Genomic DNA, 60052 nt, shown 5'->3' with positions numbered 1-60052 from the left:
AACCTTTTAACGTACAAAGTTGAAATGTGATTGTTCTTGGTAATTCTACTTCAATGATGAAATCATTACTTTATTAAAAAAAGTTTGCCACAAAGTTTTACGACATTTTCAATTCATCTTTAATTTGTTCTCAACGCGGACAAGCTAAGATCTTTGACTATACAGCCTGAGTATTACGATATTTTTTGAAGATTATGGTTTTGAATGAGAGATTATGAGTTTTTTGTTCGTTTTCTTGTTTCTTAAGCTTGTTGGTAATACGGGGGTATACCTGGTTTCCCTGGGCCGACGTCGTATGGCCCGGTGAGCATTCCCCTTTGGCAGGGGGGTAGTTCGTAGGTAGTAGGCGTCCACTAAGAACAGATTTTGCGAGAGGGCCGGATTAAGGAGGTCTAAGGGTGGAAGAAGTCGCAGGCGTCCGTTACTTTAGGTATATTGTTAACAGCTATTCTACAGCTACAAGAGTCGTATCAAAATACGCAAGAGATTACCGCCATGTGAAATGCACTAAGTGTAATTCGTTGACTCTTCACATGTCTAAGGTACAAGATATCTAAATGTTTTTCGTACCATTTTCTTGTTTTTATTTTAAAAAATATGTGAGACGATTGTGTACTAGTAGTATCATGCATTGACCGATATTTGTACTCGTGATGTCGTGCGTCAATCGCTTATTATTTATCAATATCATAGTCACATTATGTAATGGAAAGCTTATCTAAGTTCATAGAAGAATGGTAATTAATTATCATCTGAAGTCTCGCGCCATTACGGCTAACTATATAATCTTTATATATCTCTATAATTGCTCCATTGATTGGCTTAACATTAAGCTAGGCATCTGAATCTACCTACATTTATTATAAAACTTATGAGATAGAAATCACCAGTGTATTGCAGAGAAAACGCCTCAACCCCACCCAAGTCTCGGTCTTAGCCCTCATTCGCACAAGAGCTTTTTTAACGGAACTTGAAAAGAGTTCAAATACAACAAATACATTCCCAAGTATATGTTCACACAACAGCGTTTTTAAAACACGACGCTTTTTTTCAAGCAGTGTTGCATTTTCAACGCCTTGAAAATAGACCTTCATACTTTTTATATTTAACTTCATACTAATATAATACGCTTTTTTTAAAATAACTTTCGTGCGAATGAGGGCTAAATCAAAAACCTGTTTAAATAATGTGACTTATTTTCAGATATCCTCGAGGATTTTTTTTGCAGCCAGGGTTGTAGGGACAGGAGAGGTATAGCACAAGTTTTCAGCTTACCTCAAAAGTCAAATAAGTACCTACCCAACGACATTCTATACTATAGACACGCAACGTGCCTACAAAACCACCGCAAAAAGTGAGCCGAATTTAACTACTCCACTGAGCGCACACAATATGCACAATATTTTGTAAGTTTAATTCTATTGTATATTTTATACAGTTTCTAAAGTTCCTAAACACACAACTCGATATTGTATAATGTATATATGTATATTTAAGTAATAATTGTTTAAAAAACTTTCGACTATGCGACTCAATAAAATGAAGTCTATTAGCCGCTTTCGCCTCAGTTTTGACGCGGCAGTGACATGTCTATATTTTATAAAATCTTTGTCAAAAAATGTCGTCCAGCTTTCGGACCTTCATTAAACCACTGGAAACTGAGTTTTTGGCGGATTAAGTCCCACCCGTGGAAGTGGGACTGATGATGGATGCTGAGGAATGTTTGTGATAGCTATTTGTGCAGGCGGGTCGACAAACAACGCGCCGCCATGTAGTCTCATTGACCCTCTTATCTAATGACATTTCAACTTGAGCGATTTACGTCAGCTTCATTATAGCAGTGAATACAACACAAAACAAATGTGTTCGAAGAAAATGCAACTAGCATCCTTGTAACATGACATTTTGGATTCTTGAGAGAGGATACAATCACTCAGAGAAACTCCAAGCATAGCTCGTTCACCCGCTGAATGTCTTTTTTATGATTGCCACAGTTAGCGACCAAGTCACCATATCATCCAATCTCAATTGCGGGACATGGATCTGTATATATAATACTGAGAAACTTTAAGAGAGGCTTTAGTAGACTTCGCGAGAGGCTTTAGTAGACTTTGAGAGAGGCTTTAGTCGACTAAGGCTTCTCTCAAGGAAGGATCTACGTTCTTTACGGATCGTTAACTTGAACCTGAAGATGGTGTCAGATTGATGTGACACCACGAGATATCTCGAGACGAGAAAAAGACAAAATTAAACCAATGGCGGCGTAACCGGAAATATCACTCTCTTTCATCGCGTTGGGAAGAAAGAGATGGAGCTATTCCCCCGTATTGGTCGACATATTTTGTCTATTTCTTTTCACGAAATATGTCTTTGACATATTATACTAGGCTTACAAGACTCAGGCTTGTTTATTTATAACAGAAAGGATCCCTTTCACATTGTCTCCCACTTTCCTAGGTAGGAATATCGTTTTTAATTAGCGTTTACATTGAGCTCTTGGTAATCATCATCATCATCATCATCATTAACAGCCGATGTACGTCCACTGGTGGACATAGGCTTTTTGCACTTACACTTCCAAACAAAACGGTCTCGAGCTGCCAGCATCCTGCAGCTCCCTGCAACCCGCTTGATATCCTCAGTCCACCTAGTGGGGGTCGACCAACACTGCGTTTTCCGGTGCGGGGTCGCCATTCCAGTACCTTGTGAACCCACCATCCATCGGCTCTTCGAACTATGAGACCTGCCCATTTCTGTATATCCGTGACTCGCTGAGCTATGTCAGTGACTTTGCTGATTTACTCATTTCTGATACGATAACTCAGAGAAACTTCACCATCCAACCTCAATTGCGGGAAATGCAACGAATCTAAAACTGAAATAGCAGCCAAAACACCGAGAAACTTTAATAGGGTTAAGCGGTTCTTCACAGTCCAACTTCTCTCCCTTTGCCAGGCTTTTGCCAGAAATTGTAAGGAGTACTGCAGTGCAGCCACCGTTGGGAGGCCTCTACAAAATATCCGCTTGATTTATTAGACTCGATAGATCGCTACACTCGAAGGATAATTTATATTAAACCGTTGGCGTAGACAAAATTGCAAACCTTTGCAGCCGTCGTAAAGTTGCTGTCGTTTTTTACCGGAAATATTGGGGGTTATAAAATTGCCGATTTGTACTGAAAATCTAAATTGTTTATTTTTTAATTTTTAACAAATTTATTTAATCAAAATAGTTGCCATTATTATCTATACATTGCTGCCATCTAATGGGAATGGAATGGGTCATTAATGCCTTTGCGATAGAACTCCGACGATCTAGACTGCTGTGTGAAAGCATTTTGTACGGCCTCCTAGGAAAAAAACACGTAGATAACTGTCCAAATCACGAAAAAAATGGTAGTCCGTTGGAGCAAGGTCTGGTGAATACGGAGGATGACGAATAATTTCTAACTGCAGTTCCTGAAAGGGTAAAATGGTTTCTCGTGCTGTGTGAGGTCTCGCGTTGTCGTGGAGCAATAATGGTGAAGATCGATTCATGAGTCAGGGCTGTTTAACTGCTAGTTTTGTCAACATGGTTCGGAGTTCGGCACAATAGACATCTGCCGTTATTGCTTGACCAGATCGGAAAAAACTATAGTGAATAATATCATGCTGAGACCACCAAACAGTTACCATTACCTTTTTATTGGTAAGTTTTGCTTTAGGACACTGTTGTGGCATTTGACCTGGGGTCAGCCATTGCATTTTTCTTTTCGGGTTATCATAAAGAATCCACTTTTCATCACATGTTACAATTCGATCCAATATTCCTTCATTTCTGTACCGGGTCAACAAGGTAACACAAGTTTCAACACGCGTTTCTTTCTGCAGATCAGTCAAATCATGAGGCACCCATTTTTCGTATTTTTTTATTTTATTGATTTGACAAGTGCCGCTAATTCCTGGGTAGTTTGACTAGGATCGGCTTCCACTATCTCTCTTAATTCATCGTTATTCACCTGTGTGGGCGGTCTTCCTCGTGGCTCATTCTTTAAGTCGAAATTTCCATCACGAAAGCGTTTAAACCAAAATCGCACGTTGCGTTCATTAGTAGGCTCCAAACGCAGCATTGATATTGCGGGCTGTTTCTGCCGCGTTAGTTCCGCGTCGGAACTCGTATTCAAAAATCACTCGAATTTTCGCAGTATCCATCTTTCTTGTCTAAATTAAATAACAAAACCAATTGAAAGCCGATATTCAAATGTTTCACATTTTTTAAAAAAAGAACACCATAGAAACCATTTGAAAAAAGTTTCATTCGAAAATCTCAAACCATGAAGATTCTATCTCAATTCAAAAAACCTATTGCAATAAAACGGCAATTTCATACTTTAACCCCTATTACTTTGGATGCAGGCGGCACAAGACCGTTGTGTTTGGAAGTTCATGCAAGTATACAATGTCGAGTTGAGTGTTTAGGAACTTTAAAAACTGTATATACATAAATATATAATGAAATTAAACACAAAAATTGTGCATGTGTGCGCTCTAGTAGCTAAAGTCGACTCATTTCTTGCGCTTTTTTTTCGGCTATTTCACGTTTTATAGCCACGTACGTGTATATATTAGAAAATGTCGTTAACTTTGGTGCATTTTTGTTTTTTGATAAAACATTGAATTGATAATAGGTATCGTAGACATAACTTCCACCTATCTATAGGTAGATAATAAGTGTCTAGCAGATTAATAGCTAACACCTATATCTACATCGTATAGGTAATTGTGTCTAGGAAATTATCAATCACCTATAACTTCATTCATGCTCTATTAGGTCATGCACGGTAAACACTAAAGTGAGTCTGAGCGAGCATGCGCCCGGCGTGTGCGTCCCATACGCACGCCACGTGCTAAACACATGCCCCCCCTCCCCCCTCCTGCCGCTCCGCGTGGAAATATAGGAAACATCTCCGGGAATTTGTTATTGTCGTAACTGCATACGTTTACGGAACGCTGCTTATACTTGCAGAACAGTGGAATATTTAGTCACGGTTACTGAAACTATAATCATTGATTGAATTAGCTAACCCAAACTGTTTGTAATACCTATTATCATATTCGTAAATTACCCATAGATCAATACTGTTAAACGGGCGATTAAAATTTAAACTGCGTGTTTGAATTTGCATAAACATCTGTTAGTCTAAAAATAACTTGTGTACCTAGATAATTATAAAATTATTGTAATGAACTTATGACCAAATCTTATCACGCATGATTTGTGACATAAACAGTAAACTGTATACAAGTTACGCTACTATACATTTATTAGTTACTACTCCTGCTCACGCTGCATCATATCTTCAGAATTTCTTTTGAATAAATCCAAATTTAGCATGCAGACGTCAAATTTAGCAGACGTTCGAGAAACAGTGTGCGTGAGTATGATGCCAATGATTACAATTTCAATGGCATACAGAATACTTTTCAATATCTATACTAATATTATAAAGCTGAAGAGTTTGTTTGTTTGTTTGATTGAACGCGCTAATCTCAGGTACTACTGGTTCGAGTTGAAAAATTCTTTCAGTGTTAGATAGCCCATTTATCGAGGAAGGCTATAGGCTATATATTATCCCGGTATTTCTACGGGAACGGGAACCACGCGGGTGAAACCGCGCCGCGTCAGCTAGTAAATTAGTAATAGAGCCGTAATAGCCCAGTGGATATGACCTCTGCCTCCGATTCCGGACGGCGTAGGCTCGAATCCGGTCCGGGACAACCAACCTATCAGCTTTTATTTTAAGAAATTAAATATCACGTGTCTCAAACGGTGAATAAAAACATCGTGAGGAAACCTGAGAATTTTATAAATTCTTTACGTGTTAGAACTTGTGAAGTGTGCCAATCCGCATTGGACTAGCGTGGTGGACTATTGGCCTAACTCCTCTCATTCTGCGAGAAGACTTATGCTCAGCAACGAGCCGAATATGGGCTAATAACCTAAATATCACGTGACTCAAACGGTGAAGGAAAAATATCGTGAGGAAACCTGCATGCCCGAGAATTGTCTTAGTATGTGAAGTCTGCCAGCCCGCATTGGGCCAGCGTGATGAACTATTGGCCTAAACCCTCTCATTCTGAGAGTGAGTGTATGGATTGATGATGATGATGATGATGATAATAAATAATTATGTTAAAGGGATTATATTGGTCCTTCAGTAGCATTTGAATTCCGTTAAGAAAATTAACTTTAACAATCATTTTATATAACTGTTGTTTTGATTATCCATTCAGAAACTGAAGTTATGACTTTGTTTACTCACCTAGACTGGGACGATTATCATCATCACTACTAACTAGATATAAAGCCAGGTTACATTTCTGTCTGTATGTCTATCAAATATATTTTCTTAATATAATTCGATTTCGATACTGTTATGTTCCTATTTTGGTCTTTATCAACCCATCAAAGAAAAAACAAATCAATTGTAAAAAGGTCATTCATGATTATACTATGATATAAATTACAAATGTCATCCGGTGCTTACGGTGGATATCACGTATGTAGATGACACTTTGTTATCCTCTTCAATAGGTTCATAATAAAGACCAAAATAGTGAATAGGCCAGCTGTAGGCTAATTCACTATCTTTGACGTATGCTAGTTGATATTGAAATTCTATGTAACAAATGTCATCCAGTGTCTACTGGTGGATATCATACAGTAGATGACATTTCTCAATTAATTTGATGTTTATTTTAATAGGCCTAATTTTAATTGGCCTTGTAATAAAGACAAATTAGTGAACAGCCCAGATGTACAGCTCGGCTATTAGCAATTTATATTTGATGAAAAAAATGATAAACACTGAACAGCTAATCAGCCTTAATCAACTTGTTTGCAATCGTCTCTCTAAGCCGAGATCCGATTCTCAGTAAACATCCAACATTGTACACCAAAAATAAAAAAATACGCACTTCTAGCCTCGTAAAACTTCTGAGTTTACCCAAACCCGTCACGGATCTGCTGCGGTCCCATTAAAGAGATATGCAAGCCTGGTTAAGATAACCGCCCGATTTACTTCCTTAACCGTCGTATGTGCTGTGGTGAACAGGAAATTTGGATTAACTTACTTAAACGGTTGATTATGTGTAAACGAATGTCGGTGACCTCGAACCTAAAAAGCCACGACACGACCAGTTATGGTTGATTCATACAGAGACGAATGTCTTCTTCTTCTTCTTTCTTAGGCCTTTAACACACTTGGCCGCTAAGGCTTAGCCGTTGTACGTCGGTCCATTTGGTGCTGGTCTACTAGAGTCACTCCAGCCAACCGAGCTTATTTCAGAAGCTTAGAATGCCGCAGAGAATGTCATTCCAAGGATTCACCATGCGGTTGCCGCGTCCATGTGACTAAAAGAAAAACTCCGAGCAAAGCCAGGTCGCAATTCAAAAATAAACAAATTTACATTTATGCGAATATTTATTCAATGACTGAGTGTATAAAGGAACTAGGATCGTAGTTATAGTGCTAACTTGCCATGGAATAATAACAAAAACATCACAGTTACGAACATCTAATCATAATATAGATTGATATAGCATTTACAGTAGATTGTTTGTAGTTAAACTAATACAATTCAAATAAAGGAAATGCTTTGTTACTGTATATTATGTATTGTTATGTGTTTGAGATCATAAATATTTAAGTGTAATTTATTTACACTGATGTTTTTTATTAATACTACTTGTTGACGGAACGAAAAGATGACTCACCTTCGGGGTTATCCGGGAAATCGGTTTTGATAGCAAGCAAACTCAGCATGATAATTTGAGTGAAATGATTGCTATCATAATGTTTTTTTTTTATTTTTTACAAGTTAGCCCTTGACTACAATCTCACTTTATGGTAAGTGATTGTGCAATCTAAGACTGAAACGGGCTAACTTGATAGGAGGAGAACGAATCCACATCCCTTTCTTTTACACGATATCAAGACCTAGACCAACTAAGAAAACCTCAATCGGCCTAGTCGGGGATCGAACCCAGGACCTCCGTCTTGTAAATCCACCGCGCTTACCATTGCGCCCCGGAGGCCGTAAGATTTAAGCTAATTTAATGACCGGGACAGTTTATTCGAAACAGCGTACACCCCTGCACGACCAATTTCCCAACTCCGATGTATACTGAGGAATGGCTCACTTTTGAGCACGAGTCTCCTATCAGAATGTTAGGGGTTTGGCTTTTAGTTCACCACGCTTTTGCACGGATTGGCAAACTTCACATAGAGAATTTAATTCTTACAGGTTTCCTTATGATGATTTTTTCCTTCACCGTTTGAGACACGTGATGAAATGCACTTATCTGAAAAGTTGGAGTGGCATGCCCCGGACCGGATTCGAATGTACGCCCCCCAAATTGAATGCATAGATCATATCTACTGGGCTATCACGGCTTAGTTTTGTAATTGAACTTGGATGTACTTATAGAAAATCTTGTATTAGAAATTAAGATGATATATGATGAAAGATGGCCTTAAATTGCAATCTCACTCTAAAAATCTAGTTCATACTAATGAATCGTTAACAATATAGTTTTGTAATAGAAAAATCTATTCGTTAACAGTTAACCACATCGATTTATAATATGAGCGCCATTTTGTATTTAATAATGTTATCTGTACGTACACGCGTCTTAATAATTAACTCAACGATTACTATAATTAGTTATTGTGTGTATTTTCATCCGATTCCAATTTAATGTGTGAACAAAGAATAACGATTTGGTTGCATCATTTAGGTAAACAATATAGGTTACATACCAAACATAGATAGAACTTCATTACTTTTGGGAATCGGTTAAAAAAATAAGTAGCTATGTAGATTAATTAAAAAATTGTAAAATTAGGTAGGATTAATAACGGATTAGACGTAGGAAAAATTCGTTATTCGAAAAGAAAGCCTTAGCTGTTGTAAACTTAGTTTTAATCACTAAAATGTAATTTTAACGAGTTAAGGCAATGATAATTTTATACTATAGATTGGTTACATACGTAAAAAAACCGCAAAAAGTGATCCGAATAATAGGCTACAACACTGAGCGCATACATGCACAATTTTGTATTTAATTCCACTATATATTTATGTATATAGTTTTTACACTTCTTGAACACATAACTCGACATTATAGACGTTAGGTGTTATTTATTTGAAGTCCTCATTTTTCATGCGCTAGTAACACATCTAACAGTATTTAATATCATTGAATTAAGGTATATTGTTGGTTACGCATTAATATATTAGTGAAAATACAGATTTAATGAATTGCTTACGATCCTAAGATGAAAAGCTAGTTAAGGAACATCTTTGTCATATTTACTGTTCCACTGTCGAGCTGTCCGATTTGAATCCGAGACATTTCTGAGATATTCTTACGGATGACTGAAGTCGGATCTAGTACGTTAGCTACTACCATACAATTACATTATGATATAAGTCCGGTAAGTTGAAAATTACAGCCGATGCGACATTGCAAGCACGAGCCGCAGGCGAGAGCTATAGTAAGGAAGCAGAGGCTGTAATTATCAAAATTAAAATTAATATTTAATATTTTTGTATTCTACAGATTGTCATTTATTGTCAAAATTACTAAAATGAAAAAATTAAATGTTTATTTATTATATTTCATCTCACAAAGTTCATTTTATTCATAAAATGTTGCATAAAGTGCACTTTACTGACATAAAAACTTTTTGCTATGATTTAAAAAGTAACATTCGTTTTTAGACGGATGATAAAGGTTTTATATTACATTACGGTACATGTGCATTTTACTTTACATTACAGCACATGTGCGTAATGAGATACACTACAATATTTATGTTGGTGAAATAAGAGATACTTTACGAGCATATAAATAAATTAACGATTCGGAACGTGTTCTCACAGATTTGGATCGAATGCAGTGCTAATTGGATTAAGTATTTGTGACTTTTATTTTTAGGGTGACCAATTACAAATGAAAAAAAAAGAATTATCGCCATTATCATCACGTGAAAAAAAAATTGGTGTGCTTAATTTTTAAAACTTATTTAATACAATAATAATTGAATACTGAAATAAAATATATTTTAAAGAAAATGAAAAATTGCTCACGTGTTGCATAATTTCCAATCATAAGAAAAATCAAAAGAAACATTCTCCAGTAAATGAACATATTGATCCGCGAAAAGTTCTCCCCCCCTTAATGTAGAATTTAAGCGATAAATCAGAATTTTTTATAAGTTTTCTTTAAAGTCACATTTACCTCTATACTGAAATTGATCGAAATCGGTTAAGTAGTAAAGCCGTGAAAGGGTAACAAACATGCCTACTTTTTCATTTTTAATATTAGCAAAGCGTGTGTAGTAAAATGTATACAAATCCAATAATAGAAACAAAAAAAACATAAACAATGCAAATAACAGATAAAAAAAAATTATCGGCTGAGCGTCCTTCAAACACACTGATAATTCATATAGACTAATATAACCGGTAAATTAAACATATTGAAAAAAAAAATCGCCAAATGAGAAACGCGAGACAACCCTCGTGGGGTCACCACTGATAACCCCTGCACGACGCCTCCGCAGACCTCCGACACTCAGATGCAAAGAGAACTTCAACCTTCTGCGTCGCACATTACTCTATAAAGGCAACTAACGGACACAAAAGAAACAGTCCATATTCGTGCTCCGCCGATGATGTTAATTATTTACGCGGAGATCACATCGCCTTACGTGTTGTAGATTACACAACGCTTGCGATGACACAAAGTGAACCCTGTAAAGTGTCCCCATTATTTTGAAAGTTCCCTCCGTTTTTTGACCGCGCACGCGCAAATACCTGTCCGTGATTGGTCGTGAAAACGAAAGCCTTCAACAATGAGTGTTATTCAAAACAGTGTGACTGTCAGTGTCAGTCGCGCGGCGTGCAATAGCAAAGGGAGCATGATTGTCGTGTCGAATAGACTGCCTTTTATTTTGAAGAGAAATGTGAAAACCGGTGAATTAGAGAGAAAGGCCAGGTGAGTGTCACCTTATTGTATCACAGTGAATGTTACTTTACTGTTTATGTGAGTTTAAATCTATTGCGTTTCAAATATCGCGGTGCCTCCTGTGACCTAATATTTATCCTGTGAAGTCCTTAAAATAGAAAACCGGTTGCTGTTTTATTATTATAAACATAAAGTTATTTTACGTGTATATTTACAATACTTCAAATAGGCATTATAAGTACAACAAAATAACAATAATTATTGCAATTAAATATAGCACAATAACACAAAGAACTTACTAGGAATTCGTATATTAATAGTCTATTCACTGATTTACTATCATAACCTATTAATTGATTTCATTAAAAATATAGTATATTGCATCTAAATTCTAAATCAGTTGAGTGTTGCACCTAGCGGCAAGCGGCTAGTCGTTTCGGGAACTTTCGCGAATTTCCAAAACCATACGCACCGTATCTACTAGATTTGACGTTCATGAAAGATCTCTACATTTTTTTATTTTAGAAATAGAAATATTTCTTTACACGTGCAATGTTGATAGTAACAAAATGTATGTGTGTGTTTTACACTGTAAACTGCGGGCTTGTTCACTATCTTTGACGTACGCTAATTGACATAATATAAGAAATTGAGCATTGAGATTCTATGTAAAAATGCCATCCGGCGCTTATATTATATTATACTGTTTTTTTCAATTGACTTCATGTTTATTTTAATAGTTTGTTAATAAATACCAAAATAGTGAATAGACCAGCAGGGATGTGATTCGCCTATAACAAGTTTTATTAGAATTTGAACTTTATTTCTATAGGATGCCAAAATTAAAATGTAACTAACAACGATGTTACATCGCTGTGACACAAGTTAACGGAATGCAGGGGCAGTATATACTTACTCGTGTATAATATATGGTTTGGTTACATGGAAACACGTTCTTTTAATAAAATAAGCAAATAATATTATAACGTTTACTTTTTAATTTAACTAAGTAACTTATTTTTGCTAGGACACAAAAATACAAAAGACAAGGTTCGCATAACTCTTTTGATTTCTTAATTATAGCTTGGCAAATTCGTTCGTAACACTCCCGATGGTACTGGATGGATACTGAGTTTTTGCTGTCCCCGGGGACAAGCAAAGATCGCTGACCATATAGCTGAGTTTTACGTCATTCTTTGAAGACTGATATGGTTTGTTTATTCGTTTTCTAAATTGCTAAGCTTGTTGGTAACAAAAAAAATAATACAGCTTCAAATGTTACTTCGCCGCTTTGGTACACCTACGTTTTATGATTTTCGAAGCATATTATGTTCGTTCCTTAGAATACAGAGTGTTTTTCTCTATTCTGAGGTTATCGATTATGTGTCAACCATAAAACTTCCATAAATAATATGTAACCTCTGATATTAAGTCCTTTGAGTAGGTATAAGGAGTAACTCCTCCCGATCGTAGCCACCTACGCATTTCTATTGTGTGGAGCGTCTGCTAATGGAGCCTTGTTTATAGCCCTTAACATTAAAGAATAAATAGTCTAACTTTTACAGATTAAAGTTAAATATAACTTTGCTATTAGCTTGTATACGGATTTTTCTGTCAGTCAAGTCTACGTACTTACCTGGCGATTTTACCTTTAAACAATATACATTTTATACACTTCATCGTTATCAACCCCTATTCGAGTCACTGCTGAGCTCGAGTCTCCTCTCTAAATGAGAGGTGTAAGGTTAAATTGTCCACTACGCTGGCCCAATGCGGATTGGCAGACTTCACACACGCAGAGAATTAAGAAAATTCTCTGTTATGCAGGTTTCCTCACGAAGTTTTTCCTTCACCGTTTGAGACAAGTGATATAAAATGCATACAATTGAAAAGTTGGAGGAGCATGCCCCGGACCGAATTCGAACCCACACCCTCCGGGATCGGAGGCAGAGGTCAAATCCACTGGGCTATCACGACTCACTATTTAAACACTTCACTCATGGGTATTTTTTGTTATTGTTTGAATAATTTGCAATGAAAATATAGTATGTACCATAAGTAGTCACTTTATAGATAAGTAGATATTGCTTAATAAACAATCCTTGATCTCGTATTGAGATGTTGCGATGTTTGTATTGTGGCGTCACCTTATTATACTGTAACTAAAATTCATGTATGCTGAGAAACTGCGCAGGCTTTACAAGTACCGAGCAGGTATGGTACTCACCAAAGATTTTATAATAGAGATATGTCACTACCGCATCAAATCATCGCACTTAGGGCGAACAAAAGCGGCTAATTGTCTTAATTTAACTGAGTCGCATAGTAAACGACGAAAGTTAATTAAAAAAAAATACCTACCTAAATATAGTACCTATACAATACCCAGTTGTGTGTTCAGGAGCTGTAAAAACTAAACATACATATTTATGTACTTACCTACATCATCATCATCAACTTATATTCGGTTCACTGCTGAGCCCCTCTCATTCTGAGAGGAGGTTAAGATAATGGTCCTCCACGCTGGCCCAATGCGGATTGGCAGACTCCAAACACGCAGAGAATTAAGAAAATCCTCAGGTATGCAGGTTTCCTCACGATGTTTTTAGTTCACCGTTTGAGACACCTGATATTTAATTTCTTAAAATCCACACAACCGAAAAGTTGGAGGTGCATGCTCCGCAAAACCCACACCCTCCGGAATCGGAGGCAGAGGTCATATCCACTGGGCTATTACGGCTCATTTGCCTACATATTACTTATTATTTGACGGCCTCCGTGGCGCAGTGGTATGCGCGGTGTATTTACAAGACGGAGGTCAAGGACGGGTTCGATCCCCAGCTGGGCAGATTGAGATTATCTTAATTTGTCCAGGTCTGGCTGGTGGGAGGCTTCGGCCGTGGCTAGTTACCACCCTACCGGTAAAGACGTACCGCCAAGCGATTTAGCGTTCCGGTACGATGCCGTGTAGAAACCGAAAGGGGTGTGGACTTTCATCCTCCTCTTAACAAGTTAGCCCGCTTCCAACTTAGACTGCATCGTCACTTACCATCAGGTGAGATTGTAGTCAAGGGCTAACTTGTACTGAATAAAAAAAAAAAAACATAATCGAATAAAAACAAAATTGTGCAAGCTAATTTCGGATCACTTTTTGCGGTGATTTTGTAAGCACGTAACATGTCTATAGGTTGTAAATTGTCATTGTCAATAGTATAAAATGTCGTTGGTACTTACATAACTCAAGACAATTACCAACAAGTTATTTCTTATAATTGATATGTATTAAATAACTATAATTAATGACCACCAATTATGCGTGTTTTCAAAGATACAGGTACATTGTTGAGATTAATATCTACTAGACGACGCCCCGCGGTTTCACCCGCGTAGTTCCCGTTCCGATGAGAATGCAGTGATACAATGTAGCTTATGATACTCACAAATAACGTGGCTTTCTAGTAGTAGAAGAATTTCTAAAATCGGTTTAGTATATCCAGAGATTACTACAATACCACACACTTATAATATTAGTGTATCATAAAAGTATATAGATTATTTTTTAACGTAAGATTGGGACCATTCGTTTTTATAATTTACCAGATTTAAGATTTTTTTGACTTATCTACCTAACTGATTAATTTCTAAAAAAATGTTTGTAAATATCTTATCATAATAAGTATGACTTAAAAAATTCCACAATGTTTAACTTCTATCTAAGTTAAACATTGTGGGAACAAACAACAACAAACAGTTAATAAGTTAGGTGAGATTTCCTTGAAAAAGAAATCTCACATGGGTAGGTTTTGTTTTATATATTGATTTTTTAATTATTATAAGTGATAGTCTCTTAATGACTATCATAAATACATTATATCGCTTACATATAAATAGATATCACTTATAATAATTTCAAAATCAAAATATAGGAACGTCGATGGAAACCTGGCATTGTAATCGATAAACGGAAAATGTTGATTTTTCTTTTTATTAATTCAGATCAATCATCCGTATTTTCGATTATGACAATAGCTCAACTGTTGTTAGTTAGTAGGTAGGATTTATCTTTCTGTTTGTTCGCAATAAACTACACTAGATAGTAGATAGGTACTACTACTTTAAACCACATACGTTATCGAACGGATTTTTATGGGATTTTTACATTTTATGCGGACGATGTAGCACTAGCAGACGTCACTTAGTATAAAAATACCTTGTCATAACGCAAACATTTTGTAAACATGTAATGAAACTATTAATTATACTCTGGATCAAGCAGTTTCCAGTGCGCTTTCATTTGAGACAACTAGAGTATATTTGCAGACATTCGGTTATTTTTCCCCACTTTCATCTCGCACTACTTTTAAACGGCTCAACCGATTTTCATCAAACATGTCTAAGAACACTTGCGCATAAATCACCTTTAATACAAAAAAACTAAATTAAAATCGCTTCATTCGTTCGGGAGTTATGGTGCCGCCGACAGACAGACAGACAGACAGACACGTCAAACTTACAACAACTTAACACCCCTCTTTTTCTGTCGGGTATTAAAAACTATTAAACAGTCGCCATATATAGCCATAAACTGTTGTATCGGTTATATATGTTGTGACTCTACGCAGAATCCTTGAAAGTATGTATACCTTATTATAGCGTAGAGATGCTACTAGATAGATATTTCGATGTACACACTTAGCAACCGGGAGGAAGGTCAGGGACAAAATCAATATTTACCTAGATACGATACAACCACCTCTACAGCAACGATAACTTTATACTCGATAGCAATCACTGCTTCCTATAGCGATACGCTTGTTTAGGTACGAGATTTTATTTGAACTTATTCGGTCAGTACGACTATGGTCAAATTCTAGTAGCTTTGAGCTTGTACATATGTGTTCTGTGCTTTGAGCAACTTGCTCTATGCACAAAGAGTCTCCGGACACAAATCTTGGTGACTTTTGAGCAACTTGCATTATCGACTAAGAGTCTCCGGACACAAATCTTGGTGACTTTTGAGCAACTTGCTCTATCGACTAAGAGTCTCTGGACACATATGTTGATGGCTTATAGGCAACTAACTTTACGGACTAAGAGTCACCAAACACAAATCCTGGTAGCTTTGACCAATTTCCTCTATGGACTAAGGTTTAAGAGACTCTGGTCACAAATCTTGGTGACTTTTGAGCAACTTGCTTTATGGACTAAGAGTCTTCGGACACATATCTTGGTGACTTTTAGGCAACTAACTTTACGGACTAAGAGTCACCAAACACAAATCCTGGTAGCTTTGATCAACTTCCTCTATGGACTAAGGTCTTAAAAGTCTCCGGTCACAAATCTTGGTGAATTTTGAGCAACTTGCTCTATGGACTAAGAGTCACAACACAAGGACAAAAATCTTGGTGACTTTTTAGCAAGTTGCTCTATGAACTAAGAGTCTCCGGACACAAATCTGGGTGACTTTTGAGCAACTTGCTCTAACAGAACGAGAGCCTACGTAAGCGAGACATATTTCATCTTTTAAAGCGTGAAAATTTTGTCGGCCTGTGTTCCTACCATACATACTACATGAGCACTTTTCACCTCATACCGTGGTCATATCTTGCTACACATGTGGTGGATTTCCCTGTCCTTCATTTGTGTTGTGAATTAGCATATTAACCCACTCACATAGTAATGTTAATCAATCGTGTGAAGCTTCTTCGGAAAATTTCTATCATATTTATTCGCTGGAATAACCTTTGACATTCATAATTGTTTGGGTAGGCTGTGACGGCATTATCAAGGGGGGTAGAGAGGGTCAGCTGCCCCACAAAAAAGCCAAATTCAAAGCAACCAGAGTCTTAGTCATCAGACGACTTGTTCTCGTATTTGTAAATATGTTTTCTTTGCTCTCGTCAATTGCCTTAGAGGTAGAGCGCGACAATAAGTGAAAAGCTGCAATGCTGCATGTTTCTACCTTCAATTAATGGTTTTGTTCCTCCCTCTTGTCGTCGTGCAAGACGAAAGATCATCATCATCATCAAAAAAAAAGATCATCGTGCATAGGGGACTCAAAAAATATTGTATGGCTGCATCATAAAAAGATCAGTGTACCCTAGTTGTAGAAAGAAAGATCATTGTCTATGGACATTGATCTGATTGACTGATTCGTGTAGGCCTATATTTGAGAGCCACAAACTACTTAACACTACTGAGTTTATATATTTATGAAACCTCAGTTTTCGTACATTGGCACTCAGAATATTTCAACATAAATGAAAATCCACGGAAAAGAAATAAGATGCGATTTTGTCACACGCAATATAAATTATATCAGTCATTAAAATCACCTCATGTGCGGTTAAATACATGTAAATTAGATGAAGGTTTAAAAAACCAAACTAATCGCAATTTTAAAACAAATCTCTGTCGCTGGCTGTGTAGTAAAACATTTTGTTCAGTACATGAATTTCTCGCCACTTAAATTTTAATAATTGTCTCATAATGTAAATTGTAATATTAAAATGTCATTCTAATATTACGAGCAATGCTTGACTTTCTTTTAATCAATAATTATTCTATTTTTAATTATTATTTACCGTGTTTTATGTACTCTGACGTAGACTAAATTTCGTTTTGACATGTATAATTTTATGTATTATTTCAATTTTAAATTGTATATCTTAATTAAAACAATTGTATGATTGTGGGTAAGTAATAAATACTCAAACAATTACATATATTGTAAAATTTGCGCGCCATTTATATGGTAATACACTGCAACTTTATATTTGTATGACCACCTAGTATATTTAAGTGTATTAGGGCAAATAAAGTTAATTTAATTTTTTCATAAATCTGATTTTCGCGGTTTAAAGTTGGAGTTCTGCTAAGTATATTGATTAAATTTATTTCGTGTATGCAATCATACGCCCGAGAGCTTATTTAACGTACGTTAAAAAAGCTTTCGAATACAACAAATCCATTTCCAAATATATGGGAATGGATTTCACAAGACGCTTTTTTTCGAGCAGTGAAGCATTTTCAATTTTGGGCGTTGGAAATAGACCTTCATTTAACTTCATGCTATATTTGAACGCTTGTTTAACGTCCGTTAAAAACTCACGTGCGAATGAGTGCTATATGTCACCGTAAAATTGTAAATACTGATAGGGATAAACTATATTGCGAGATTGTGAATTTTCAAAAGATTGTGAACCGCAACATACTGCTTACAATTTAACGTGTTATTATTCATTAGATTGTAAGAAAGAACGTACAAATAACAAAAATACCTTACCCAACACAACCTAACCTAAACTAACCATTTTTTGAGTTATTAAGTTTCGGTTCCTTGGATTGCGTTTGTTGCGGTTCACAATATTTTGGCAGTTCAAAATCTCGCGAGATAGATTTTAATGTTACGGTATTTACAATTTTACGGTATCGTAGTACTTAAACAAAATGTTTAACAGTGAAAGAGAATAAGTATAAGTCGATTTGGATCATGTGTACTGCAATGATAATTTTTTTTATAAAATACTAGCTGACGCCGCGCGGTTTCACCCGCGTGATTCTTGTTCCCGTAGGAATACAGGGATAATATATAGCCTATAGCCTTCCTCGATAAATGGGCTATCTAACACTGAAAGAATTTTTCAAATCGGACCAGTAGTTCCAGAGATTAGCGCGTTCAATCAAACAAACAAACAAACTCTTCAGCTTTATTATATTAGTATAGATCATTGGTGTATTATTATTGTACATGTTATATAATAAAAAAATACAACCGACTTCAAAACCTGAAAAAGGTACCCACTAAACTAAAAAATAAAAAATAACATCATATTATGTTCTAACCTGCTGATCAGTTTACATAATTTGTTCTAAATATTCTTATCCATACGAGTGAGATCACTACTAGTAAACATATAATGAAGAATTCAAAACCAAATTATGATATAAACTGTAAAATATACTTTTAATTGCTGCTTTAGTAAATTGTTTAATAAATAATGATACAAATTAAATTAAGATTTTTCCATTTTCTCACAATGATTCACTTCTGACAATGATCCTTTTTCCCCTGTTAATATGTTATTCTGGTACGTAATACCTACCTATTTATTACAGAGTAATACAAACGTCAAACAGAGGTATATTTTCTCATTAACTTGTGTATTTAAAACTTATTTTATACTAAACTAACGGACGCCCGCGTTTTCGTCCGCCTTTGACCTCATTAATCCGGCTCTCTCGCAAAATCCGTTCTTAGAGAACCTCTACTGTCTATAAACTACCTCCCTGCCAAATTTCATCTTTGTAGTTTTTGAGATTTCGTGATGAATGATGAAGACGTAACGTCAAGCGATTTACGGTACGATGTCGCGTAGAAACCGAAAGGAGTGTGGATTTTGATCATCCTCCTAACAAGTTAGCCCGCTTCAATCTTAGACTGCATCATCACTTACCATCACTTTAAATTGTAGTCAAGGGCTAACTTGTAAAGATGAGCCATCAAGGATTCTCGATTACCTATTGTATTGCATATGTTTTCTGTGGTGTTGGTAGATAATAGTGAAATGTATAGAATGTAGACAAAGCGAGGTAGGAAAACATCCATTAGGGAAAGAGTAGCATCTTTGACAGACATCCTCTAATTGAACCTTATTTATAGATGTAGTATCTAGCACAGAGTATTGCGATTAAGACGACTCATTAGGTAGATATCACAGGTAGGTTTATTAGGTATTTATTTTTATTAGGTAGACGTCACATTATTATAAAGGCGAAAGTTTGTGTGTGTAAGTGTGAAAGTGTGTACTATGTTTGTTCCTTCTTTACGCTGCGGCTACTGAAGCGATTTGGCTGAAATTTGGAATGAAAATATATTTTACTCTGGATTAACACATAGGCTACTTTTCATCCCGGAAAAATTCATGGTTCCCACGGGAATTGTGAACAATTGAATTCCACGCGGGCGTCCGCTAGCTATTCATAAAATAACAAATATCTTTCAATCAAGAAATACTCAACATCTCTATAATTTTTGTTTTTTATGTATTAATTAGTTAATATTGATCTTATTTACCCGAATGTCCTAGAAAAATCAATATATTCAAACCTAACCCATCATCCCCATTTCTTTTATGAAAGAAAACTTCGTAGCCCCGTAGCACTTCGTAGACCAATGGCGGCCGAGCCGGAAATTTAGCACTCTTTCGTCCTATCGAAGCGATATTTCCGGTTCAGTACTATTGGTCGACGATGTCATTTCGTCTCCACAAGATATGAAGACAAAATGATATATTGTCGACCAATGTATTCGCCTCGAACGAGAGGTCATAAAAATCCGATAGTAGATAAATAAATAAATAAATTAATGGATGACTGTCTGAATGAGTAAATTCATAGTTTCTCCGAATCCTCCTCATAATATAGCAGAGAGGCCGGAGTAAGATTTTATAATAGGCTAGTGCTGGTGCTGCTTATTATGATGATGATGATGATGATGATGATGATTATTCAATAGTTATCCTATTGTTGCAGCGCCGGCGGTCTGGTGACCGCTGTGGCGCCGGTGGTGATCCGGGGCAACGGTATCTGGGTGGGCTGGCCCGGGATACACCTGGACAACCCCAACGAGAAGATCCCGGAGTCAGACCCTGACGACAAGACGCCCACCGCTGGCCTACTCTCCAGTAAGGTGAATACTAACTATTTTTTCAAGAATGCATACTCTATACAAATTTTTGGTGTTCTAAACAGTAGGTAGGTAAATATACAGGATGCTCGAAAGTATTTTCCATAACTCTATATGGAAAATTAATTAAAAATGTCTGAGGAACATGTTCTAAAATTAATATTTTCGGAGTAAAAATATTTTTTTTACATAGATCTTATTGTGTCCTTTATAATATTATGACCTAGCCAAACTTATTCATTGATCATGAAGTAGCTTACTAGTGACGTGCGGAATGCCAGATGCAATATCTCGTCTATAGCGATAGTCTTACCACTACGATTACGTATTTTAAAATGCAAGGATAGATAAAGGGGTGTGTTACATGGAGAGTCGGAATTATTTAAATAACTTTGTTTGAAAGACACAACACCCTGTATATCCTATGCATTATATCATAGTCATTCTAATTTCCCAAGATAGTTTAACTTTGGATGTACCTACGTAGTAGAACTTCCGTATATTTTAATGTTAAATGTTTGACCATTACCTGGCCAGTGTTTTACTAATTATTTTGATAGTAAGGACAAGCACCTTCAATGACAGCATATTTCGTGACAAGTGGTTGAGCAAACAATTACAATATTCACTCGTCAGCTGTAATACTTACGTACAGTAAGTACTACATAGACTGGCAGTAATAATAGGTACATAGTTTCAAGATTTTTAAAGTTCTACCTCTATGGGGTTCAGGGTATAGGGGTTGATAGTTTCTATGAAAGTCCTTCATTTTCCAAGTTAAAAATAGTAAAAAGGTAGTTAAAATTAAAAAAAAAAGTTTAATAACGATAACTCGACTGCGTAAAAAGAGGTCTAAAAAGGATGAAACGACAAAATAATTCAGCTAGAAATCCATAAATACATAGGTACATACGGCGTAAAGAAACCGCAATAGCCCAGTGGATATGACCTCTGCCGTCGATTCGGATGGCGTAGGTTCGATACCAGTCCGGGGTACGCACCTCCAACTGGCTCCAACTTTTCAGTTATGTCGTCGTCGCGAGGAAACCTGCATACCTGAGAATTTTCTCTTCGTATATGAAATCTACCAATCCGCATTGGCTTAGCGTGGTGGACTATTAGCCTAACCCTCACACTCATAGGAGACTCGTTCTCAAGAGTGAGTCATATAATATTGATTGTTAACTTGTTAATTATTAATGATGGCCATGGACAAGCTAGAGCTGTGGTCACACACACTTCTCCACACGAGCTTTGTATAAAAAGCTTTACTACCGACTAATGGGTCGTAATGTAATGGGGTTAAAAGGATTCACACTTATTTACTCGCGGACGAAGTCGTGGGCTTTCGCTAGTACTTATTTAAAAGAAATGTGCACACCATTATTATTTAGATAAACAGTTCTACAGACTTCAGGGACGTAACTACCTACGTTGTAAATTTCATAGATAAATATCTATAAATAAAGAAGGTAAACCCATAGGTATGGAAAGGCAATTAGAGGATAGGTAATAATGTAATAGATAGCGTACATTATCAGACGACGTATTTAAAGTGCAAACTCATTTACCATCTATGTTTATTCAAGAGGCATGTTACGTATATTATACAATTTAATTCCAATCGATTATCTATACCTACTTAAGTATATTATAAATACTTTCAAAATATCTGTAAGCTTATAAAATCTTATAATAAGTACTTAGAGTGATGTCGTTTGGTAGGTCGAGAATTTTGGATAGATGCAGTACATCCTCGTGTCTATGTTTTTTTTTTTTTATTCTTTACAAGTTAGCCCTTGACTACAATCTCACCTGATCGTAAGTGATGATGCAGTCTAAGATGGAAGCGGGCTAACTTGTTAGGAGGAGGATGAAAATCCACACCCCTTTCGGTTTCTACACGGCATCGTACCGGAACGCTAAATCGCTTGGCGGTACGTCTTTGCTGGTAGGGTGGTAACTAGCCACGGCCGAAGCCTCCCACCAGCCAGACCTGGACAAATTAAGAAAATCTCAATCTGCCCAGCCGGGGATCGAACCCAGGACCTCCGTCTTGTAAATCCACCGCGCATACCACTGCGCCACTGAGGCCGTCAAAAAATTGTCCCGGAAATTCTCATTAACATATAATAGGGATTATTAATTAGTGAGTCAATTTCAAACATAAGCTTGCTAACCTGCAAAGGAATAGCGTGATAGGTCTAAGTTCCAAATCCTCTTCCCTTTAAAGAAGTTAACTGGCTGATAATGATAAGTCATCAAAAAAATCACGTTGTTACGTCTTTTTACCCCTTTCATTTTGGTTGTCATTTGTTACAGATAGTTGCCATTCATGCCGAGCCAAAACTATTCGACAGTTATTACAATGGCTGCTGCAATGGTACTTTCTGGCCTCTGTTCCACTCCATGCCAGACCGGGCGACGTTCATCGTTGAACAATGGCAAGCGTACGTCAAAATCAATGAGGAATTCGCCGTAAAGACTGTCCACGCCCTGAAATTACTGAAGACAAGAAAAGAAAAGAATGGGAATTCGCCGCCGATTATTTGGGTGCACGATTATCATCTCATGTTGGCTGCCAATTGGATCAGAGAACGTGCGGAAGAAGATGAGATAAAATGCAAATTAGCTTTCTTCTTACATATACCGTTCCCGCCTTGGGATATATTCCGGTTACTTCCTTGGTCAGACGAAGTTTTGCAGGGAATTTTAGGTAAATTTTGTGACAACTATTTCTTTCTGCTTGAACCTTTTACAAGAAGTAGTACTCCAATGTCTTGCACAAATCTTTATTTCTGGATAATAAAATGATTTTCAACATGATTTTGATCATTGAGGGAAATGAGGTTATTATTTTTTTTTTAATTTGCAGGTTGCGACATGGTTGGTTTCCATATAACAGATTATTGCTTAAACTTCATCGACTGTTGCCAAAGGAGCTTGGGTTGCCGTGTTGATAGAAAGAATCTTCTGGTAGAATTGGGCGGCAGAACGATTTGTGTGCGACCGTTACCCATAGGCGTGCCCTTCGATAGATTCGTGACATTGGCGCAAAATGCTAAACCAGTACTTAATATGACTCAACAAGTAATACTTGGAGTTGATAGGCTAGATTATACCAAAGGATTAGTTCACAGACTGAAATCATTCGAGAGGCTATTAGAAAAGCATCCAGAGCATATAGAAAAGGTTGTATTGTTGCAAATATCAGTTCCATCAAGAACAGACGTAAAGGAATATCAGGATTTGAAGGAAGAAATGGACCAGTTAGTTGGGCGAATAAATGGGAGATTTACGACGCCAAACTGGTCACCAATTAGGTAAGACTGTTATGAAAAACCATGAATTTTAATTGTCATTAATTAGAAAGAAAGAAAGAAAGAAAGAAAGAAAGAAAAAAAGCTTTATTATTGAATTATGCCACACAACACAATTTGTTCTATAACAATATCCTGCGATGTGTGGCACAACCCAGTAAACGGATCCAACTCAGCATAATGCTACATACTCTTTAAATAAAAAGAGCATGCAGCGCTGGTTTTCAGTTGGAACCGTTGACCAGATGCCGCCACAAACACAGCACACAACAACCTTATTAACTAAAATAAACAATAATAATAACTTAAACTTAAAATAGTACATTACAATTAACTAAAATAAAAAGGGAAAGACAATAAAATACCATACTAAAGAATAACAACGTGAGAAGAAAAAATATTAAAAATAAAATTATATCATATATACAAAGGTATTTACAAATTTATGCAATTCTTATACAGAATTTACAGTTATTTACCTATAAGAAAGAAAACTCCGCCACATGATGTTGGAATTCAATCTGCTTTCCAAGTAGAAATCTCTTTAGCAGTTTTTTAAATGCGAATTTAGACTTAAGATTTTTCAATGGAGGGGGAATGTTATTCCAACATTTAGTGGCGGAGTAGGTAAATGAACCTCTAAAGGCGGCAGTACGGTGAGGTGGTATCCGTAATTGATTACGGCAGCTTCGACGCTCCGTTCCGCCACCATCACCCGCCCAAGTGAATTTATTTAGAAGGTATAGCGGTTTACCCTGATTAAAAACACCGAAAAGTAGGCCTGCCAAATGATACTTTCGTCTGGATCTCATTTTTAGTAACCCAAAATTATTTAAAAATGGAGTGACGTGTGCTTTTGAGGGAACATCAAAACAAAAACGAGTACAAGCATTTTGCACACGCTGTATTAGACGTTTAGTCCTGCATAGAAGTCGCGGGCCATAAACAATATCTCCATAATTCAGCTTAGAAAGGACTAAGGCTTCTACTAGACGGATACGCAGCTCTTGGGAGAGGTAGTTACGTATTTTGTAAATGATTTTTAGTCGGTAGAAACAATTACGAACTACCTCTGCAACATGGTCTTCAAACCTAAGATCTGAGTCCATCAATAGACCAAGATTACGCGCCTTGAAAACTCGATCCAATGTATTGCCTTTAATATGTATGTTAACAGTAGCCAAGTTGACTTTGTGCAAGAGTTTATTTGTACCGAATAACATAAACTTGGACTTCGATGGATTAAGGACAAGAGAGTTGCGGTCAGACCAATTTGCAATTCGATCAAGGTCTTCGTTAATACTATTCACAGCTTGGTTTATGTCCTCCGGCTTACATGAGTAATATATTTGCAAGTCATCCGCATATATATGGTACTTGCAGTTTCTAATTTCATGTATAATATCTGCACAATAGATTATAAAAAGTAGCGGACCTAAAACTGAACCCTGTGGAACGCCTCTGGTGACAGAAGTTGACGCTGAACGACGCTTGCTACCATCTTCGTATCCTAATTCTACAAACTGCGTACGATTACTCAGGTAGCTGTCAAACCACTTGACAGCATTAACATCAAACCCATAGTAGGATAACTTAGATAATAGAAGTGCGATATTTATACTGTCAAATGCTCTGGAGAAATCGAGGAGCACCATAACAGTGCACATACCTGAGTCCTGCGATTTAAGAATGTTGTCAGTAACGTCCAGGAGAGCCGTCACAGTCCCACGACCAGCCCTAAAACCTGATTGGTAATCCGGCAAGATCTGCTGCTTCTCCAAATATCCTAGAACTTGCTGATGTACAGCTTTTTCTAAGACTTTTGAGAAGCAAGATAAAATGCTAATTGGTCGTAGGTCCTTTGGGGTTTGGGGGTCCGGTATTTTAGGTAGGGGACGTATTAAAGCAGTTTTCCAGTCACTAGGGAAAACAAAGGTAGTGATTGACATATTAATAATGGATTTAATAGTGTCTACGCAATGTGGTAACATCATAAATAACATGTCAAGAGTAATTTGGTCAGTTCCCTCAGCATTCGAATGAAGGTTTTTAAGGATTTTTAATAAACTTAGGTCAGAGATAGTGGATAGAGAAAAAGTATCAGTATAAAGACGATTAAATTCGTAATATGTAAGCATGGAAAAAGATGTAAAGTTAAAACCGGGAACATTAAGAAACTGCACATTTATTGAATCAGGATCGGTGAAATGAGCTGGTAATGCAATGTTTTTGTTGGGTAGTACTGTAGTCTTTAAATTTTTCCACATAACATTTGGGAATTTAATTTTACTATTAACACTATGTGAAAAATATGCTCGTTTTTCATTGTGAATGGATTCGATAACTAAATGCTTATATTCTTTATAGCAAATTTTATTTAACTCCGACTTATTGTTACGCCATTTTGCATGTGCTTCGTCCCTCAAAGTCATCATTAGCTTTACGTTGTGCGTTAACCACGGACTGTAACGATCTTTAATCACTAATGACTTCTTAGGAGCGTGCTTATCGAATAGCTTCAACACATAACAGTTAAATGATGAAACCATTCGGTTAACACAGTCTAAAGAGGAAATATTATCCCAAGGTATAATGCTCAGATCTTTATTAAAACTATCTTGGCATACATTTTTAAGCGGTCTCGACTTAAGATATTTAGGAGGGATTTTACTCCTTTTTATATTAAAAACACATTCAAGAAATGCATGTTTACCCAATGACGGAATATGAACTACGTTGATGTTTTTTACTGGGAGATTTGTCGATATGATGTCAATTAAAGACTCGCTTGTTTCTGTAAAATGTGTTGGAGTGGATATTAGTTGAGTTAGTTGTAAATAGTTGAAAAAAGTGTTTAATTTAATTGTTTTAGAGTCGTTTTTATTTAATAAATTAATGTTGAAATCTCCCAGCAATATCACATGATCGTAGTTAGACAATGAATGCATAGTGTCGGTCAGAACATCCAAGAACAGGTCAGTATTTAGCCATGGAGGTCGATAAGCCGTACCTAAAGCAATTTTATGAGAGTTCACACTAAGGCTTATCCACATTTGTTCCACTGTTTCATGTCGGGGAAACGAACATGTTCTGGTTCTGAGGCCTCGCTTAATATAGAAAGCAACGCCTCCCCCACGACCGCCACGAACAGTGTCTGGACGCGGAATATGAATCAGCCTATACCCAGGAACGGTTGGGGCACGACCTTCCTCACCAGCTCGCAACCAGGTTTCATTGATTGCCATGATATCTACCCTAAAGCGATCCATAGCAACCAAGAACTCGTCATGCCTTGAACCAAGAGATCCAGCATTAAGGAAACCAATTTTTAAATTTTTAATACTGTTGTATTTTAAAAAAATAAACATATATTGTATACTTAAATAGGAAATAATAGTTAAATGCAATCTTGAATATATAGTAATAACATAATATATGATATACAAAGAATAAATTATATAAAATAATAAATAAATGATTATATACGTTGTAAAACTCATATAAACTAATTTTAAAATCTAAATAAACGGGTAAAAAAAGTTGTTGGCAGACGAATAATATAAAATAAGCACAACTAAAACTGTAATATTGTAAGCTACTTTTAACAATAATCAAAATTAAGTTTGAGAAAAAAATTTCCTAACATCGGCTTCCGACCTAACGCGATACACAGGTGCATTAACAGTTTTACGTATATATATACGCCCTTCCCTCGTCCAAACGAATTTCCAATTTTTAATACGGCCTTCCTCGCGCGCCATATAGAATAGCATTCTATTGGTCCGAGTCAAATGCTCGTTCACATAAAAACGTTGCGCCTCGGCTGATATTATTCCCGACGTATCTGCACCGCGACGCACGCGCGCCGCACGTAGTAACTGGTCGCGCACCACGCGCCGAGCGAGCCGTACGACGACGGGCCGCGATCGCCGCTGAACCTTCCCGCCGGCCCCCTCCACCGCCGCGCGCCGTGGACCCGAGCGCTGCACTGAGACTAAGTCCCTGTCGTCCATCTCAACTCCCAGTTTTTTAGACAAAAGACTTGTTATGCTTAATAAATTTTCACCAGGAAGTTCCTGTAATCCCGATATTTCGACGTCATTCAGCAGAAGCTCCTGGTCTCTCTCATTCAGTTGTACTTGAAGCTGTGATACCATTCCATCAATGTCCCCTTCCGATGATTTACGAGACATCGACTCCTCTTCGAGTTGCAACAACCGGTCCTCGACGTTATCAATGCGGCTTTTGTATTCTAATAAGGTGGTATTTAGCTGTGCTATTTCATTCCTGAAACAGGCCATTTCGTTTCGCAGAAGTCTAAGCTCAACTACGATACTATCAGCTGTGTCCACTGCCATACTCGAAATTCCAATCGATTGGCCTACAGGTATCGCCGACGGTGGCAAGTCAATCATAGAAGCCTGCAGGTTCGGAGTAGTTGGCGTTATACTTGAGCTAGCAATAGGCTTAGGCTTAGGTTTAATACATGGCAGACAGACCCACTTTTTTGGAATTGGACCTGTAGGACTTAACTTCGCACACTCTCGGTGGAAAAACAGAGTGCATTTCTGGCACTTAGCGCCATCTGCTGATCCGACGAAGCGGCCGCATTGAGTGCAGTTTCGTGTCATGTTCGCAGCCCAGTGCGAGTCCCAAAAAGTACCGCAAAAGACAACTAGGTGGCGCAATTAGCCAAATAAATATTGATTTTATAATTTTGAATAGAAAAAGCCAATTAACAGTAAATCACTAGTTGCACAATTCACAGTCAAAGTTTTATTGATCATTTAACATAAATAGTTTAACATAAATAGTTTAGTTTTAGAACATGCCATGCCTTGTCATTATCTTTTGCTTGTTGATGGAGATTGATGTCAGAGGCAATGGCATAATTAAGTAGATAATAGTGTCATTTTATTCCTCCAGACGTTTCGACGAGACATATAAATGAGATAATTTTGTTTGCAGATACATTTATGGGTGCATCGGCCAAGAACAGCTTGCAGCGTTCTACCGCGACGCTGCAGTGGCCCTGGTGACGCCGCTAAGAGACGGAATGAATCTAGTCGCGAAAGAATTTGTAGCTTGTCAGATAAACAAGCCTCCAGGAGTACTTATAGTCTCTCCATTTGCTGGGGCTGGGGAGATGATGCACGAGGCACTGATATGCAATCCTTATGAGCTCGATGATTGTGCTGAAGTTATTCATAGGTAAGCAATGTAATCCAAATATTAAAAGTAGGAAATTAGTAAAATATTCTTTTGTTGTATTGAAAAATGTACATATCCGTATCTATTCCTTATAAATATCTTACTGAGCCCTATCGTAGCCAGGTATCTAAGAATATGTTGCCTCTCAAATAATGTTGATACGACAACTTCCCATGTCTGTGTGGACCTCAAACATCATACGGCGTCCTCAAACAAATATTGTACGGCGAAACATATAGGTAGTTATATAGGTAGTATGATGTTAAATGAAGGTCTATTTCCAACGCCGAAAATTTGAAATGCAACACTCCCCGTTAAAAAGAATCGTGTTTTTAAAACGTTGTCATGTGAACATATACTTGGGAATGCATTTGTAGTATATATATGAAATATAAATCTTCTCGTATCGCACTTGCAGAAAGTTAAGCTTCAGCGCAGTTGCAGCGAATGTGTTAATACTTGCATTATACTAGCAAGAAATTACAATATCAATCCGTGTTTATTCAAAGCAATTGTAGATGATAAATAGATTAAACATTTTTGTCAAATATCCTGACGTAATCTTAGAATATACACTTTCAGGCGATTCTTTCATAATTGCAAGTATAATTGGATGTGTTTTCATCGTTTCCAGGGCACTAATAATGCCAGAAGACGAGCGTACAGTGCGCATGAACCACCTCAGGCGGCGAGAGCAACTGAACGACGTGGACAGCTGGATGAAAGCGTTCCTCAAAGCCATGGACTCGCTGGAGGAGGATTCCGATGACATAGGAGCCACGTCCATGCAACCTGTCACTATCGATGACTTCGATGAATATTTGTCCAAGTTAGTACATTCATTCATTAGCAACCACGAGTCTCCACTAGGAAGTGAATGGACCACTCTGGCCCAATGCGGATTGGTTTCCTCACTATGTTTTTCCTTCGCCGTTTGATACACGTAATATTTAATTTCTTATAATGCACAAAATTCAAAAGTTGGAGGTGCATGTCCCGGACCGGATTCTAACTTACGCTCTCCGAATCGAAGGCAGAGGTCATATCCTCCGTGGGCTATCACGGATTAGTTAGTACATTAAAAACTTTTAAAAATTCATCGCCAACTGCCAAAAAGATATTGCGCTATTTTAGGTACTTGTCCACTTTTTCTTTCTTTGTCTTTGCCATATTTCAGAACAAAGATACAATCGTAAGTAGCCACTTCATCACTGTTATGTTTAAAGAAACCCTTAGCTCTTTTGTTGATACACCGTCTAAACAGTAATTTCTTTCTCACTAAGAAAGCCATTATCTTTCCGCGTCCTTTACCTACTTACTAAAGTTATCGGTTTTATCATATTTCAGGTACATCGGCTACACACAGAAACTAGCTCTGTTACTAGATTACGACGGAACTTTGGCTCCAATCGCTCCGCACCCCGACCTGGCCACTCTACCGCTCGAGACAAAGCACACTCTGCAGCGTCTCTCTAACATGTCGGATGTCTATATCGCCATCATTTCCGGAAGAAACGTGAACAATGTTAAAGAAATGGTAAGCTATAAAAATATTATTACAAAAACAAAAAACCCGGCTGTTTTTAAACGTTTATTGAACTGAAAAGAGAAAAACAAGTAGACACACACAGAATATCATAATATCCAAGTATATAAAGTTCTAACAAATTTTTTTGTGACGCCGCATGCGGTAACAATCATTGATATATCATTCTTTGTCCGTAAGGTAATATTGTTTGCCACTTCATAAATCAAAAATCGTCCAGCCGTTTGGGCTGTCGGGCGTGCCAAAGAAATTGACATACATACACAAGCTCGAAAAACATTACCCTCTTTCTGACGCGGTCAGGTAAAAAGGGTAAATAATATTACAACTGCTAAGTTCTTGTTGGCACTTCTCAGTAGATTATGCCTTCGGAACCAATAGTTCAGTAACAAACAGATAAACTTTTCGAAAGTTTTTATTTTTGAAAGACAATGAATTTGAATTTGACAAATTAGAATTGCCTCTTGGCAATAACATCTCGGTTTTTTTAAAATACAAGTACTAGGCCGGTACCTAGTTTATACGAAAAAAATATTCAAGACGTACACAAAGTACGGAGTGAACTTACGTCCAATGTTTGCGAAATGAACAACAATGAGCGATAAATAGGGTAACTACCCAACAATCAATGAACTCGCAAGGTCCATGTCGTCTTTATCGGCGTCAATATTGACTTGATCCGTAAAATTTTGTTTATTTATTCGCCGCTCACGTTTTCCTCAACATGGTATTGTGTTCCAATTAATATGTACTTATCTACTGCAATTTGATTTGCCTAATTGCCTAACTATAGGATCTCCTCATTGAATACAGGCTTCTCAAGATAATCGAGACAAGGAGGTCTATAATGATGTAGGTAAACACTTACCAAAGTCCACATATATTTTTGCTTAGTAGCTGAAATTCCTTCATCAACATAGGCCTTTTGTAGGGATATCCAAACTTTACGATCCTGAGCCGCCTACGTCCAGCGAATCTGGACTGGGCCAGAGTGGGACTCGCTCGATGCCGTCAGTCTACCTGGTGGGGGGTCGCAAAGTTTCCCGAATGCTGCCCAGCCGAATTAAAATTCCATAAATAACATAAATTCTCATAAAGTGTTTCTACAAAATGATGATCAATATCTGAGAAAGTTTTACGTAGGGAATATTTGTGCCCCCAATTATCCTTGCCAATATAATTATGTTTGAGTTTAACAAGTATCTAAATCTTTAGGTACCTATCCCTTAGGTTGAATGGCAGCAGCTTAGATACCTTCTGTAGGACGAGTTCCATAAAGAGACGATTCCGCATAATATCAGTTATTTGTTTATTCTATCATCTAGTTAGAATAAAAAAGATAGTATCACCACGTTCTATTGATAATAGCTCACATTACCAGTCAACCGTGAAGTAGACGTCATGAGATGCAATAAAGATTCTGCTTAATCTCTCTAATCACTGTAAATGGCAATCGTTAACCCAAGATCACATCCTGTTTACACTAACTGTTCATTCATTGGAATTCAAATAACCTTTTGAAGATAAAATCTATATCTAAAGCATCTATTTAAACCTCTGTAACTCCAGTTAATGGGCCCAACACAAATCTACACGTGCCAAGAGATAATTGTCTACGATTGACTTACTTATACCTCTATCTATCGCGCCACCGCAAAGAGAGTGCGATATTTTTAATTTCGGCGCTATTGGTCCACAACAATATATCTCTTTCTCGTCACGAGATACGTAGGTACGTATTTAACGCAATAGATAAGGAGATAATTTAATCTACATATTATCAGTTTGTCTCCTAACAGTTGGTCAGAAAAATAGATCTACACCCCCAAATTCATAACATAGATTAGGTAAGATTTAAACCTCAATTTTATTCGAGTAAACCTAATACCAACTGTTTAAAGTTCACTTTACTTTAAATACTTAATCCTCATCCATGTTTATGCCTGCAGCTCGGTATAGATGAAGGTACCTTTGTTTTTATTGTGTAAGACAGTGCAAAAAGGGATGATGACTGTTTTTTGAATTATGAGTATGCTTGTAGTAAAGCCATTTTGTAGACGTAATAGGGTGTCTGCGATCATTACCTTCATGGATTCCATGGCCCTTTAAATCCATCCTTTCATGGATTTAAAGGGCCATGTTTGCAGCACTGCCACGGATCGCTCAAAAACGCCCTATACTAAATGGCACAAATTAATGACGTCATTGATCGAAGTGATCGTTACATTTGTATGAGCGTTCAAAAAAATTACAAATACCTTTGTTAGTTGTGCGTTTATTTTTATACTTCTTAAATAATGAAAAATGTCACATTGCATGTAAGGAAGCTAAAAATGTTGACCTTATTTATCAACACTGCACTTTCTGAATTTCTTTTTTTTCTGCGCTAGAAAGCGCAGTGTTGGTCGAATCCTACCAGGTGAACTAACAACATCAAGCGAGTCGCAGGGATTCGCTGGATGCTGGCGGCTCAGAATCGTGATGTATGGAAGTCCCACCAAGATGCCTATGTCCTGCAGTGGACGTCCATCGGCTGACACGATGATAATGATGATGATGATGACCTTATTTAGGTACACGAATGTCTCATAAAAATCAATATATTCAAACCTGATCATCATCCCCATTGTAACGTAAACTCCAAACTGTTGACAGCGATGGCCGCCGTGAGCTAGTTTGCAATAACATCTTATCACCTGAACTTTGGTATTCACTATCTGGCCCCAATAAAAACATAATATAAAAACATTTGAGTTATTTACACGGTCAATATTCCTCTAACCCGGTCTCGGTATCATATGGTTGCGCAATGCTCCACGGGCCCAGCTGAGTTACCCTTAGAGACAATATTGTAAAATGGTGATAACAAAAAAGGAAATCTTTTTTTCGCGACATGACCCATGTCATATATATATTTTTTATTATCTACAAGTTAGCCCTTGACTGTAGTTTCACCTGATGGTAAGTTATGATGCAATCTAAGATCGAAACAGGCTAACATGTTAGGAGTAGGATGAAAATCCTCACCCCTTTCGGTTTCTACACGACGTTGTACCGGAACGCTAAATCGCTTGGCGTTACGTCTTTGTCGGTAGGGTGGTAACTAGCCACGGCCGAAACCTCCTACCAGCGAAAATGTCAATATTAAGTTAGCTACTTAATTTTAATTAATTGAATTAACATCAAATCAATAACAGCCACATTTTTCGTATTCCGTAAAGCCGTAAGTTAACAAAAATAACAATGTCAAATGGAACAAGTCATTTACCTAATTTATGATATCCACGAACGGTTGTCTGAAGGCATCGGATTTAATTTTTTTTTTATATAAAATCTCAATTATGATCAGTCTATAACAGTAAATAAATAGTGAATACCAAATCACGTGACTTAAGAATCTATATCTATTCTTATAATAAAACTGGTCGAATTCTATACATTTATTCGCAATTTGAGATTTTACTTATACCATTTGTAACACCAAGCGTTACCGTGGCATAACGTACGCCAGCGCCATCTAGAATCTATACCTACTTATATTATGAATTCTGTACATTTTGTACACTGAAGATATTTTGAAAATTCTTGTTATATAATCAATACTGAAGCTAAATTTTTTTTTTCGATTTTTTGTCTGTCTGTCTGTCATGTATAGATATACCTTGGCATTACTGCGTTAATCTGAATATGTAGATATATCTTTTCATTGCTGCGACAATTTCAAATTTAATTAACGGCAGAGTGATTTTAAATAAAATATCAGTGTGATCATTTGGAATATCAAGTCAAAGTGTTGATCGCTTGTTAACTTAACCAACTTTATGATCTTACTGGACCGATTTGATCACTCTTTAAGAAGCTAGGGTTAAGAAGATAAGATAAATTTCGCTATTTTCGTCGTATGCTTCTGCAACACGTAATCCGGACCGCAATTTCGGTCATAAGAGGTCCGATGCTGATGCCCCCAACCTAATTGACGTCACCTCACGAGTTCGTAACGCGATAGCCTGATGGCGAATAAATTGTGCTTACAAATGTAAAGATTAATGTGTCTATATTTAAACTGCGTTAGGGTTGTCTTAATCTGTAAAATAATAACCAGCCCGGCAAATAATAAACGTGGTTCTGCCACATACAATTCTTTCATACAAAAATACTGAAATCGCAGTTACTAAATGGCGGTGGTAGGAAAGTGAACTACTGCGCTGGGGTTGTATCAATTACAGTAGAGTACCCCCCGCAAACTGCGTTGTCATCGCTGTCTCGCGCTGGCTCCAGTAGAGTGCCCCATGAGAATTGCGATGTCATCGCTGTCTTGCGCTGGCTCCAGTAGAGTCCCCCCCGCGAGCTGCGATGTCATCGCTGTACTGCTCTGACTCCAGTAGAGCGCCCCACGCGAATTGCGATGTCATCGCTGTCTTGCGCTGGCTCCAGTAGAGTGCCCCACGCGAATTGCGATGTCATCGCTGTCTTGCGCTGGCTCCAGTAGAGTGCCCCACGCGAATTGCGATGTCATCGCTGTCTCGCGCTGGCTCCTGTAGAGTGCCCCATGAGAACTGCGATGTCATCGCTGTCCTGCGCTGGCACCAGTAGAGTGCCCCACGCGAATTGCGATGTCATCGCTGTACTGCGCTGGCATAAGTAGAGTGCCCCACGCGAATTGCGATGTCATCGCTGTCCGGGGCTGGCTTAAGTAGAGCACCCCACGCGAACTGCGATGTCATCGCTGTCCTGCGCTGGCTCCAGTAGAGTGCCCCACGCGAAATGCGATGTCATCGCTATACTGCGCTGGCATCAGTAGAGCGCCCCATGATTTCTTTATTCAAAAAATTATATATTTGTGTAAGTATTGTTTTTTGATACACAAACATCTAATTTTTAAATAACCTGTTATAGCATATGACACTATTTTTAGTATAAAAGTAAATATTTTTCTGAGCTGTTTTTTGTCTTGCAGGTGGGTATAGAGGGCATCACTTACGCCGGCAACCATGGTTTGGAGATCTTACACCCCGACGGCAGCAAGTTCGTGCACCCCATGCCTATGGAACTACAAGACAAAGTCGTGCATCTGCTCAAAGCTTTACAAGAACAAGTAAGTAATAACACATAAAACATAATAGTACAAGGTAACAGCAACACTTTATGTGATAAAAATAAACGCTGGCAACACCTACTTACAATCATTTTTAAAGTTGACTAGAAGCAGGCGTTTGTTTTAACGAAAATAGTTATCTATCAATAGTTGGTGACAGAAGGGCTGGCTTATTTTTTGCGCAAATAATAGGTATTAACCTAAGTGTCCAACGAGGAAATGAAGCCAGTATTTTTGTCACCATTCCACGTCATGTCATGATTAGTACAGTTTTTAGGATAAGTAAGATAAATTTCCCTATTGCATTATATCTCAATAAATAAAAAAATTGGTAGGTTAATTATTTCGGTTTATTCCCCGTTGTACCTGCGCCGTAGTCCCTGCAGGGATTTATTCGTTTTTAATTTTATTTCGTTAATTATATTTACCCGGGAATTAATTCGTTAATTATATTCACCCTGCGAGACACATAATACTGCCGAATATTTTTTCCCTGAAAACCGCTACAGAGTTCAATTCCAATTGAACAAAGAAAATCAAAAAAATATTGAAATTAGTATTAATGCTTGATTGGCAACCACAGCTAAGCTATAAAATTACGCATATAATAATTAAGATAGCGGAGAACGATAACCTCAATAAGCGCAGTAAGTAGGTATACAATAAACTTACACAGAATTAATAATACCTAAAGAAATCGATCCATGTCAGGGGTGGCCAAATGGCAGACCGCAGATTTTAGTCTAGTTAGTGGCAATTAATATAATATATTTGATAAATATATAATAGGTACATATCGATAATAATAATTAATATGTCAAATTGGAATACTTGCACAGATATTTGACAGATTTTTAGCTAGGGTAAGCATTATACGTACAAATTGCACAAAATGGAAAAATATATAAGGTACTAGGTATAAACATCCGCGCCAATGTCCGCGTGGAAATCAGTTTTTAACAATTTTTCCTTTTCCGGAATGAAAAGCCTATGAGTTAATCTATTTCCATTCCAAATTTCAGCCAAATCGCTTCAGTAACCGCAGCATAAAGGAGAAACAAACATGCAAACTTACACACAAATTTTCGCATCTAAAATATTAGAGTGTGATGAAGTTTTTCCTTCACCGTTTGAGGCACGTGATATTTAATTTCTTTATATGCACATAACTGAAAAGTTAGAGGTGCATGCTCCGGACTGAATTAAAAAAAACTACACCCTCCGAATGGTAGGCATAGGTCATATTCATTGGGCTATCACGGCTCTTTCACGACGTTCTCCAATAGGTACAAGTTCGCAATGCCAGGAGCTATTGTAGGGCTTCCAATTTCATTATCGCCTAAATATTAGGCATGAGTGACGATTTTTACACGCTTTATATTAGCTTCACTTGGAACCTTAATTTGACCCACTTCCCGGTCTTCGACCAGGATGAAATTTTGCACACGCTCCGAGTTCTGATGACAATAAATGACTAGCTAAGAAACGTCATTACAAATCCAATATGACGGCCTCCCCAATCACTTGTAACTATGGAAGAAAGACAAATCTTGGAATCTTAATTTGACCCACTTCCCGGTCTTCGATTAGGATGAACTATTGAAAGTCATATAATAATACGGTCATTTAAATTTGTACAGGTTTGCAAAGACGGTGCCTGGGTAGAGAACAAGGGCGCTCTCTTAACGTTCCACTTCAGAGAGACGCCGGTGGCGAAGCGAGCAGCGCTGGCCGAAGTGGCGAGGCAACTCATCACGGACGCGGGCTTCGAGGCTGCCCCGGCGCATTGTGCTATTGAGGCGAGGCCGCCAGTGGAATGGAATAAAGGTACAGGCACTATTTACGGATATACCTGGACTGAAAAGAACATTGCTGGCCTTATCCACTAGATCAGAGGTTCCCACACTTTTTTTTCATAGACCACTTTCCAAATTTTGGTGGTTCCGGTAAACCACCGGAACATACTGCTACATACTGCTACATTTGTACATAAAATCTTGCCCTCCGAAGTGCTTCATTAATAAAAAAAAAATAAAGTTCTATCAATCTATAAAGTGATTCCAGCCAACTTTACTATTTGATGTCTACAAATACAAACACAATAGGTACAGTACAAGGAACCAATAAATTCATACGTTATTATGTATTTTATTTAGAAAACTCCTCATTTGGTATGAAACCACTATAAAATCAGATAAATTTTCGTGGACCCCCGCTAACGAATTGTAGTATTTTTTATGCACACTGACATCACCTGGATCACTTTAGGAATCAATGCACAAGATCTAGATAAATCAACGACCGTATTGTTCAGAAGTCCATACCTATACAAGGAAGACGATACATTACTTCTTGTAGGGACGTAGGTATGGACTATAGCAATATGCGAACACACATAAATGATACTTTTGCTATTTACACATTTAGTAATATAACTAGCGGACGCCCGCGACTTCGTCCGCGTGAAAGTCGTTGTAAACTTTCAACTACCCCTATCCTACCCTACCCTACCTCTACCCTACCCTACTCATTAAGGCTGCACTTCTTTATTTATTCCCCCCCCCCCCCCTCCCGCGCGAGTCGCGAGTCGCGTCGAGCATGAATCAGTATTCACGCGCGATGGCGTATTTCTTGTATAACTTTGGTGTTTCTTTACAGATTTTTATGATTCTTTTTTTATTGAATAGGTAATAATGTTAACTTTTTTAGTTAGGGATGAGTGATGAGTGTTATAAACATAAGAGTTGACAAATATAATTAGAAAGCTCCGAACTGCTAAGCTATCGGGAGTTACACATGTTATTGTGAGTCAACCATAGAAGATAGACATATATATGCTGTTGTGTTTTTATAGATAACTTTAAGGAGAACATTTCCGTCATACATGATTTCTATGTAGCTTTAACCATTAAGGCTGTACACGCGACGGAAGCTAAAAAAATTGAGTAACTTCTCCCGTTTTCTCAACATTTCTCTTCACTGCTCTGGTCCTATTGATCGTAGCGTAATGAAAAGTATACTATAACCTGCCCAGGAGTATGTAGAATAATTGTACCAAGTTTCGTTAAAATCCGTCAAGTAGTTTTTGTTTCTATAAAGAACATACAGACAGACAGACAGACAGACAGACAGACAGACAGACAGACAGACAGACAGACAGACAGACAGACAGACAGACAGACAGACAAAAATTTTACTAATTGCATTTTTGGCATCAGTATCGATCACTAATCACCCCCTGATAGTTATTTTGGAAATATATTTCATGTACAGAATTGACCTCTCTACAGATTTATTATAAGTATAGATGAGAAGCATATGACATACCCTCCATACCCTAAAAGCGTTAGCTTTTAGCGATGTCTGTTCTGTGCTCTCCTCTTTTACTAGGAATGGAATATCTACTTGGCGACGCTGAAGATAAATTCTCACAAACTCTCATATCCATGACCATGATAAAAATACGTACACAAATATTTGTGAAATGTTTACTTATTTTGTCCATTAAATATTCACAGGTCGTGCATCTATCTACATCCTTAGAACAGCGTTCGGTTTGGACTGGAGCGAACGAATTAGAATCATTTATGCTGGTGATGACGTCACGGATGAAGACGCCATGTTGGTAAGTATCTATCTACCTAATTATAATGCTTCCTCTATCCTGATATGCCAATGACTAAACTATGAGTCATGGACCATGGTCCACTACATAGACTCCTCTTCAAAATAATACTAAAATTAATTTATTTTCTTACAGGCCCTCCAAGGGTTGGCAGCCACATTCCGCATAGCATCATCAACGATCACGAAAACATCAGCTGAACGACGTCTTTCCTCAACCGATTCAGTGCTGGCTATGCTGAAGTGGGTGGAAAGGCATTTCTCTCGACGTAAACCCAGAGCAAACTCCCTGACGTACAAAGGGGCTAAGATAGCTCGGGATAGTCTTCATATGCAAATGTCATATCACCTACCCACCAGGTCTCCAAAGCAAACCCCTCCTCGCACGCCTGAAGTAATTTCTAGCGGTTCCGAATCGAGTTAGACGAAATGCTAATTCGATGTAGGTATACCCAGACCAATTACCTTCTGTAGGACCTGCTTTGCTAGAGAATGACCTTGTTCACACAAACTGCATCTATAGGAATCGATGTTTCATTGTATTAAAATTACACGTGTGTGTATTATTACGATTTAAAATTTATAGTTGTGTGTAGTGTAAGGACACAGGATATATTTTTTGGTGTTAAATATTTTCGATGTGTGAGTTTACCTTGTCCCCGTCAAAAAAACAACAGACAATTTTGGTATGAATTTGAGTGTGACAAGTCCAATTAGAAGATGATTGGTCTGAGGATATATGTGGTGTTTATCTCATGTAGTTGTAATTTATTCGTTCCTGAATTGACTAGTACCTTTGGATATATATAAATATTAATCAATGTTATTTTGCACTAAAATTTTCATACTCTAAATATTCATACAACAATTTATGTAGATAAGCGAAATAATCGGGCTATGAAAGTATTTATCGATTTATATTAAATTACAATTCCTTTAATACGCTTGTTTTGACTATTAGGAGAACAAAGAAAAATATTTTGGTACTTAAATTCTTTAGCAAACATTTTTTTACAGAATTCAGACTAAATGGGTATTTTTTATGTACATGTATAGAGTAAAGAAGCATGCTTGAGTAGGACATTATTGTCTCAATGTGATAGTGTAGTGATAACTTTATTTTTAGGCTTCGTAATTATTTAAGTTATAATCTAGTAATTTATATGATGTACGGTTCTCAGTCCGCTACTTCTGTAATTATTTTAAAACTGTTATTTAGAGAAGATTTGCGAAACAGTAGAGACGTGTCGTTCCATACAAAACGGTCATTAAACCGCCTTTTTCTAGACAAAAGGAGTTTGAAATAACTGACCGCTAACGTTTTGAAAAAGTTACAAAGAAAAGGTGTGATGTAACCATAGCTGGGCACCGTTAATCAAATAGTTAACTTCGTTAATCGTTAGTCCGCTACAAAAAAGGTTAGCTTCGTTAAACGTTAAAGCGTTACATGTCGGAAGAATTAACGCAAGTTAACGTTAATCGTTAATCCGTTAATATGACTGGTTAATATTGCATTTTTATATCATTGTGTGAGATCCCCATTGCAAAAATAAAGGTGAGCACTGGGGAAAAATGCCATAATTTGTTTTTAGTTGATTTTTTCTATAATTTTAACATAAATATAGTAATTTGTTGATTTCTTTGAAAAAAAATCTTTCATAATTTCTTACTTGTCTAAACCTGTTAATCACGTCGCGCGATAAATAGAAAGCATTGGATTAACGATTAACGGACTTCTGCACATTAACGGAAGTTAACGGGTCCGTTAACATTTTTAAAAGTTAACTTAAAAGTTAATCCGTTAATCAAAATGTTAACTTCGTTAATTAACGATTAACGGATTAACGAGTTAATGCCCAGCTATGGATGTAACTTGATGCTGATCGTACCGCACCTACATATTAATCAATCAATATATTACATTATACAGGATGCTCGGGAGTATTTCCCATAACTCTAGGGTTATATTCTTTAAGGAAAATTAATTTAAAATGTCTAAGGAACATGTGTTCTAAAATGAATATTATTGGAGTATAAAATATTTCTTTTGTACATAGATCTTAAATTCTTTCCCTTATACGCATCCTAATAATTATGACGTAGTCAAAATTAAAATTTTATTTTTATAGGATAGACAGAATTATTTGAATTACTATGTATGAAAACATAAAACGTTTTTATTTTTTAGTTAAAAAAATATTATTTATGCGGTTCGGCTCCTGTAAGTGGACCCGTCAACACATTGAAGTTATGGGAAATACTCCCCAGCACCCTGTATATTTATTGTATGGGACCTGTCAAAAATAAAATACTTAAACAAATAATAAGATAGTGATAATTCAGAAAAAATCAAATATCCCATTTTTTTCTAGCAAAAATAAGTACAATAAGCCATTATATAACTTTTTTCTATACCAAGACAGACCTAAAAGTAAGAGTCGTTTTTGCCAAAAACTGACAACTGACTTACTAAATGCAAAATAGGTATTTTGCCAAAAACTGACTGCTGGGCTGAGTGTACGTACATATTGTAGAGTGTATCTCTAGAGAGAAGTATTTAGATTTTAGAGTATTCATTTTTGCACTGAGATAAATTTAACTTTGCAAGGATTGGGCAAAAAAAATAGTGTTTTAGTAAGTGTAAATAGAAACATGCATAATTCACCTATTTGTAAGAATTATTTATGATGTAAACAACTTTAGATTTTAAATAATCCATTAAAGTACTCATTAAATATTTCAATGATTGATCTGTGCACATAATAGACGCCAATTTTGATGCACGTTGAAATAAATTTAATTAAAAAATGTAACCGTCCTTTTCTGTACTGTTCATTCAGAAAAGGATGGCAATATTTTTTGACCTGTCAAATATGTGCTGGGCGTAAAGTGTAGTGTGTAGTGTGTAGTGTAGTGTGATTTTTAATATTTATTTATAATTAAAAACCCATTAGATTGTTGGAAATGAGTTGATGTCAGTTTTTTTGATCACATAATCAATGAAATGTAGATGTAGTGCAGCTTTGCCAGACGTCCCGATTTTTCAAAATCAAATTTAAATTTTCGTGCGGGACAGGCTCGGTCCCGCTTTTTGGGAATGACTCGATCGTGTGTGCAGAGTACTAAGAAAGCGCGGGAGGGTGGCACACTTACTTCTCAGACTATCGTTTGAAACGCCATATTATTCTAATTAAAAAAAAAATAACTCTCTCTGTTTTTTTTTATTCAGAAGAAAAGTGGGTCTGGTCTGATTTAAAATATAATATTTTTTATTAAAATGGACATTTTTACTATCTACTGTCACCTAAACGTAATTTGAACTCAAATAAAAAGATAAATTTTCAAAAACTTTTGATTATATAGGTTTTACGACGCTTTCGGCGAAAGTGTGAAAAAAGTTCCTAAATCCTGACTTAGCATCGAGAAATCTGGCAACACTGCTGTAGTGATAGTATTAGTAAATAAAATGACAATCTACAGACGTTTTTGATAACCTCTTTAACTTATCTATATGATGACGATTGAGACGATGTTATGTCAATGGATTGGTTAGCAGCGTTCTTCTATGATAGATTAGATATATATTGAAAACTTTTACTATTCTTATGTAAACAATGTGTGATTGTATGATATCGTAAATCAATATCAATTCCTATTAAATGTATTATTATATTGAAAATAAAGCTGATCGTACCGCCTTGCCTCTACATATTACATTATATATTTTTTTTGTATGGGACCTGTCAAAATTAAAATATACAAATGATCAGATAGTGATAATCTAGAAAAAAAAACAGCATATATACGTACGATTAGCCATTATATAACCTTTTTCTATACATATATCCTATTAAAGTAAATACCTTTTTAAAATGGCGATGGTGTTGCCAGTGGTTTGTGACATTTTATATTATTTATTTTTATCTTTGTATTTTTATTGGGCACAAATTTAATGTGTTTTTTAAATTTTTATGTATATGGCAACACCAATAGTCGATAAAACTAGTCTAGATTATTTTAGTCCAAAATTTTTGTTGTATCTTTATGTACTGAATGTCTCGAATTTCCATATGCTAGGTATTTTTAGATACATGTTGTTTTACTAATGCATTAAATAAAATATACAAACAGACAGAAAAATAGTTTTTTTTATTGTTTATTGTTATAAATAATAGTATAATAATTATGTACAAAATCCATAGGTATAGTTTATAAATAGTACAAAACAAAGTTCAAACATCTTTAAATTTTAAAATTGGAATGTTGGGAAAATATTGGTTCTGGTTCGGTTTAAAATAAAAAGCTATACTAAAATGACTGCCCCAAAAATATTGCCACCTTTATAGTTTGGAACTTTACAAAAAGATGGCGCTATTTTCAAACCTGTCAGTTGATCTATTTTCATGGTAGCATGGTGCAGGTGTCAATTTGACATAATTAAGTTGTAAATTTTTAATCAAATTTTTTAATATCGATTAAATATTATCAGGCTGCGTTCTCTACTAAAATGTTAAAAAATATTTATATTTGTCAAAGTATAAGTCTTATTAATTAAACATAGATAATATGTCAATATACATAGACGAAAATCCATGTTAACCGTTTGAAAAGCGCAAGTTAACTAAAAATGTTGCCATTAGAAAAACGTTTCTTTTATTAAATAATATTTTCAAATTATTATATTTCAAAACCGATTGGCAAGTCTTATTAATTGATCGTTTAGCTTGTCACTTGGCTATCCCCTCATTGAAAAACGACATTATCTGTTGTTATTCTGGGGAAAAATGCAAATATTCATTGACCTATTACACGCAACAAACTACAATGAAAATACGGTAAAAATAGTTTAGGAGTGGTGTACAACATTGAATATTGCATTATAGTACAGTCAATATTAGATATACTCAAACCACGTTTTAAATTTAACAGATGACGCATAATTGTGGACAAAGGATTTCATATAAATTGATAATAATTTATTTAATTGTGCGTAATATATAATTTATTAACAACAATCAATAAATAATGATAGTAGCAGTTATAATTACGACATATGTTATTGACAAGCGATTTAATTATTATTAAATGGATAATAACTCAAGATTCCAGACACACCCACGCCGCCAAAACAAAATTCTGTCCCTAATATGTTATCTATAATAAAGTCCGGCCGCTCAGAAATTTTGTTTCTGACATGTCGTGTTCAAATGGGCTATGCAACTTCGAACTGGCGTACAAAGTTGTTGAACTGCGCTGTTTCAAGTTTATGCCAACTGTTTGTCTTTGTAGTGATGAGACATTTCAGCCTCGTTTAGTTAATTTCATTTGTATTTATCGTATGTTTGGATATGTAAATTGTTGTTTCTAGCTTTTTTTATTCTGAGATACCAATATTAACTGTACCTGATGATATTGTGAGATTTATTTTTAAAGAAACATCAAACATAAATAAATAATCACAAATAAGTATATAGACTTCATCTCTAGTAATGTAGCGTTTGAAAACTTAATTACAAATACTTAAAGGCTAACATATATTCACAACAATATCCTAAAAGTCCGTATATCACAATATAATAATGTGTAAGTAATAGTTTATTTCCTATAGCTTGCTTTTGCCTACGTTTTTTATTTCACATTTCAATATAATTAAAAAAAAAATGATTAGTCGTGTTGGGATTGTGTTTAGCAACTATATCTCTGTATACATCTCTTTCTAAAGACAAACTATTTGAAATAAACTAAAGTCATAGATAATTTTACTTTTCAATGCAATGTTTATAGTCAATAGATCATAAAAAAGTAAACATCATTCTTTACCAGTGGCGAAGAGTTCATGCACGCCAGGTTACCTTTGAAAATCCGTGCATATTCACTGTTGTACTGTATCTAAATATATGAGAAACATGGAGTTTGTTAAACGCTATATGAATTTTAATTTCTTTGGGACGGCTTACTTTCATCTAAATTCCATGATTCACCACTGTTCCTTTGCCTTATATAGAACAATTTGAGACCTATTACTTTGCAAAGCCTTGTAGCCTTAATAGCTTATTTAATAAGCATATTTTTTTGAAAATCCGACACTCCTCTGGTAGTGAAACTGGTCCTAAATCGATTATATCATCCATTGGTTACCAACATCACATCGGAAAGCAAAGTTACCCAAATGAACAGTGAGTGTATGTGAATGAATGAATTACCTAAACGTTACTGTGCGATACGACAAGCCACGACAGTATGAAGTAGAACAAACATATGGGGAACACTGCGAGCGCCTTCTTGCCGTCTGGTTGACTGTCGCCCAGGAATTTAGTCGCAGCTGGAAAACAATCATCATTACATAATAGCAGAGTCAGAAGTGGAATACCAAAAATAAGAAAACCAATGTCGAACAAAAGGTTCACAATATTTGTTAGGACAACATAATTAACAAATCAAACTGTAACCAAAATAAGACACTAGAATGGCAGAGAATGACCTTGAGTGGAGTCACGCACTTGTGAATGCTGTGTGTAGATTAGCCGTTTCTGTAAGTAGGTTTTCAATTTGACGAGTCTGATTGTTTTATTGTTTTATTTTTTTATGTTTGTTACCTGATAACTTCTTCATCTATTAACCAATTTTGAAAATTCTTTTTTTGTTTGAAAGAGCGTTGAGAGAACACTTCTAAAATTGTAGATTCAGTAATGTAATTTTATGTTAAAATCAAAATAACTAAAATACGTCAGCAAACCCATACTGTGACACTTTCTGTCATTATGCTAGGTCATCCTTAAAACAGAGAAATAAAATGTTTCGTTTGAAACTTACCAAACGTAGCCCATGCAAAGCCCACCATGGTGATGGTGAGTCGCAAAAAGAACAGGAAGGTGTTCTGTGTGGCGAACAGTATTAGCCGGCAGACGATCAGCGACAGGGCGATGGGGAACAGGCAGTAGCCCAGCACACATACCGATTGGAAGAATGATCTGAAATATATCAAAAAGTGTGTATATATCAAGTAGTTTGTGTGTCTTTCTAACGCCCCCCCCCTCTCCCCTAGACAAAAAAACCGTGCATCATTTCTTTTTGAAAATCCAACCCAACCCCCTAAAAATATAATATAAATATATATAAAAATCACCTTTCTTTCAAGGTCTTTCAAGGTGGAGGTAGGGTAGGGTATGGGTAGGGTAGGGTAGGGCAGGGGTAGGGTACGGGTAGGGTATGGGTAGGGTAGGGTAGGGCAGGGGTAGGGTACGGGTAGGGTAGGGAGGAAGTGCACATACGTCAAAGCGAAGCTTCACCGGGTCCGCTAGTAACAAAATAATCTTTCATTACTTGACCATTTTTTATAAGATAGAATGGGTAATAAGCTTTAATATTGATAGACGCAAAGTACCGCTATATTTCCTGTTATCTCATCATACAAAATCCATCCACAGCATAAAGCTAAAAAGGAAAATCTGGAGAACTGAATCATACCAATCGTAGCATAAAGTCAATAGATTCTGTGAAAAATAATGTTGAGAAGGAACTCTCCTAAAAATATAACTGAAAGGAATGCAATATTCTGTCAGACGACAGGATGAAACATACATAAATATATTTGGATAATACACACATCACTATTTAACCCCAATGTAAGCTTGGGCAAGGTAGGTAATAAAATAAGATTTTATCATATTATACATAATAATATATAATACACACTGCATGCATTCTTCTATAAAATCTCGATAGATTTCTTTTATAATATAAATTCTGTAAATACTTACATGTTACCACCGAGTAATTTAGAGTTTAATGTGACAATCGCGGCTCCTATCCAAACAAGCACAAACACTTCAGCAAACTCTGGTCCACCGTCGTTGGTGTTGTCTGCTTCCTCTGCCCCTTGCAGCACAGTCGCCATAAATGTGCACAGCAGAAGTGGACCCCAGAGATCCCCTGTCAAATAGACAATACTTTAATGGATCGATCTCCTTTAAAAAAGTGGATGCACAATCAGACCAAAAAACGTCACCACTCAATAAGTGTCAAACATAACTTCTTGGCACTCAATTCAAGTAGTCGCATTTGCAAATTCAACCTTAAACTCAATCCTTAAGGTTGATTTGCCCTGAATTTGGGATTTTATTGAATCTTGGACTATATTTAAAGGCCTATATGTATAATTTTCTTTACCAATAATTCTAAAACTGTCAAAGCAAAATTGGCCAGTGAAATTTTCTACATGTAGAATTTTTTTTTTTTTTTTAATTCATCTTTTTATTGTAAGAGGACAATGGATCACCGTAAAGATCAAAATAAGCCTCAGCTCCATTATACTGGATGAAAAATCTTAAGGTTGTTTGTTAAATCGCTGCCAGTATTGCCTGACCCATTCTGATAGTCTTCCGATATATTATATGACAACAGGAATATTAGTAATTTAAAAATAAATAATGGCAAACAAAAAAATTATGATAATCACTATCAAAAGTTAATCAAAATGAGTCAGACTAACTGCATAGAGTGCCTTGATGTGAGATGTAACACCACCAATTTCCACACTCTGTGTTGTTATTAAAAAATTTCTTCGTATGAAGAGTAACCGGCAAAAGTATGTCTTTGCCAGTTACTCTTTATCTTCGAAACTAGACACTGAAACTGAATTTTTATCATCCTCCTAACAAGTTAGCCCGCTTCTATCTTAGTATGCATCATTACTTATAATCAGATAAGATAGTACAGTGCTGAATTGTAACGAATAACCCATTATTTCATAACATAACCTAGGAAATAAATCCAGGAACTCATAACTAAGTCCATTGGTCTGATTATAAGGCAAAATGTTTTAAATCAAAAAAAATCACAATGCACATTTCAGAATTAGCTTTAGATAATCAATTAAAAAATCACTTATAGAAAAGATTACATACTACAATTTAAATGTCAAGAAATTTCAATAATAGAAATGGATAACTATGCAAGTTTACACAAAGCCACAAGCTAATAATAAATAAACTTTAATAATAAAATTTATTAAAATTATAGTTAATTATATTTATTGTTATATTTCTATAAATTAAAATATTTCAAATTGTCCTGCATAATATAAATAAATACTAACATTCTTTTAATAAACTGGATTTTTCTCTTGGTATTAGAACATGGTAAAACTTGTTGCCGACAGCCCTCAAATCTCTCATCTGAAAAAACCATGGTTAAATTTTAACATAAATTTAGTAGTTTAGGTGTTATTAAAAACTCCCATCTCAGAGAGCCTACCCATTAATATAATATTTTTGAATTTGGTTCTTCTGACTGAATAAATTAATGTTCTACGATCTTAAAAAAATCAAAATATCAAACACTAGCAGACACCGGTTCCCGGCCCCATAGGAATATGGGGATAAAATATAGCCTATAGCACTTGAGGATAGTGCTGCTTCCCAACAGTGAAAGAATTTTTCAAACTGTTTCAGTAGTTTCAGAACCTATTCAATGCAAACAAACCTACAATCAAATCTTTCCTTTTAATAATATTAGAAAAGCCCAAGTTTAGGATATACTATTTACAAAAATATATAATATTATATTATTTAATTACTAAGAATGTAAATACACAGACTCTCCTTATAAATAGATAAATATAATAACTAACGACTTACAAATGTCTCCTTTATGGGTTCATCAAGTGTGTTAAACTCCATGCTATCACCAGAGGGGACTCCTCTCGATGGAATGTTCATTTCCCCCTCCACCACACCTACATCCCCTGCCGGAAACATCTGCAACATAGAAATATGGGGAAAGATCTATTATTGTTCTCTAATAGAGTATTTGACTGCCGATTAGAGAATTTGATGCTGCCTACTGCACCCAATGTAGTTGCTTTAATTCCAACAACTGGCAATGCTTCGAAAACTAGAAAAATGTATCAGAATGACACATCTTGATTATGTGACCTGTCACATAATCAAGAGCAAATGTCATTCCCATTGTCAGTAGAAAGAGAATCGAAGTACCACTTGGTTACAGGGGCAGTTCCTGTGAGAATACAGGGATAAAATACAGCATATATGTTTTTCTCTCTACCACGCGATGGACCCGGCACCCGCACGGTGAATCTATGGAATGCTAAGATATTCGTCTCTACTCACAAATTATGTGGCTTTCTAATGGTAAAACAATTTTCAAAATCGGTCGAAACATTACCCCCTAAAACACAACAAACATAATACCTCTTTATAATATTAATATAGATCTACATATAAACTGTGGCCTGTGCAATCCACGGGCTATCTAACACTGAAAGAAATTTTCAGTTTGAACAAGTAATTCTTGAGATTAGCAAGTTCAACCACAAAAATTCTTCTTACACTTTAGTTAGAAAGCTGATTCTACAGTTACCTGTAACAAAAGTTACACTTCTTCTAAGGCTACTTGTTGATCTATTTAATGTCCTAATACATTCATTTAGATTATTATGTATCTATATTCTATACTCAATATCCTTCCTTTCATTTAAGAACCAACTGATGGTGTATTACTATATAGGCTGTTGATGATTAAACCATGTTAAAGTCAACATAGTTAGATAACAAATACAATAGTCTTATCAACAAATAAAAACTGTTACAAATTGAATATCAAACATTAACAAGCCGACACATATGTGTTATCAAAAATATGATTTATAGAGAAATAGCTAACATAAATTCATGTCACTTAACTTGATTACTCATCAATTTAATTTGCTACTATTATTAAATAAATATAAGTGATCAATCAACTATCAGGCTTTTTTCATAAACAACCTAGTGGTTCTATTTTATAAGACAAAACAACAATAATTATAACAATTTCTTGTATTTATAGATGTATAGCTATGTACACAAATCAATAGTAAAACTTACATCGTATTTCGAATCAAAGCTGGTCATTTTAGTTAGATAGATAACACGTGATAAAAGATTTAATATGTGGTCATTAATTAATTCAGAATTAGAAATATTTCAATATGTTTTCCAATTTGAACAAATTTCCAACACATCGAAAATCGAAATCGAAAAGGGAAAATTGTAAAAATGACAGTGACAACGACAATTGACAAATGACATGAACCTTTGAGTTTGACGTAAGGTTTTGTACAGTTGGTAGGAAAGTGACTTTATCCAGCCCTCCGAGAAACCAAAAATACAATAACATGTACCAAATTTTAAAAGATTTAAAATTTTGTACATAATCAATGACAATGTCAATGTACAAGTCAGTTTATGTAAAATAATTTTATTAGTTTCCTCTATAAGTGTAATCATAGAGTAACGTCAACCATCATATTATTAATCTGTGCGTCAACTACTCATGCATTTATTGAATCTGTGCATGTGCTTTTTCATCTGTGAAATTTTTTTGTCGATGGATCATGAATGATTTTTCAAAATAAAAATAAATAAAAACGAATTTTGCGAAAATTGGTGCTTGATGTTGTGTAATTTATTAAATCAATAAATACTTATTCTTGTGCTAATTCAATACCATGTTTATACGTTATGAAAGTCACTGTTAAAAGTAAGTACATTAAATCCGCTCTTCATTAAAGGTATTGAATTTCCTTAATTCCTAATTAAAAATGGTATCAATCGCGAACAGTGTTTGTTCTCCTATTGTATATAGGAGAATGGAGACTCCGCGATCAATACCGCTAATTAATTTGCAAGTTTGCTCAACCTATCTGTAACCTGCATGTTCAAGGCATAAAAATACAAATTAAATTTGCTGTTACTAGGTTGGACAGGCGTAGCGACTTGGAGGTGGATAGCGAACGACGACAACTGCGGAATCTGTCGCATGCCGTTTGACAGCTGCTGTCCGGACTGCAAGCTGCCTGGTGACGACTGTCCGCTGGTGTGGGGCGCCTGCTCGCACTGCTTCCACATCCACTGCATCGTGAAGTGGCTGCACTCACAGCCTCAGCAGCAGTGTCCTATGTGCAGACAAGACTGGAAGTTCAACAACAAGTAATCAGTAAGTAACCTTTTTAAACATTAATAGTTATCAACCCATATTCGGCTGACTGCTGAGCTCGAGTCTCCTCTCAAAATGAGAGGGGTTAGGCCAACAGTCCACCACGCTGGCCCAATGTGGATTGGTAGACTTCACACACAGAGAATTAAGAAAATTCTCTGGTATGCAGGTTTCGCCACAATGTTTTCCTACACCATTTGAGACATGTGATGATGACATATAATTTCTTAAAATGCACACAATGGAAAAGTTGGCGTTGCATGCCCCGGATCAGATTCAGTCCGGAATCAGAGGCAGAGGTCTTCTTCTTCTTCTTCTTGATGTCGCGGCTCTGCAGGTCTTCTTGAGGTCCTGTATCACATTGACCGTTACCGATCTATTGTGATCGCCACTGACTAGATTTCCCCTCCAATACTGGTTGCTGCCAGGTACAGCAGCAGTTGAGGCAGAGGTCATATCTACTGGACTATCATGGGTCTTAACATCATTAAAAAGTGTTCAGTGACATAAACATCAACAACAACTTATCTAATCAACTGTTTGCTTTCTTAATCAACAAGAGAATGGAGATTAGAAGCAATTTGGTTCTCAAGTCCTATCTTTTTGTCACAATCTGCATTTAAAGCAAAAAATTCAAATAAAATTTGTTTTTACATGGTTAGACTGGCACAGGTATCATAGTTTTAACAACAAATAATAAACTCTTCAGTGGGCCATTAAAATTGGCTGATAATGATGCTGGTTAATGATTTTTGTCATTAATAAATTCATTATTTAGTTAAGCTGTGATAAAATGAATTTCATAAAATATATTAAGTAAAATAATATTCAGATATTTCCAAATAAATAGTTATACACTCTTACAACATGCTAACCTATTTATGGGTAAATAAATAATATAGAATTTATGGGTAAATAAATATTATTTATTTCTAGGCATCTAGCAAATTCAAAGTTCTTGTCATGGAAATGTATTTAGAGTGTATAGATGTAAAATAGTACCCATGTCTGATATTTAATGTTGATATGCTCCTAATTTTGCATTTGTTTTAAAATTGTATTTAATAAGCTAAGTATTTTTTTTTATTTATTGTGATAAATGTGTATGTTTTTAAAATAATGTAAGATAACAACATCGCTAATTCTAAAACAGCAGTAGTATCATGGTTAATTTACCAATATTTCAAACCAACAAATTAATATGGCTGATGAGAATAGAACCAAATGTTACTTACCTACGAAACTGCTATGAAATGTCCGCTCATGGAGATAGGGTTGTCATAAATAGGTATAAAATTAAAACTTTTAAGCCATTTTTCTTTCAAATTACATATTGGACAGTCGTGTTAAGTTCCAGATAACATTGTATTATTTTAATTGTACAAAAAAGAAAAGGTGAAAAACTAACAATGTTATGTTTATTTTAAATTTGACAACCCTGTTTATAGTATTATGTGGCTTGTTTTTAGCAAGTATTTACTGACTGGAGCTCTAGCATAAACATATGTATTTATCTACATGTGTTCTTCAAACGCTTTAAAATACTCATAAACAAAAATTCAATCAGTATTAAAATCTAAAATGTATTTTGAAAATATCAGAATAATGCACTTAATAGAAAACCACATTTTTCTTGTTCACAAAGAACAGACACTCTATGATGTTCTTTCTAGCTCAACAAATTGCAGCTGTTAAAATTTGATGAGCACAAAACAATAGGCCACTAAGTGCTTTTAAAAGTAGCCTACAATAGACCCCATGCAATGTGGCGTGCGCCGCTCGCCGGCCGGCAGTGTTGCGATCGTTCTCATTATAAACAATCGCCTGATGGTGTGGGTCAACTCATTGTTTGCACGGAAAAGCTAATACGCAATAGCTGGATAATAAAATCCGTTTGAAACATCGCTCAAAAGTAAAACTAAGGGCTATCTAATCGCATAAGGCAATGCGTCTGGGATAATTTATATGCGGCGAACGGGCGCTATGCACTCGGCTTACGGAATACGGCTAGTCGGAGTTCGGACCGCATCACCGCAGTACGAATGCCGCACCGGCGGCGTCAGACGTGTCGACCGGGCGCTCTGAGTTTTAGCTCGCGCGTGCAGTGACTTACGTGATGGTAAATTAACCGCGCTCATTATACTATAGTGCTCGTGTTATAGTATTGTCCGAGTGACTCGTTTAAGCATGCTGATGGTACAGAGCAACGCGCACCCCATGAAGGCCTCCAAAATCAAGGGTCCCCCACCTGTACCCCCCCGGCCGAGCCAGAGCATGGTGGCCGAAGCTCTGGCTAAGACGAGAAAAGCTGTTGCCGATTCGAAGGCCACGCTAAAGACTCGCACGTTCACCAAAAACGAAGTCCACCACGTCTCGTCGAAAGCTAAAACTTTGGACCGGAATGCGACACCCACAAAGCCTTCCGTGTCGCCGCGGCAAAACGGGCTCGCGCGTGTCAAATCTTTCATTAAAGACGTTATCAGTGATCGCAGTTCTTCGTCGGACGAGAAGAAATCGAGCGGTCACAACTCGAGGCGAAGCTCCAGTGACAGTAGCACTATTCATTCACCGACCTCGAACAAGTCGAGTGAATCGCTGAATTCCAAAGCGGTTAAAACATGTAAACAAATATTGGTCCGATCTCTTTCTACGTCCAATAAGTTAGACCAGGACCCCAAGTGTAAAGTGTCTAAATCGTCAAGTTTTGCCGAGAAAACCCTGCCTCTGCGAAAGGCGCCCCCGCCACCGCTATCACCAAAACCTAAGTTAAAGCCAATGAAACCGTTACCTGTACAGAAAAGCGAACAAAAGAAGCAATCAAAACAACCAGACACGGGTATTTACGCGTTGCCGGTCGACGCACAGCCGCCGCAAAGCCCCATTACCGATGAATGCTACGCCACCATAGAGGAAGTTCACATTGTTGACGAAAGATTACAAAACAGTTCGCCTAAAGTTAACCCTACACAAAACACTGAACAGCAACATAAACAGAACGATGTGACTGTAAATATCAACAACAATAACAACTCCTTGGAGAGAAAGACTTCTCGGGTGACTGAATTGCTTATTTCCGAAATTCTCGCGAGTAGAAACAATAATAAAGGGGAAGCGAACGCTGTTATAGACAAAGGGAAGGATTCTACGAATTCTAACGGCAACGAATCGCCCGAGGTGGACAAGATGAAGGACATGAATAATCACGAGATGTTGATATACGAACTGCAGACGATGAGATCAGAATCGAATGTCCCCGAAGGCTTAGATTCCAAGGAGTGCTATGCAAGAGATGATATGCAATGCGATTCAGAGGAAGAAAACTACGCGGAAGCTTCCGTCACTAGTGACAATATGGAAGACGAGCAAGCATACGCGTATATACGAGATGATGATCTCAAATCTAGGTAAACAAGTATAATTATACCTATCGTATAAACTCATTGGTCCTTTGGTTAGTCTATGTGGTTTAAGATCACAAGGGTTCGAATCCCAAGTCGTGTTATCAGATACTGAGTTTTAATTTCTTGGAAAATTTCAGAGTTGGGAAGTATTTACTGTTACACCCCCATGCCTTATAAATTAGTTGTTAATTAACATAATCACCCTAATCTCGTTAACCCGCATTGGAGCGTGGTGGGTCAAAGCTCCATATCCTCAAAAAGAGAGGCCTAACACTGTAGTTAACCTTTAAAATAGGCTAATAATACTGATGACTCGTTTAAAATGTCTCTGCAAAAAATATACCGGCCATTACTCTTAAATTACGTAAGAGATTTATAAACGGTATAATTAGATTCGCCTATTCGTTGTGCGCGTAATAGGACGGATGATATTAAGCGGGTAAAGCTGCTGGTAAACGCTAGTGCAGATCGATTTTAGTTTTAGTATGAATGCTGTGCTCTACATTTCGAACCGGTTTTACGACGGGTTTAGCCCTGGTCTATAAAGTTTCGCTAAAACAGATTTTATTCATGTATTGCAACAATTTGAAGACTTCTGAAGGGAAAAACTATAGTAGATAGATATATAGATTGTGTTGGAATTGTTAAATTTTCTTAAATCTAAGTATTACTTACATGTGTTAATATTGTTAATATTAACACATGTAATAAAATGGTTAATTAATTTTAAAATTGAGAGATTTTCTCCCCAAATATTGAAATTCTTAAAACCATGCGAATAGACATAAAATGGTAATTAATAGACAGTAATTAAGTAATTTGCATAATATTTTACTCGCAAATTGTCTAAAAACTTTCGAAAGATTAAGTAAGCACACTTATTATATGCCTATTATTGGTTTTTAATTTATTTACATAAATTTCTCGGTTTCTCGTTCAATTTTCATAAAATTCAAATAAAGTTGTAAAGGATCTAATAAAATCTATGATGTTTTTCAGTTTTACTATATCGTACCTGAATAAAAATATATAAAGCCTCTATAGATCTGACGGCAAAGAGTTTGGAAGTCCGAGAAGTCAAACTCACTGGTTAGTAAACATGAACAGTTGGCAATAAATTATTATTAGTGAATACTAAATTTGATAAATTCCGTGTATATCCACAAAATTCCGTGCATTATTATAGACTTAAGAGCGTCATTCAAGTTGACGCAGCTGTTTTTTGACGATTTTTAACATGTAAGGTGTAGTAACCGGTAATGATGATGATGATGATGGTGATGATGATGATGATGATGATGATGATGATGATGATGATGATGATGATGATGATGATGATGATGAATGCTGATAATTATGAAGAATTTACTTAATGTAATGTAATGATGATGAATATCAAGCCTCTTTAATATCCAATACTCAAAAAATTTCCATTCTGTCCTGTGCGACTCGTCCTGAAAAAAGAACAAACCTCTTTTTTATTACTTACTCTTATTACGTTTCTCGGATACATTCTGTTATTAGACTGGTCGATATCTTTAGTTTTTAAATTTCTTTCATTGATTCATCATTATCAACCCATAATCGGATGCTGAGTCTCCTCTCAGAATGAGAGGGGTTAGGCCAATAGTCCTCCACGCTGGCCCAATGCGGATTTGTAGAATTTACACACGCAGAGAATTAAGAAAACTCTCTGGTATGCAGGTTTCCTCACGATGTTTTTCCTTCACCGTTTAAGACACGTGGTAATTAATTTCTTAAATTGCACACATTTGAAAAGTTGGAGGTGCATGCCCTGGACCGGATTTGAACCCACACCCTCCGGAATCGAAGGCAGAGATCATATCCACTGGCATATCACGGCTCTATCCCATTGATTGGCTGTCATCAATGGGGATGATGACTAGGTTTGAATATATTGATTTTTATGATACATTCGGATAAATAGAGTCAATGTTAACTAATTTATACATAAAAAGCAAATATTGTCTGGATATTTGCAAAATAAATGAGATTATAAAATTTCAAAATCTATTAAAAATCTTTTATCGTAATTAGAAGAAAATTCATACAGTTTTAGCTTCCTTACATTAAATGTGACATTTTTTAATAAATAAACTATATACATAAACGCACAAATAACAAAGATATTAATAATTTTGTTTGAACGCACATACAAATCTTACGTTCATTACATTGCCTACGACGTCATAGATTCGTGCCATTTTGTATTGGGCGTTTTTCAGGGATCCGCGGCAGCGCCGCAGATACCCTGTTCCTTTTACAAAATTGCCTTACTATTAGCATACTTCTAATTTATAAACAATTTAAAAAAGTGTCATCATCCCTTTTGCTGGAAATAGACTTCTTTTACCGCAAAACCTTTTATTGCCGGCTTTTGCATTCAATCAACTTAAACTAAAATTTAGGTGACTGACCTTTTAACTTATCTGTGTTTTTCGTAAAATATCATTAATCATCATAGAATATTCAATGTAGTAGAATTTCGTGATAGTCATATTACAAACACGATCATCTTCGAGATGATCCTGTTTTTGTAAACATACGACTATAAGAGATGATATGAGATGTCGTTTTGAAAATTATTATTCTTTTTTCTGAAGTAGTACACCCATGTCGATTTTATAAAACAAATCATTATCGAAGTACCTACAAAAATTTGTCCTAATCTAACCCGTTTTTGGAATACACGATATAATCGTTATTACAAGATTTCACAGATAAGGTTTCAGCACCTTCTGATGATAATAAGTAGTGGATATATCAAAAAGTTTCGTTACATTCTTACAATAATTATGTCAAAATTGAAAATGACAAATTTGTGAATATAAGCCAAATATAAATGTAACACAGCAAAAATGAACATCTTGCACTAAAACTTTACCCTACGCTAAAGATATCATTTGTAACAACTTCAAACTTGCTAATGAGCCTTGGTATTTTACGCGTCTGAAGTTTGTATCATGTACAAGTATTTCACATCAAAAGGAGCCGTCTACATAATTCGACAACACAATTGACAACAATGAAACAACTAAAAAAGGATAAACCTGGCTGAGTTTGTTGTGGGCTCTTCTCGGACCAAGGCGCGTTTGGAACCCTTGTAACTTTAATTTTAAGTTTTCGAATAATTATTATCACCATTATCTTAAGTTTAATATTATTACCTGACGTTTCGAAAGAGCTTGTAAACTAAGCCTATTTAAAATAAATGATTTTTGACTTTTGACTTTGACTTAATGCAATCTTTAGATGTAGAGCGAATTCCGTCACCGTAAGCGGGGGTTTAAAATACCTGCATAATGTAATTTGCACCTCACGGCTGATGGGATTCCGTACAAGTGCACGACAAACACGACGAGGCTTTTGCTAATCGAGTGATCGAGTTGTGTGGGTGTATGTTTACGTTGACCATTGAATCCTACTAATATTGTAAACGCGAACGTTTGTATGGATGTTTGATACTCTTTAACGCCGCAACTACTGAACCTATTTGGCTGAAATTTGGAATGGAAATAGATTTTACTCTGGATTAACACATAGGCTACTTTTTCATCTCGGAAAAATACCTGGTTCCTGAGGGATTTATGACAGGGAGTCGCGGGACACGCACACAAGCGCAATTTTGTGTTCATCGACGTTGTAGACAATATTTAGGTATTATTTGCTTAAATAACTTTCGTTGTTTACTATGCGACTAAATGCGTTTGCGGGCGATTTTCAGGGATCCGCGGCAGCGCCGCAAATCTGACCCTTTAAGTCCCTGTAGCTCCGAAAGTAATGATCGCAGATACCCTGTTCTTTTTACAAAATTGCTTTACTATTAGCATACTCTTAATTTATATACAATTTAAAAACTGTCATCATCCCTATTTACTTTCAGGCTACGCAAGCAATTCCGAGCGATCAGCACCATGTCGCTGCAAGGGATGCCTCCATTGCCAAAGAGCCTCAGCGGCTTCGCTGACGGCGAGCCTGACCTCCAACCACCGACACCGGCCGAAGAGCACCCACCCACGGACCTTGACTCCCAGCTCATCTACTTGAAGAAGGAAATGGTAAGTGCTAGAATATAGATAAAATCTTACCTTAAGCCACATTTACGCTTACCATTGATGAGGGCGCAATAAAAGATTTCATATCTTAGGCCACGTGCACACTTACCGACTGGTGTGGTCGTGGTCAAGCGCGAGCTTGTTTTATTAAAAAAAAATATCAATGGATTTTGTCAACAGTGCATTTCACTGTTGACGAAATCAGTCGTGGATTTACTGTGAAGTTTTGACACAATCCATTGATTATCAAAACTTCTCACTTTCGGTTATTTGCTCTCTAGTAAGATTTTTTCGTAAATTTAAGGCCACATCTACGTTTACCATGTGATATCGTGGTCAAGCGTGACCTTATTTTGTATATAAATAAAAAATGCTGTGTTCATTAACGATTGAATTGTCTATTAGGACTTTATATTCAATTATTTGCTTTCTGATGTATATGCATTTATCATCCTCTATGCGTGGGATGTTTTCATTTAACATTTCATATGTTTTCATATGATTAGGTATAATATCCTGTATGTGCGTAATGTTATGTAAATTCAAGTGAAACCATTAAAAGCAAACAATTGCCACATGCCATTCAATATCGATCATATTTAATGGCATGTGGCAATTGTTTTTTATGATAAAAAATCGGTTTTTTAAAACAGAAACCAATTTAAAAACTGAACACGGCAAACATGTGCAATGTGCATGGCATCTACATAAATATAAGTCCGTTGAATAAACTGAACTTTGACGTCGTTTCTGACACGCTCGAGTGCATTTGTGCCTTTCGGCTGAGGTAAATTGAATTTTATATTATGAAAATTCGGGCTTGGTTTGGTTGAATGTATCGACCAAGACTACCTACTCTTAGACAACATGCCTCTTACCATGTTATTTAGCGATTCTTTTTCGCTATTGCTAACGCTGGCGGCTCGAGACCTATGTACAATAGGTCTATGTCCAGCAGTGAATTCTATCGGCTGATAATGACGATGATCGCTAACGCTTCCCTTTAATTATAAAATGTGATTTATCCGATTGATAACATGATCACGTGTTATCAGTCGATAACTAATGTCATTCCCGTATA

The 60052-nt window shown here is 36.3% G+C and overlaps 3 protein-coding genes across 3 annotated transcripts; 2 read left to right on the top strand and 1 right to left on the bottom strand.

Annotated features, from left to right (window-relative positions):
* The first annotated feature begins 10654 nt into the window (after positions 1 to 10654).
* On the top strand, positions 10655 to 43009 carry LOC112048975 (uncharacterized). The gene is made up of 11 exons (XM_024086687.2): positions 10655 to 11043; positions 20548 to 20704; positions 23024 to 23417; positions 23577 to 24024; positions 28990 to 29232; positions 29867 to 30061; positions 30580 to 30769; positions 35736 to 35873; positions 37514 to 37700; positions 39392 to 39498; positions 39634 to 43009. The coding sequence occupies exons 1-11, from the start codon at positions 10901 to 10903 to the stop codon at positions 39919 to 39921; spliced, it is 2490 nt and encodes an 829-aa protein (XP_023942455.2). The 5' UTR covers positions 10655 to 10900; the 3' UTR covers positions 39922 to 43009.
* A 618-nt stretch (positions 43010 to 43627) lies between these two features.
* Positions 43628 to 50558, bottom strand: LOC112048981 (protein YIPF6). The gene is made up of 6 exons (XM_024086696.2): positions 50384 to 50558; positions 49136 to 49255; positions 48595 to 48673; positions 47258 to 47429; positions 46311 to 46468; positions 43628 to 45819 (listed from the first exon to the last, which is right to left on the bottom strand). The coding sequence occupies exons 1-6, from the start codon at positions 50408 to 50410 to the stop codon at positions 45701 to 45703; spliced, it is 675 nt and encodes a 224-aa protein (XP_023942464.2). The 5' UTR covers positions 50411 to 50558; the 3' UTR covers positions 43628 to 45700.
* Positions 50559 to 50878: 320 nt separating this feature from the next.
* LOC112048976 (anaphase-promoting complex subunit 11) lies at positions 50879 to 58941 on the top strand. Its single transcript, XM_024086689.2, has 3 exons — positions 50879 to 51038; positions 51256 to 51494; positions 58800 to 58941. Exons 1-2 carry the CDS (start codon positions 51020 to 51022, stop codon positions 51489 to 51491), a joined length of 255 nt encoding a protein of 84 aa, XP_023942457.1. The 5' UTR covers positions 50879 to 51019; the 3' UTR covers positions 51492 to 51494; positions 58800 to 58941.
* Positions 58942 to 60052: the final 1111 nt, after the last annotated feature.

This window comes from Bicyclus anynana, chromosome 9 (assembly GCF_947172395.1).
Source record: "Bicyclus anynana chromosome 9, ilBicAnyn1.1, whole genome shotgun sequence".
Lineage (NCBI taxonomy): Eukaryota > Metazoa > Arthropoda > Insecta > Lepidoptera > Nymphalidae > Bicyclus > Bicyclus anynana.
Note: the sequence above shows the minus strand (reverse complement) of the source record. Positions and strands in the feature narration are given on the sequence as shown.

Coding starts and splice junctions, on each gene's coding strand:
- LOC112048975 (XM_024086687.2), top strand. CDS start 10,901: ATGAGTGTTATTCAAAACAGTGTGACTGTCAGTGTCAGTCGCGCGGCG. Junction 24,025..28,989: donor CCAAACTGGTCACCAATTAG/GTAAGACTGTTA, acceptor TTTTGTTTGCAG/ATACATTTATGGGTGCATCG. Junction 35,874..37,513: donor TCAAAGCTTTACAAGAACAA/GTAAGTAATAAC, acceptor AAATTTGTACAG/GTTTGCAAAGACGGTGCCTG.
- LOC112048981 (XM_024086696.2), bottom strand. CDS start 50,410: ATGACCAGCTTTGATTCGAAATACGAT. Junction 48,674..49,135: donor AACCCATAAAGGAGACATTT/GTAAGTCGTTAG, acceptor TGGTTTTTTCAG/ATGAGAGATTTGAGGGCTGT. Junction 46,469..47,257: donor AAATTACTCGGTGGTAACAT/GTAAGTATTTAC, acceptor GATATATTTCAG/ATCATTCTTCCAATCGGTAT.